The sequence below is a fragment of the Boleophthalmus pectinirostris genome, unplaced genomic scaffold, assembly GCF_026225935.1.
Source record: "Boleophthalmus pectinirostris isolate CB_2022bp ecotype Guang Dong unplaced genomic scaffold, ASM2622593v1 HiC_scaffold_22, whole genome shotgun sequence".
Lineage (NCBI taxonomy): Eukaryota > Metazoa > Chordata > Actinopteri > Gobiiformes > Gobiidae > Boleophthalmus > Boleophthalmus pectinirostris.
This window is the reverse complement of record NW_026571190.1, coordinates 2844637-2916725: the sequence shown is the minus strand read 5'-3', so window position 1 is coordinate 2916725 and position 72089 is coordinate 2844637. Positions and strand designations below refer to the sequence as shown.

The 72089-nt window shown below is 40.5% G+C and overlaps 2 protein-coding genes across 2 annotated transcripts; one reads left to right on the top strand and one right to left on the bottom strand.

Annotated features, from left to right (window-relative positions):
- Window positions 1–2739: 2739 nt before the first annotated feature.
- On the bottom strand, window positions 2740–6403 carry LOC129410433 (uncharacterized). The gene is made up of 4 exons (XM_055158622.1): window positions 5271–6403; window positions 4910–4987; window positions 3410–4636; window positions 2740–3327 (listed from the first exon to the last, which is right to left on the bottom strand). The coding sequence occupies exons 1-3, from the start codon at window positions 5444–5446 to the stop codon at window positions 3973–3975; spliced, it is 918 nt and encodes a 305-aa protein (XP_055014597.1). The 5' UTR covers window positions 5447–6403; the 3' UTR covers window positions 2740–3327; window positions 3410–3972.
- A 16773-nt stretch (window positions 6404–23176) lies between these two features.
- Window positions 23177–67590, top strand: LOC129410291 (QRFP-like peptide receptor). The gene is made up of 3 exons (XM_055157974.1): window positions 23177–23701; window positions 25226–25482; window positions 67107–67590. Exons 1-3 carry the CDS (start codon window positions 23177–23179, stop codon window positions 67588–67590), a joined length of 1266 nt encoding a protein of 421 aa, XP_055013949.1.
- Window positions 67591–72089: the final 4499 nt, after the last annotated feature.

The window sequence follows — 72089 nt, the reverse complement described above, 5'->3', positions numbered from 1 at the left end:
GGGGCTGGGGCTCCGTGCCACACGGGACTAGGCGCCTCACTGCGCTCAGTGCAGCTGTCGTCCGATCGTGCTTTGCGGACACCCTCCTCCGTTGTTTCAGGAGTTCTCTCTCTTGCTCTTTCGCTCTCTTGCTCTCTCTCAAGTCCAAGATTAGTCCTGATTTAAACCTGGTATAGTCCTGGTTTAGTCCTGGTTTAGACCTGGTTTAGACCTGGTTTAGTCCTGGTTCTGCTACAGATGCAGTTTGCTGCTTTTGCTAGTTCACTCTCTGACTGTCCAATCATGGCTCTGAATCCGGTGATGTTGTCGTTCGATGCTAGAAGACCCTGGTGACACCAACTCAAAATCTGATTGGTTTAAGCAACAGTTTCATGGACATTTATTTAGTGTTCGAGTTCCTGCAGAACAGATTGTGAAGGCCTCAGGGACACTTCTTTGACTTTGACTCTGCCTTAATATGAAAATCCTTGTGTGGAAGCAACACAACCTTCGGACAAGCTCTGAAAGGAAGTGGACAGACCAATTGGAATGATTTAATAATAATAATATAACTAACATCAGTCTGTGATGCAGATTTTATTTAGGCCAACAGAGATGGACTTGCAGGCCCTGACGCTCCACCACTGTTCTAATTATTTATTTATTTTATTTATTTTTTTTTATGTCCCAGTTGCACTGGGGGTATGAAGGCTTCATTGTGATTTTTATTTATTTATTGTACTGATACAGTCTTTGTAAGGCTAAGTAAAATGTTTATCATACATATGTATCTCTATAGGTTCTGTTCACTTTAATGAAAGCGTGGGAACACATGGCTGTTGTTTTTGTGCTTGTTATATACACCAGTGACTAATACATGAATATGTAACTCCCAGCTCTGGTATCTTAATTTCGTCTTGTAGGAGTAGGACTTGTATTTATTTATTTTTTTTCCCCCCTTCAAAATATATAGTGATGATATAAAAATAATTATAAACTAAAACTCTTAGAAAAGTAAATACACAGGTGAAAGTGGATTAAGGTGCAGCTCTAAAGTTCTAAATCAGAATGTAAAAAATCATTATCAAATCAGTCAGAGTACAGTGCACATATTAAGCACTGAGAGTTACTGGGTGTTGCTGTCAGTTCTACTCTGGTTCATCTTGGTGGTGACAACAAGATATGAAGTCTGCAGCATCCCTGACAGACGCTAGAAGTTTCCTCAGGCTGTCTTCAAGTACGACAAATATCTTAGCCGAGCACCTCAGGGTGGGCTTATAGAGCCTCTTCATGACGTCTCAGTGCTGGTTGTGTTGCTCCATAACTTCAGGGTTGGGTTAGATGTGGACGGGGAAGTTCTTGTATTTAAGTTTGCCTCGCAGTTGGCACGCCGCCCGCACCGCCAGCTCCCGGGTTTGAAAACAGTGAAAACATGTCAGAACTTGTCGCGGCGTACCCGAGAGCTTCGGCTTAGCGGGCTGCGCTCACTGAGTCTTGTCCAACTCCTGGGGTGACGTTAAAAAGTTAGTACCAAGCACCTGAAAAAGCAGCTGTGAGAAGAAAGCTGTTGTCCTGGGGCCTTCAGTGTTTTCAGGGAGCCCAACAATTGTTGTTGCGATGGCTCCTGCCTTCGAGATGCAGTAGCTTAGCCTTAAACTTCTTGGTCCCCTCGGCTGTCGCTTTTAGCTCGGTCCATGTATCAGTTATCGGTTACTGGCGGTGTCTGCAGACCGCTCCAAACTAGCGATACACTCTGCATGGTCGTCAACGGTGGCCTGAACAGCGGTCAGCTTTGCCTCATATTTGGTGTAGGTGTCTCTAATCTCGGCCAACAGTTCAGATTTAGTTTCCACTAATTTAGTCTAATTTATTCTTGGGTCAGGGGTTACAGTAATCCGAAGAAGAAGAATCCAGATGCAGTCTTGTCTTCTTAATCGTCACACACACACACACACAAAACAACAACAACAATAACAGTATTATTATAGTATACAGCTAGTTGAAATTCATTTCCATTAATTTATCCTTGTATAATATCAAATAATGTAACTCCATAATTACAGCAGAACAGACATGCATGTTTTCTTTTTTAACCTCTTAGAATTCCAGGCCATTTTTGTGAAATCACTCTTGTTCTGACCTCTCCAAACTAAAATGATTGCCATGAGTGAACCCTCAGTTGCATATACACAAGTTTGGGGTTTTTTGTAAGGTAACACCCAATAGTTTCACCCACAGGTGTAAGAATCACTCTAAGTATGTCTGGTAGGTATTTATACACTTTGGCACACACCTAAAAAATTATTTTTCTCATCCTCGCCCAAATTTTTTTGTTAAAATTAAGGTGTAGAAAGCTGCAGTAGGTAGCTGGGGACTGAAACACTCTATATTTCTATTGAAAACCATGTTGACCTCTTACATTTCAAATTTGATGAGAATATCTATAAAAATGAGGATTTTAGACTACTTTTATTGCTAGTATATTTAGGCGTTTTCCAGAGGGACTTTTGCTTTATCCAAATTTATCCAAACCTATCCAAACCTATCCAAATGGAGACATTTGGAGAACGTTTGGAAAAAATGCAATAACTTTTGAATGCTTCAACCCACAGACATCAATGAGGGCTCTACTGAAAGCTCACACTTAGAGGAATCTTTATCTACACACCAAGCTGCTCTATTCCTTATGAAAATATATATAGCATATCAAAACACAATATAAAATGTATATTTATATATAAAATATAGTCAAAACAAGTGTTATGGGTCAAAATAAATGTATATTTACAAATGTATAACAATGCAAACTGTAAACAAACACATTTCAAACTGTAAACAAACACACTTCAAACCGTAAACAAACACAATTCAAACTGTAAACACACACACACTGCAAACTGTAAAAACACTTTTTTCTATTGTCCTTGTTCTTTGTGCCAGTCATTATAACAGTCCCTTTGTGGCTGGAAACACAGGGGCACGTCACAGGTTGAACATTTTACAGCCGTTTTCGCATGGCACTTCCTGCATTTCAGTCTTCCTTGGGTCTTGTCACCACTTGCGACGATGTGCACAAGACGATGATGTGTCTCTTTCCTACTCTCCTCCTCCCGCTCTGTACTGATGGCTCCTGCCTCTGCCAGCTCCAATACAAGGGTTTCTCTAAATGCCTTTTGGTGCATTGGGATTTTACCCTTTAACGTGCACTGTCCTTTATAAAGGATAAAGGCATTCACCACAGCAATGTCCACAAAATGATAAAAAAAAGTCTTGTACCATTTTTTGGTTTTGTGTAAAACCTCATAATATCCGATCAATGCATCGGATAGGTCAACGCCTCCCATGTGCCTAAGGAAAAACACAAAATACGTTAGCAACAAGCAAGTACAAAACTGAGAGGGGATGAAGCAATATTATATCATATACATACCTGTTATAGTCCTTGATGGCTGGTGGAACTGGCACATCTTTCATAGTCCAACAGCCTGTGTCATCCTTTACCCGGCGCTCCACTGTCTCCTCTCCATGGGCAGTGTGCATGGTGGAGCAGATGAATACATCACGGGTGTCTTTCCATTGGACAAAGAGCAAGGGGTCCTCACGAATCCACCTTATACTGCCACGGGGAGCTCTGGAGTCCAGCGTATTTTCTGTTGTCCTGGGGTATATCCTTGTCTATTAGTTCTTATTGTGCCACAGGCTGACACTTTTTTTTTCAGAAGGTCACGGAATAGAATAGGGCTAGTGTAAAAATTGTCTACATAGAGTTTATAGCCTGTGCCCAGTAGAGATGTGTCCAAAAGGGTCATAACAGAGTCATAGCTCAGCCCGTTCTTGCTGGCCTGAGAGCTTTTGCCCTCATAAACAAAGAAGTCCCATGTGTAGCCTGATTTTGAGTCTGCCAAAACAAATAACTTGTAGCCCCACCTTACAGGTTTGCTTTTTAAGTATTGTTTGAAGCTCACTCTTGCCTTTGATGCCACCATCCTTTCATCAATGGCGAATATGCTGACCAGGTTGGTAATTCTGGCGGCATGCATCTCTTATCTCAGTATACAGTGGTTTGATCTTGCCCAAGCGGTCAAACTCTTCAGTGCCTCTTTTTCCTTCATTTTTGGCATCTTCTTCTGGACTACTCAAGTGGAGAGCACGGATAATAGAAAAGAATTTCTTTCCGGTCATAACTGATTTAGGGAATGGTAGGCTGTACAACTTTCCTCTTCTCCAGTAATCAGTAAGTGAAGGTACTTTTGCGAATCCCATGTATATAACAAGTGCCAAAAAAGAGAAAATGTCTTGAAGCGCAATGTCCGTCCATGCTCTGTATGCTGATTGGCCATGCATATTTGTGTTTCTGATAAGTGTCGATAACACAGTACCAGTAAAAAACAGCTGGAACAGTTCCAGACATGTGTAGTCAGATGTGCTAATGAGTTGAGGTCCAGGAGTACGTGTAGGACAAAAGGGAAGGGGGGTAGGTGTGAAATCCGCCACTTCTGTATTGTTCCAACGTCCTGTGGAAGGTGAAGATGGTCTTGCACCTCTGCCTCTGCCTCTGCCCCTCCTCCGTCCTCTGCCTCTTTTTGCTGTTTTCTCAACCCGGGGAATCTTTGAGGAAGGGCCCGGCTCTGGTTCGGCTGCAGGCACTGAAGTCAGTCTAAAATGAAAACAACAAAAACATATTATAATACTATAAATGATTTGTAAACAGTAAATGCTACTATACAGATTGCTCTACAGACTATTATTCTACTACTGTATAATATTCAACCACTACTTACACTTGCCTCCCTCCCCACACAAACATTCACACCATATTTACACCTTGCAACTAACTTCATTCCAACATTGTATACACCTAAAATAGTCTCATACTGTAACAAATGCACTCAAAATACATTGCATTTATTGATCAAATAAAGTAACTTACTCAGGGTCATCAATTTCCACATGCACCTCAGCCAAAACTTCAGTGTCTGGTTCCCAATCAGGGTCAGAGTCATTTTGCCTGTAAAAGAAAGAATAGTGTTTATTTGCCACTATGTATGCCATATTATAAGATGCTGCAACTTATTGTTTCACCATTTATTATGTGTATACTTGTTTTACTCTGGGCCTACATGCCCTTATCTACAGTAATTAGAGATTAGAAGTCTGATCCAAAAAACTAACTAAAAGTGCGCCTCCCCAGTGTGCACGGTGTACATAAATGCTGTTTAGGTATCTGATATTTTATTACATTTTACAATATTTTACATTTATATTTATAGCGGGAAAATAAATACACTTACCGATCCAAAATGGCATCCAATCCCTCAAAAAACATTTCTTCTTCCACTGAGTCCACCGCGGACACATCGCTCTCCGGTTCCGACAGCTCCTGGTCCGAGGTGTCACTCAGCCTTCTCGTACATATTTCCGCAGCTTCCAAGGCTGAAAACCGCGTCTTCTCTGTTCGTTTAGCCATAACTTTGAAACAAAGGCAGAGCACCAACACGCACGGAGTATGTACTGGAGTATGTACTGTACTATACTGTACTATACTGTACTGATGTACTGTGTACAGTAAACACCTCAAACTGTATATATAAACTCTTTTTTTGACTGCCCATTGGCTATTAGGTAAAGCGTCACTAGTGCGTAACGCGTAACCATTGGCTGCGTAAAAGACGCACGCTTTACGCACACAGTCTGTTTGTGTTTGTGCCGGCGGTTACGCATCATCCAAGCGGCGCAGGTATACAGAAAACCATGGCTTGTGATATGTCATTGTGTTCATTGGCTCGTTGACTGTAAGGGAAAATATCACTCCGCGCCTGTAATCAAGTTTGGGTGATTGTGCACGAGGGGAAGTGGGGAGTAAACTTTCTGAGTTCTGTACCACTGATTGGCGATGTGGGGCTTTAGTAACCGAAAACTTGCACTCTATTGGCTGACCAAAGTGCCAATTAAATGCTAACTCTTTCGTTTAGCATAGACAGTAGCGTTATTGTGCTCAGTAAATATCTTAGCCCTGAAATCGCCAGAAGAAATGCAAAAAAAAGTGACGGATCACTTTTCACGTTTGGAATACTTTGGAATACTTTCCGGCATAGAGGAACTAATTCATTTTGTGGACATATTTTCTTCACTGGATTATATTCTCTGGACCTGTACGGACCAAATGAGACCAACTTTCTGGGGATATGTGGATGTTTGACAGAATGAGAGCCCTCAAAAGGTAAGAACAGTCCAAATCCTTTGCACGTGCTTTTCTGTAAAACGGCTGTCTTGTCAGTGCTGTTGTGGTTACTGTGGAAAATGATTTGGATATTCAAAAAGACGAGACTCGTAGCTTTAATTTGATGTGTATATTGTTAGTGTGGACGACGGAGATTCATATGCAAATTGCTGTAGCGTTGTAAATTAAGGGCGACGGCCCGCCGGCGGGCCGTCGCCCTTAACTCGAGATGATTTAGGCAGTCAAAGGTTAACTTTTTGGTCCTTCCTGTGGATCAATCCTGCCCATCACCTTCACCTTTCACTATTTTTCAATTCTGTTAGGAAGAGAAACAGTTTGAACAGAGGTTTGCAGTCACACACATCTGATTCCCTTTTGCATTTATGGAGTTCACAAACACATTTCTTGAGCCGATTTCCGCTGTTAGGATCCAACGACCACACAATTAACGATGTCTGAATCCCAAAACTAAAATATGACAATATCAGAACCAGAAACAAAAGTGATATGGTTCAAAAGACTTGAAAAGATCGGCTTTGACAATAGACACATCCCACTGGGAAAACAAACATGGCGATTTGATTCTCACTTTTTTGGAAAATCCTTCCCAGTATGAATTGTGCAATGACCGGAAGACAGAGATTCTTGATGCGTCTATTACTCTCAACAAATAAGAAGGTCATTATCACCCAACCTGACTGACAAACAGGAAGTTAACAGAAAGCAAGAGAATCACACTTTCTCTTACCAAAATAAACGTTTCCAAAATAAAATGAGTGCATTTAAATAAAAGAAATATGGCACGTTTTCTCTGCCGGGTTACACCTGGCTTAGTGATCACCTGGCTGCGTCTTCCCGTTCTTGCTCGTCTTTCTTTCCTTTCGGGGGCATTATTTTCACAGAATATGAACTACACACTTTAAAACTACGTGTGGCAAAGCGAGAGAGTCTTTAGCGTCTAGACGACCGAGTAGAAGTGATTAAGTTCAGAGGACGCAGACACACGCACCTACTCCACCAAACCACCCAACTAAGACAAACTAAAATTGTATTATAAAACAGTTTTGGTGCAAAATCTCCAGCATGTTAAATGTTAAGTAAAGTTCAGTTAGAATCAATAATTATATCTTGATGAATAATGTATGTTAGATATAAAGGGTTAGAAACATTATTAGGTGGTTGTTAGTGTTTATGCTAATAGTTACATCAGCAAACTACACAAAGCAGAGTTCCATGCAGTTCGACTCTAATGCAGATGTTTGGAGGCTGCCCTAACCCGGCTGAATAATGCATTAGAGTCAATGTATGGAACAGCAGCAGCCTTTAGAATACAGACGCTTTGATTAAAAACACTGGACAGGTCTATAGGCGAGTTTCAGCTGACGTCATTGTTATTAAAAGCCCATGTTGCATGCTGGGAAATATTTTGGTCGGAGGCAAGAAACAGGATAGCGTCAAACACAGTGCATAACCTCGCGTATTTATCCCCGATAATGGTAAATTCCTGCTGCATTATCGGATGCACAAATAGAAGCACGGAAGAAGGAAAATGTCTTTTTCGTATTCTGAGTGAAAAGAACCGCTAACAGTGAATTAAACGACTTTCAAACATTGCAGAGCAAACGTAGAAGATCCTAACAAACTGTGGACTCCAACAAGTTCAACAACACATCGAGACTCTTGGAGGTTTGCATCTTTTCTGCTGTGAATAGCCCAGGAGTTTCCACCAAGTCATTGTGGATATCGCCGAAGTGAATATTTGTCCAGGTAGTTGATGATTCAGAAATACCAGAAATTTGGTTTGGTCCAGGCTTTCTATAGAGGTTGAAAAGGGTGATTTGGCTCCGTCGATGCTTATGACCAATTTCTGGTCAAATGGTCTTGGGTCCTCTGCCGTTAGAGTGGATAAATAACCGGGATCAATACCCTTTACGTGCTTTCTCGCTCCATCCGTCATGTTGAATTAGTGTTCATTGCCGCCGACCAAAATAATTCCCAGGATGCAACGCGTGCTTTTGTCAACAATGAAACTCGCCTATACAGTATGTTTAGTTTCGTGATGTAACAGTGGTTTTGTTTTGATTCAGTCCTTAGTCTGGTCCATGCTAGTCCTGATTTAGTCCCTCTTGTTGGTGCTGTTTGGATTCTAGAATGTGATGATGTTACACTACTTTCTTTTTTTTTTATAACTTTGTTTTTATTGGTTTTAAGTAACATTTCAAAACATACAAAAACAATATAAAATCTAAAACAATGTAACAACAGTCTGGAGTTACAGGTTCTTGACATTTTTATGTACTATGTTGTTTTACTGGTGTCATTTATGAATACATTCCATTTTTCCCATTGCTCATCGTATTTGTACACTTTCAGTTTAAGATTATATGTTATTCTTTCCATCACTGAAATATTCTCCACAATTCTGGTCCGGTCTTGTTGTGCAGGTGGATCTGGTTGTAACCAATTCTTTGTAATTCCCTTTTTAGATGCATCTAAAAAAAAATTGTCAAATTCACATTTAAACAGAGACTGTGATAGGTGGGGTCCACTACAACCCATACTAGACTGACCAATAGGATTCAAGGATATGTTTTCGCAGATTTTTTCCGAAGTTAATCGAAGCAGTGACGATTGTAGCTTCCCAAAGAAAAAACACAACACGAAACACGTGCAATGGAAAGATCTGCGTGAGCTGTGGCTCACAGTTTTAGAAATAATGAGGAGTGGATGTATTTTATGGGTAAGTTTAGAGAAAGTGACTTTTATAGATTTCAAAGTGATGATGAAGTTGATTAGAAAGTGGAAAACAGCGATAGCGACAGACTTTCAGAGAGTGAAACTTACGAAGGTGAGAATGCCGTTGATGCGTCTGTGTGGAGTCCTGCGATATCCCAACAAACTATCCGGGAGTTTTATACTCGATTATGAACCAAAATTGCCCTGAAATCTGGATGTTGCCCAGGCTAGTACTTTGAAATATTTCAGTCTTTTTTTCCAAGATGCGATGTATGACAGAATTGTTACAGAAACAAATGCTTATGTGGAGCTCTGCACATGAGAAAGTAAACAAGGTGACAAATACTGGACACACGCACTGACGGGGAAGAGTTTTATTATTATATTATTATATTATAATAAGATAAATGAGTTGAATAAGTTAAATGGAAAAAAAAAAATGAATTAGGTCCACACAGGTGCACACTTGGCTTTACTGTATCTGCTGATATGAAATCTGTTTAAATACTTTGACAAATATATTTTTAAATTTTTTTTATGAATATAGTACTCAGAACATGCAGATATCAGATGCTGAATGTAGTTTTTTGTTTTCGATTTTGCACCTGACCAGGTAAACTCTTATTTTCAGTGAGCTGTTATACACCTATAAATGAGTTGAATCACATTTAAACATCCATAAATGAAGAGTTCAGAGTCGAAGGTTTCCAGAGATACAAATATGTCTGTGTTTCAATTAAGTTCATGAGTGTAAAAATCATTTATAATCACTCGTGGAAGTCTGTTTTCTTTTATGCAATTATGCTCTAAGGGCAGCCCTAGTAATACATGTATGGGCTGTTCCTAGTGGGCGTCCAGGGGGTAAAGAGTTAAAGTTGTGTTTAATTGTTTCCAATATGCCCTGATTTTCAGGCAACTCCAAAACACAGGTGTGGGATCAGCGTCCATTTCTCCACACAACCTCCAGCGCTCTTGCAGGGTGGAGGTCTGTCTATGATATATTCAAATTAAAGAGGTACTTTTATGTTGAATACATCTTTGGAGAATTTTGCTATGTTACAATGTTTTTCCCTTGTCAGAAACATGCCTGAAGAGGTTTTAGATCCATCCATGCACAGTTCAGTAATTCTGTGATCTCTCCTTAGGATTCACAGCAGTTCCCCATGAATACATAAATCATACACAGATAATTCATTTTTCTGGAGCAACATTGAATCATAAGAATAAGAATACAGCAAATATACAAGTACACAAACATGACACATAACTGTACACACCTTGACAAACCTGATGTGATGTGCAGTACTTTCATTAGCGGGCTGCATGCTGATTATGTTGAGATTGCGCTCTGAAGGGTGTGTGACTTAGTGTGGAAAGCAAAGGGAGGTTGGACTCAGAGCATCAAATGTTGATATGTTGTTTTCGGTGAATACAGCATTTTCAAAAGAATAAAAGATAACATGGTGATCTACAACCCAAAACATGCTACAGGTCTCCATGAACAGTTGATAGTCAAGGTCAGTTAAATACAATCAATCAATGAACCTGTCCAGGGACGACAGGTGGAAATTAGCACTGATGCTACAACCTGATGTACAATGCATCTCTCCTGTTAAGGTAAAATGCAAAAATTGTGTGCTGTCCCTGTCTGAAATAAATAAATAAAATAAAATAAATAAATCTAAATATGTGACGTTTTAGCAGTTAATACCCTAGAAAAGTTAAATACCACCCTTTAAGTACATTCACAAATGTTAAATCTAGTGTCGTCGTACTCGAGATGGTCTTGAGACCGGCCTCAAGACCCTTTTTTCACACTTTTGGTCTTGTCTCAGATGCAAGCTCATTTGTACTCAGTCTTGTCTCGGTCTCGAAGGCGCTTGGACTCGGTCTTGTCCAGGACTCAAGGTCAAGGACACTCAACAATTGTGATCCCATTATTACAATCACTCTTGTCTGCCAATAAACTTGTATCAGTGTACAGGAGTGCTTGGTGCTTCTCACTGCTGCCTGGAACCTTGTTTGTAGCCAGCGGACACTGCAGCTCGTCACTACACACTCCAACACGCTGCTTGCCAACAGAGTGAACCTTGTCACAAGGCAGGTTAAACGTTTTAAAACAGTCTACCTGTCCGTCTGTCTCACGTCTCCTAACCTTTTTTGCACGCTCACGCCTCCCCATGTATAACTCATATAGGCTCCCTCCACACACAAAGCACACAAAGCAAAAATTAACCCAAACTTATGTTACAGCATCTGTGCATCATAGTTCTGCTGCAATATGTGAGCTGAAGTTTCCCTAATAAAAGTGCACAAGTCCATTTATATTTGTCATGATGGACATTTGGTTTGATAAATGTGCAGAGGCTGGTGAATAGGTCACCACAGCAAAACCAGTAAGAGAAAGTGTCTCCAATTAGGAACTTTAAAAAACAGGTTTGTGTGTGTGTGTGTGTGTGTGTGTGTGTGTGTGTCAAAATAACTGTAAAATACTAATAAATATAGAAAACGACAAAGATGTCTTGATTTGGTCTCGATGGGCCGTAGTCTTGGTCTTGTCTCAGTCTCGACCTTTAAAAGTCTCAGTCTTGTCTCTGTGTCGAACCTCAGAGGTCTTTGTCTTGTCTCGGTCTGGAACCTCAGAGGTCTTTGTCTTGTCTCGGTCTGGAACCTCAGAGGTCTTTGTCTTGTCTCGGTCTGGAACCTCAGAGGTCTTTGTCTTGTCTTGGTCTCGACCTTTAAAAGTCTCAGTCTGGAACCTCAGAGGTCTTTATCTTGTCTTGATCTCGAACCTCAGAGGTCTCGGTCTTGTCTCGGTCTCGAACCTCAGAGGTCTTTGTCTCGTCTCGATCTCGAACCTCAGAGGTCTTTGTCTGGTCTCGGTCTCGACCTTTAAAAGTCTCAGTCTCGTCTCGGTCTCCAACCTCAGAGGTGTTTGTCTTGTCTCGGTCTTGAACCTCAGAGGTCTTTGTCTGGTCTCGGTCTCGACCTTTAAAAGTCTCAGTCTCGTCTCGGTCTCCAACCTCAGAGGTCTCTGTCTCGTCTTATTCTCAAACCTCAGAGGTCTTTGTCTTGTCTCGGTTTCGACCTTTAAAAGTCTCAGTCTTGTCTCAGTCTCGAATCTCAGAGGTCTTTGTCTCGTCTTGGTCTCGAACCTCAGAGGTCTCTGTCTCGTCTCTGTCTCGAACCTCAGAGGTCTTTGTCTTGTCTCGGTTTCGACCTTTAAAAGTCTCAGTCTTGTCTCAGTCTCGAATATCAGAGGTCTTTGTGTCTCGTCTCGGTCTTGAACCTCAGAGGTCTCTGTCTCGAACCTCAGAGGTCTTTGTCTTGTCTCGGTCTCGAACCTCAGAGGTCTTTGTCATGTCTTGTTCTCGAACCTCAAATGTCTTTGTCTTGTCTCGGTCTTGAACCTCAGAGGTCTTTGTCTTGTCTCGGTCTCGACCTTTAAATGTCTCAGTCTTGTCTCTGTCTCAAAACTCAGAGGTCTGTGTCTCGTCTCGGTCTTGAACCTCAGAGGTCTTTGTCTCGGTCTCGGGACACTGTGGTCTTGGACAGGTGTTGATCTCGAATAGTGCGGTCTTGACTACAAACCTAGTTAAATTCAATCATTTCTATTAGTAACAATGCCCAGGAGTTCACTGTATTACAAGAGAAATGTGCAGTGGAACATTGTTCATTTGAGCTGTCCTCGTCTGTATTAAACACTGTCCTACAGCAGGTTGTGAGCTCATGTGACACACAGTTGTACTTCACACTGTATGCAGATTGGATTTTAGAAAAGACCATAATCGAAAGCCAGTTTTGTTTCTGAAGTGGCACTCTCTGTGAAGAACCCTTGGCATCGCGAGCCACTTTGTGTCAGTGTGTTAGAAGTGTACAGTGGCAGAGTGGTTAACACTGCTGCTGTAATCGGACAAAGCTAGGCAGTTTGCCAGCTGGGAGCCCAAGTGATTCTGTGGAGCGCTGAGCGTTAGAAATAAACCTTGGAAATAAGTCTTGGAATGATGAAGACTTGGAAGTGTTGTATAGTGATTAACAATTTGAACATTTTTAATCATTTGAAACCAATGAGTAACAATGTGTGTATGGCATGGCTTATCTTTGCTGGAGCAGGGTGGGATGTTTAGCTTTATAAATGTATATTCCAAACAATAGAAGTAATTACCTGAGAAAATGCTATGCTAATGAATTCATTTTTTCTTATTTGGCTGGTTTTACCAAACATAAGGTTGGTAAGAATAACAAATTCAGACCTTTAACAGTCTGAATAGAAAACATAAACTTTTAGAAAATAAATACACCTTGTGCACTCATTCCCATGGAACTCTGGCACAACAATAAAAAGTACAAAGCAGATGTTCTCCCTCCTCTGACTGTCTGCGAAGGTCAGCCCTCCCTTTAGAATCACCAGAGCTCACTGAGGCGTCTTCTGCAAACCATACAGCATTTAAAACATCCTAGGTTACACAAAATTGACTCTTGTGAGATTTCAGCTGTGATAAAATGCTGTTATCTCCTCAAAACAAACCTGGAGTTAGGCCTGTCACGATATTTAGTACATTTGACAATATTTCGGGGTCAGTATTTATTGTCAGTACTTTTTCTTTGCACTAATGGGAGATTTGTTGTTAATTTTCTGTACTATGAAGAGATTTGAGCTGTAGATGGATGAATTATGATCTTCTGTGACACTAATTGCTTAATTACTGTAACTATATGGCACACTTAAAATCCATTAATTTTCTCAAAAATGGACAGTGTGCCTTATAATTCTGTATGTATACAATGTATTAATTCTGGTTGACTTACTGACCTCTAACCGTTTTTATGTGGTACACAGCATTCAAAAATCTGTCAAAATGTTTTAGTATGACTTGGGTAAACTACGAAGCCACAGTGCTTGATGGACTGTCAAAGCATTACAGCGACCGTAGTAAGGAGCCTCGCGGAGTAAAATGCGAAGTATAGTTCTGCGTCAATTCCACGAACACTGCCGCTGTCGCCTTATCACCGTCATTTTTGATTTAAAGGTCTGCGTCAATGTTTATGCTCCACAAAGTAATTTACCGCCACAACAACAGAAGGCTAGGATGTAAACCTGGTGTTTGTGTAAACCAGGTATGGACAACCTTAAATACTCAAAGAGCCATTTGGAGTGACTGGAAAACACAAAACCCTTTTGACTCTAAAATGACGAGAACACTACATATCATTTTTTTTAAAATTTTATTATTAGTTTTAGTTTTTTATACAGAGCGTACAGGTAAAACAAAGTGTGTTGCATTTATGAAATCAATGAAATGCTACAGAGAAAATATGTCCATTCATATAAACGGTCTGTATGTACGACCTGCAGATGTATAATCTCTGAAAAGTTTCACATGAACCATCTCCTCATATTCCACTGAGTCGTGTCCTTTAGTCCGACAGAAGCTGAACCGCATCAGTGCACAAGGAGCGAGCAGTTTTTTTTGTTTTGTTTTTTTCAGCTCTTATAGTTGATGAGATATGTGGTTTTAAGTTTCATTTCTGTAAAACATAATGTTTAAATGTTTAAAGCTGCATTAAACACATTATTACTCAATGTATATTTGAGTCATCCTCTAAGGAAAAAAAAAAACAACAAACTTAAATGATCCTCCACATCCACATTCATAATGTACATTCACCAAGACAGAGAAGCAACACCGGGCGAGTTACACCACGATCTGACGATGTATCATGGACGCCTGTACTAAGGATCAATCTCAAGTGTCGCCCGTTTGTTTCTCTGCTTTATAATGTGCCTTATAATCCGGTGCACTATATATATTGTACAATATTGTGCATGTAGAACTCTTTCTTGTGGATAATTCTGCTTTATGGTTTGGTTTCAGTAATATCGTTTATCGTCTATCGAGTTGGGTTTTCATCCACACATATTCATCCACATATTATTACTCTGTCTACATCTCCAATGCTCAAAATGTTCCGCTCCACCTTGTGATGTCATGTAGTGGTACTTTTGAAGTTAACAGCTCCTTTTAGATTTTGTTCAGTAGAGGTTGGTAATTCCAGGTCTGAAATGATCCAGATGATTCTAGTGAAGATGCATGGAGTTAAAAAACACACAGACAGGTATGTGTTTGATACAACATTATAACATAGATCAGAAAACGGCATAATATGGGCGCTTCAATCCGTGTGTCATTAGTTCATTCGTTTTTCAATATAAAACCAAAAATAAACTAGAAAAGCAGTCAGAGAGCGCAGACCTCCGCCAAGCACTACCCCCATTTTTTATATAAATTGCGATAAAATCAGTCTTCTGGATCAGATCCGGATCAGCCTTTGGAATATGAAAGAGGATCCCATTGTCCATCCCTGAGTCAAATTTCATGGGGTTTGGTCAATAATTAACTGAGATATTGAGAAACCAAATTTTTGGCCCCATTTACCACAATGTTAACAAAAATTTCAAAGTGATCCAGAATCCAGGATTTCTTCCGGATCACCCCCAAAATGAAGTCAGTTCTTCCTTTTCACATTTCCAACAAATCCTGAAAATTTCATCAAAATCGGTCCATAACTTTTTGAGTTATGTTGCTAACAGACAAACAAACAAACAAACAAAGAAATAGACAAACGCCGGCAAAAACATAACCTCCTTGGCGGAGGTAAAAATGAAAAATCTACAGTTTTCTTCATTATTTGTCTCCAAAACCAAAATGAAAAAAAAAAAAAAACAGATAACGATTAGTTTTTTCAGTTTTCGATTTTGTGTTTAAATGAAGAATGGAAAAAACGGATAACGGCTGTTTCCCGTTGACGTGACTTCTGTGACTGTGATGCCGAACTTTTGCACTGCATATGAACTGAACCAGGACTGATCCAGGTTCCAGACCAGACTGGGACCAGAGCGGGAAATGAGCGGGACCAGAGCGGACTCCGAGCTTTGACTGAGCCTTCGGTCTGGTCCCAGTCTGATCCCGGCCTGGTTCTGGCCTGGTCCTAGCCTGGTCGCAGCCTGCTCTTGGTCTCATTCCTGGTCTGGTCCCGGCCTGGTCCTGGTCTGGTCTCGGTCTCAGTCCCGCTCTGGTCTTAGTCTCGGTCTGGTCCCGGTCTGGTCTTGGTCTCAGTCCCGCTCTGGTCCCGATCTGGTCTTGGTCTGGTCTTGGTCTCAGTCCCGTTCTGGTCCGGTCTGGTCTCAGTCTTGGTCTGGTCCCAGTCTGGTTTTCAATATAAAACCAAAAATAAGAAAACGAAAAAACATCCAAAATGAAAAAAACAGATAACGATTTGTTTTTTCAGTTTTCAATTTTGTGTTTAAATGAAGAACGGAAAAAAACAGTTTATGTGATTTCCGTGACTGAACCAGGACTGATCCAGGTCCGGGACCAGAGCGGGACCAGGGTGTCCGAACCTCAGCTTCGAGCTCCGGCCCTGCCTTGGCCTCTGAGCCTCCGGTCTGGTCCTGGTCTGGTCCTGGTCTTGTCTCGGTCTCAGACTCGCTCTGGTCCTGGTCTGGTCCCGGACCTGGTCCATTTGAACCAAAAGCTCTTAGTTCAGTTTGTTTTCGTTGGTGTGAAAGCGTCAATCGGATGCTTTGCACCACCTCAGAACCAGCCGCGGTTGTTGAGCGCGGAGGACCAGAGCCGCCCGTCCTGACCTGTAGTCCACAGCACATTCTCACTTTCCCCGCACGGAACCAGCGCACAGACGATAACATGGAACCGCTTGGACCACTGGTCTCGATCTCAGTCCTGCTCTGGTCCCGGTCTGGTCCCAGTCTGGTCTAGGACCTGGATCAGTCCTGGTTCAGTCCGTACACGGTGCAAAAGTTCGGCATCGCAGTCACAGAAGTCACGTAAACGGGAAATGGCCGTCAAACGTTTTTTTCCATTCTTCATTTAAACACAAAATCGAAAACTGTAAAAACGAATCATTATACTTTTTTTTTTTTTCATTTTGGTTTTGGAGACAAATAATGAAGAAACTTGTTTTTTCGTTTTCTTATTTTTGGTTTTATTTTGAAAAATGAATGAACGAATGACACACGGATTCGCTTTAATGAGAGCTGGCATCAGTGAACATAAAAGCACAGTAAACCGACTGGCCCCTTCAGTGATTAATCTTACATAACTCATTTCTATCGCCTCAAGGTCACTTTCCAATTATATGCTTTATTCATTATCTCTCCATATGTAATATTATAAAAATGCTTTCAAATCATCCAGCGCTTTTGTAGCCACTTAAACACGCTTTACATTACGACATTCATCCGATCCGTATTCAGAAACTAAAAGATACTGCCAAATTCAAAGCTGCCTTGGCTTACACCGACACGACCGAGGCTGCCCCTCTGACCGCCGCCAATCACTCAACTCATCCAGATGCGTGGACAAAATGGGTGAAGTGTCTTGCCAAAGGACACAATCAGGCGTAATCAAATAAAAATCTGAATTCGAGCTGGTGTAATTATGCGATCACAAAGGCTGCAATTATGTAGATAACAGAATGTCCACAGCAAAGAACACATATTCCTCCCATATTCTTTACTGGAAGATGTTGTAGCTTCTTTAGTTTCGATCTTTCCCGACAGGTTTTGAAATCCACGATAGTTTTGTATTTGTTTAACTTTAACTTTAACTTTTCTGTAAATTTTACATAAAATCTACTCATAAATGCAGTATTTGTATGTTTAAATACAGCTGAACTGTAAAAAAATACTTGTTAAACCTGCAAAATAATAAATTCTACTGCTACTACTGTAATCATTACCAAAACATGCAACATGACAAGAAATATCACTTAAGAACATTTAACAGTCTCAATATAGTATCAAGTTGTAAACAATTAGATTTTTTTCAGCGTATAGAACAAAAATTGCATGCAAAGAAACCACTGAATCCAAGTTCGAAGATGCCTCATTATTGCAGAATTTTTTTTCAGTAACTCAAACAATGTATTCTCATGATGTTGTTTTAACAATATCAAACATGTGACTGATTTTCAGCTGAACTAAATCAACACTCATTGATCTACAGGTCTACTGAATGAGCCATCTTACAGTATTGGGCTTTCCCTTAAAACAAGTTTTAAGTGCCAGGCACACAACAACCAAATTAAAATTGTGCTTACTTGCTAAAAGATAACTCTTAAAATGAAAATTTAAATCAATGACATATTATGCTTTAACATGAATCACACTGTAGATTTAACAAATCAAAAACTTCAGGTACCTCTTCAACACAAAGAGTTCATCAGACACTCCACGTTCATCCTTCCTGCCACTCGTGATCAGAGAGTTCTTGTATCAGGATGAGGACTCGAGGGTTTACGTTGAGACGAAACTGAGTTTTTATTCTCCACTTTGGTTCCTTTTTCCAGGTTTATCAAGAAAAAACACCTGTAAAATAAAATACTGCATATTAAACATTTTTATTTATCAGAATAAAATAAACAAACTAGAGAATATATTTTAGAATAAAATTAAGTTTTAAAGCACAAATCTATCATTTTAGGTTTGAGCGTAGACAGACAAGGCCACATCCAAGTCTGCTCTTAGTCTGGGTCTGAGTCCCAGCCCAGGACTGAAGTCAGACCCAGAGTCAAGTCTGGGTCTGAGTCCAGGTATCGATCTCTGTAATAAGAAATGTGTAAGTCATATTTACTCACCTTTGAAGAAACTCAAGAGTTGAAGCCAGCTCAGATGGATAATGTTAAAACAATAGTAGCTCCCAAACATCAGGCACAATGCAGAAATGAAGGAGGAGATGTTTGTGTTGATAAGGTTCTGATCCAGACTCAGCATGTACCTCACTGAAGAAAAGCAGGATGTTCCTATGAATACAATATTAAACAGGGTATTTTAATAAACACCACACACGACAAATTCTATAAACTACAATTAAAAAAGATATGAAACAGACAATAACAGCTGGTGTCACAGGCACTTGCTCCAGCTGCCAGACATGTATCTTCTACATAGAAGAACAAGGACTCCTCCTTCTCATCGAAGTAGCAGAGGAGGAGCAGGACCATCTCTTTCATATCATCTGAGCAGCCACTCTGCTGTCCTCGCATCCTCTGAAGCTTTGCATAAGTCTGAAGGAACTTCTTACTCTTGTTGACACAAACTTGTCATGTAGTTGAGAAGCCTTTTCTCCTTCAAATCCAAATTTCGAGTGAATGTCTCTTTAAATTCAATCCCAGTGAGTTCCTTGAAGTGGACAGACATACCGAGTTCAAACAAAAATGGCCACTCCTCTCTGAGGTATTTGATACTTTTTCCCTGGTTGACTTGTTGGCGTTGTGTGTAAAAAGTGGACTTCATTAGATTTTTGGTCTCTTTCAGATTGGCCTCAGATGAATGTTGGTACATTGCTTTGAGTTTTTCCATCTTTTGCTGCTGGCTCTCTTCAGTTTCTCCAATGGGCAGAAATTTGACCTTCCACCTACTGCACCCATACGTGTCCTGCATTTCTCTTCTATAGGGATCTCATCTGTGTGATCCGAGTCATCGGTCTCATGTCTTCTTTTTCTTATTTTTGGTGTTGAACCGTGCCTCACATTTTCAATTCTGTTTTGTAACTGTTTAACAAGGAAATGGTAACCTGTCCCAACAACATCTCCCTCTATAACATCTTGCAGAGATTTCGGATATTTTTCTACCATTTTTTTTGCAACATCAGTCGAATGCTTTTTACCTACGTGAGGGTATTTTTCTAACATCTCAGTCACAACTATTCGGACCATCTGTCTCCTCAGTTTTGGGCCTGGCCTTTTTTCCTTCTCCAGAGACTGCATCACTTCCTCAGGAAATTTACTCCATGGAATTTCAAAACTGTCCTCCCACTGTGTATCGAGTCCAGGGCTGATGATGAACTTCAGGGTGAAACTGAGAGCAAGGACACAGAGTGGGCAGGTGACTGTTCCACAGATGACAGTGAGCTGGGCTCAGGAGTCTGGTCTTAAAATAACAAAAAAAAACGTGATGAGTTGCATTGTGCATACTATGATTTGAACAGATGACAAATCCATTACATTAAAAGACTGTTTGTGTACCATCTTTACTTACATTTCTGTTTCCAAACAGAAAGAACCTTTCTGACTTGTATAGGTCTTAATGCAGTCATTAAATCAGCCTCCTGTATGAAACTTAAATCATCATACGTCTCAACTCCAGTGGAGTGCAAGTGTTCTTGGAGGAGGTTTTTGGTTGCTGCTGGAAGTTCTGGTAGTACTTCCATGATGGCATCATCTAAGAACGTTCGCTCGGTGTCACTCATACTCACACTAAAAAGAAAAAAAAAACAACAACAAAAAAAAGTCTGACTACAGTTGGCACCAACACATTTGAAAAGACGAGGCTTGTTCCTATGTACTCTGCAATCTAATACAAAGCCTCTTAATGTTTTCAATTGCTTTTTACAGAAAATGCAGGTGATCATCTTAAAAATCTCAAGCCTGTCTCTATGGTTTTAAAATTGTGCTAATCACGCACTGACTTACTGATCACAAGTTTGGACTGGTGCTAGCATTACACCATGTGCTACTCAATTTCCTTTTATCGTCAGTCAAAAGTAAATGTGAAGCTTTAAATGTTCCGATTCAACATCCACAGATCCAAAATGAGGATAATACTGTGGAATTGTCCTAAAATGAAAAAGTAATCCAAAGACGGCTCTGCTCTGGAGTTGTGCGGGGTTCAGACGCCGCAGGTCGCTCTCGCTCGCTCGCTCTCGCTCTCGCTCTCGCTCGCTCTAGTGACGTCAGCCTCAGCCGTGAATGTGGAGTGCATCCTTCTCACGCTCTTCCCGCCCCCTCATTATTATCCAATCAGAAACGAGCCTCAGCTGTGCATATTGGAATTTCAAATTAGTCGGACAGACAGTTCAGGTACAAGTGTGTGGTTCTAGAGGAGGCAGGTCAGGTTTAGCCTATGATGACACAATGCTCAAATTATTAGTACAATTTATCAATATAAATAAAAATGAGGAGGCTAATTTTAGCATTAAAATAATGCATGGATGGATTATTATTATAGTTACAACAGAACCAGTTTGACCTAAGTCAAAAACTTTGGCAGTACAGTGCTACAGTGTTCTCAAAAAAACACCTTAATATAGGGATTATGTGTTTAATCTGCTCAAAATATGATCAATATCCACAATTTCAATTTCTCTATACACTATTTTAATCTCTATATAGCCTCCACAATAGGCTGCAAATAAATGATAAAAACAATGTTATTGTAAATTCATATTTGTATTTAGACCTACATACAGTACAGGCAGTCTCCCAGATCTACAGAGCCATATTACAGAACAAAACTTTTGAAAACATTTTTATTAACTCAGTTTGCATTTTGTTAATCATGCTACAAGTACAACATAAGGCTGTAAACTAAGTTACTGATTTTTTTTTTGTATTTTCAAAAAAGAAAAAAAAAAAGTCAAAAATAATCGTTTTTACAATATTTGAATGTCTAATTAACAAAAATGTGTAGTTATGAGTATTGAAGTGTTTCTATGTTTTTGTTACTGTAATTGATCATTTTAACAAATACATTTGATTATAATCACATATTATTTTTGTAAATATAACATTTATATTTTGTTTAAAAGTACAAGTAGTTGTATTTAAAAAAAAACTTCCAAAAATAATATTTTTTTTACAATATCTGAATATCTATTGTATAAGTACTACAGCATTTCTCTGTTTTTGTTTCAGCAAATGGTATTTTTAACAAATAAATGTGATCATAATCACACATTATTTTTGTAAATACAACATTAACATCTGTTTTTTAGTTCACAAAGGTTTCCTGAGATTCATATAAAAATCATATATTTTTCATGTTACCATGCATTTCTGTAGGTATTTTACATAGTTACTATGTCAATTTCACCGTCATTTTTTACAGTGTATGTGATCCATTTTTGGGCTTTAAAAAAAACATCGTCAGGATTGAGGAAACATGTTCTGTAAAACCTTTGGTAAAACATTTCATCATGCATAAAAATGAACGTCATCAGTGGTCGGCTACAGCCTCAGCTCCTGCGAGAACAGCTGCAAACACAGAACCTGACACTCATACGTCGAAGAACTGAACCTGTGCATCAGCTGAACACTGGGGAGATCTGAACGTAGTGGACGTCTGTTCATTTCTGCACAGGCCGTTGCACACCTCCATTAGCCTGGACAGGAGTGAACGTTCTATACGGTTCCTCACATTATTGTGTATCACGTTGATTGGTGTGAAAACAAAAAACACCCAAACTTGTTGAAACTAGCCCAAACATCATGAAAAATGAAAGTGAAATCAGGTTGGCACATTGTTTTTGGTGAACAGAGCATTTTCAAAACAATAAAAGGTAACACAGTGATCTAAATATATTATGTATTTGCAGTTAATACCCCACAGAAGTGCAATATCTCCTTTTTAACGCTGCTGAAGTTGTTTACAATGTGTACTTTGAACAAAATTATACTTTTGAAACATGCATTACATATCTTAAGAATTACATGTCAGAAAAATAACAATTAGATTTCTTTTCCTGCACTGCACTGGTTGAAATTTGGCCTGAAACGCAAACTTTTATGTTTTAGGTCGACTGGTCCAACCACTGAGCCCCAGCTGCCCCCACCCTGATTAACTGTTCTCTTTCTTTTTTCAGGTTCAAACCAAAATGGATCTTCGAAAGCGGACGTCGGTCGACAGAAATGGATGCCTCAAACTCTTTCCTGGGAGTATATTTTGCGCGATCTCTCTCCGGTTTTCTTCACCGTATTCATGTTTGGATTCTAGCCTAAGCCATGGTTATGTTTGCCTTCAGACAGAGGAACATTATGGATTACCCTCTGAACACACTGTCTATGCGGATTATAACAGAGTGGACATGTCATCTCTGTTACAGCAATGCATTTTCTGGTGAATAAATGACTCTGAAAATTCATGTTAGTTGGCAAATGCAAGATACAAATTGTCAACAATTCTCAGCTCTGTAATTTCTTGAAAATTTTTTTGTCATATGTTTATATTATATTTATAGCAATGTCTGAATGTAAAAAATGTGATGATGAAGCTGGAAGAACACTGGTGGTTCGATAGCAGTAGGACTACGTTGAATGTTGAGAGCAAAGTTACAGTTCATGTAGACTTCTAACGAGTCAGTAGCTGAAGAAGACTGAGCTGGAGGTCTGGAAGATCAGTTAACGTTCTTGTTTGAGATGTTTACGCCGTGACGCTGGAACATTATGGATTACCCTTTGGAACAATCTTTGGACCTGCTATCAGAGCGGCCCAGCCTCTCTCCCCTCCCTCTGCTCGATAAACCTGGGGTGAACCACACCTCCACCGCCTCTTCTCCACTCCTCCCCTCTGGATCTTCGTTAACCCTTTTACCAAACTCCTCCTCCTCCTCGTCCTCTTCCTCCTTACCTTACCACTTGCTCTCCTACACCTTCTCGCCTAACGACTTGGCCGACCTGGAGAGCAAACTCCTGTGGACCCTTCACGAGCCCAGCACCATCGCCCTGACCGCCATGTACTGTGTGTCCTTTGTCTTGGGGTTCATCGGAAACCTGATGTCCCTGCGCGTGCTGACCAACCGGCACAGTCGGCGGCTGGCGGGGGTCAGTGCCACGCGGAACCTGCTGGTGAACCTGGCGGTGTGCGATCTGGCCGTGGTGTGCGTGTGTATGCCCATCACCCTGGGGAGTCAGATCTACACGGTGTGGGTGTACGGAGACTTCCTGTGCCGAGCAGTGCCCTTCACACAGGTAAGAGGCAACACTACGTCTGATTTTAGAGATTTTATGAGCAAGAGAATCAAATCAAAACCACTTTGTTTGTCCCTGAGGGGGCAGTGTAAGCACACTGAGCAGTAAAATACAATTTAAAAAAAACTTAAACAAAAGTCTAAGAAGAGGAACAGCCCTCAGGACAAAAGTGTCCTGTCTCGTCTGTGTCCTCTGTGTCCTGCAGCATCAAAGCAGCCTCCAGGGGGAGCCAGGTCAGGCCAGATTGTTTCAGTCGGTAATGAGACAGGACATTTTCTCAAACTGTTTCCTCCAGGACGTATTCTGTCATATTTGCTGTAGATCACCTGTTGTGTTGTTTAAAAAGTCTGTATCATTTCAGAACTGGCCGGATTCATCATGGATACAGAAAAACAAACTGCTCCAATCACATAATCCATTAGTCCTTAACTTCCATCCTTTGCACATACTGCACTTCTTAGTTGGTCAAAATCCACAAATAGTAAGTTAAAAATGTAACATAAGTTAAAAGAAAAATGTAAAAACTGCATAGTGTGTCAGTCAGTTATTCAATATTCACATGAGACGCAAACACATGATATTTAACTGATTAGAATAGTTTGGATTTTGGATCCTACATGATTTGACCTGATTTAAAGATCCCTTTTTCAAAAGAGTTTACTTTATACATGTGACTGTTGTAGAAGTTTTCAGCTTGTACAAAAAAAAAGAAAAAAGGGTGGAGTCTGAAGCAGGAGAAGTTTATTTACCATCAATAATACAGACCTGGAGAAATTGAAAATTCAACATAGTGTGATTTCAAAAGAGAACATAGTTTGATCATTGAGTGTTCAAACCCCTTGACTCTGTTTCCAGAGGAGGAGGTTTATAAAGGAAGTGGTGAGATGATGAAAGCCAGTGAAGCACCGGTTAGACAACAACATGCCACTGTTTAGATCACGGTGCTGATGATGTGCCAAGAGAAGACCATGGTGTAAATACAGCTCTTGTGAGTCAGTGTTAAACTGGGAGATGTAGATGGAGGATAAATTGTGTGTTGTGTTTACACTTGTGTTGTTAAAGAGCAATGAGACCAAAAATCATGTCTCACAATAACATTTGTAATGGATTATTAAGTTATTCTTAGTTACAAAGACATTGAACATGTTGGTCAGGTTGATGTTTCCAGTTTCAATGTTGAAATCCAGTGTGTTTAAACCTAAAGTGTCTCTTTCTGATCTGACTGGTCTCTCCCTAAACCCCAACACCTGCACCAGTCATGAGTCAGTGCTAGTGCAGCCTCTGCAGCTCAGGGAGGGAGTTCTGGAGGTTCTGAGCTTCACATGAGACATGGTCAGAAAAGAAAACCGTGGATGTGTCCTCTATGTGCAGGTTAACACTCTGAGAGTCCAGCTCTACTGTTCCTTCCTTTAATAATCCAGCATTAAAAATGGAATGTAAATAATGACATAATTTCTACATAGTTGAACATTGACATTTGTCTTTTTTAATTGTAGTTTCTAAAGTGCCTCCCTCCCTCCTCAGGCCATCTCTGTGTCGGCCAGTGTCCTGACCCTCACAGTGATCAGTGTGAACAGATACTTCAGCGTGCGCTCTCCTCTCCGCGCTCGCTCCATGTTCACACGGCGTCGGATCCTGCTGACGGTGGCTGTGGTGTGGGTGGTGTCGTCGGTCATGTGCGCCCCACTGGCCGTCATGAACCGCCGCAGGGAGATCAGCTTTGAGACCTTCGCCATCCTGGTGTGCCACGAGGAGTGGCCCGAGCAGCGCCTCAAACAGGGGTGAGTGCCCACTGACACACGGCACTAGACCAGGTTTGAAAAGGAAATAGTGCACACATCAGAACAGCAACTCACAGATCCATGAAGAGAGGTTTTTGGTAGTATTTATTCATAATCATTAAATGTAAGGCAGTGATGGATACAAATGATTAGGATCCTTAAAATGACCCATAATGCCCATAATGCACAGTGACGATGTTAAAGGAAATAAAAAAGAAACATTATTCTTTAATGTAATGTACTGTAATGTAAAAATGTGTATGAAAACAGTAACTTGAGTTGTATAAAAATATAACATGTGACGTGTCTCTGGTCTCCTGCTGCCCTCACTGCTCCAGGCTTTAGTTTGATCCAGAACCTGCCCAAAGAGCACATGTCCCTGTTTTCTGTGCTGCAGTGTGAGCTCTGGAGTGTGACATGTAAACAAACAGTGGTCAGTGATCAGTGTTGGGGAGTAACAGACACTGTTGGGCAAGTTACTTTGAAACTGTAATGCGTCATTTATTACCTATTACTGTCATTTCAAAGTAATTCGTTACATTACAATATTACTGCATTTAAAATGTAAGGCATTACATTACTATTGCATTACTTTAAGTTACTCTCACCAAAATAACTTTTGCGCTGTATATGGACTGAACCAGGACTAAACCAGGTCTAAACCAGGACTAAACCATAACTGAACTAGGACTAAACCAGAACTGAACTAGAACTAAACCAGAACTGAACTAGGACTAAAACAGGACTCACTGTAGGGACAGGCTAGAAGGTGACCGCAGGAGAAAGGAGCGGCTCTGCTCCGCACCTCACGGAGGTAAGAGCGGCTGTCACCCGATCGCTCTTTATTGTACCCTGCTGCTCGGGCTCGCGGCCCTGATTTCAGCAACTATTTGCAGGTACCCGAGCCGGTGCAAGAGTCTGTTACAGCGCGTAACTTCTACCTTCCTTCAGCGTGTCCAGAAGTCCACCTTTTTGTGTGATGGTTTGCATCTTCCTCTGCCTTTTGGGTGCGAGCGCAGGAGCCTTTGTCGGTGCAGAACGTTTCGTCGACGTTGTGGGTTTCGTCGGGGAGAAAACTTCCAACCGTACAGCACTTCAGAATCACACTGCTAGAGACTGAACATGTATTTAAATTTGGAAGCTGAACACATTCTGTACTGTACTGTACAGGAGACAGGAGTCCCTTGGCCAGTCAGGACGCAGCGGGAGGAACGCAATACGCATTCATACAATGTAAAAAAAAAAAAAAAAAAAGGGCATGCAAAATTGCACAAAAAAAAAAAAATCTGCGAAACAGCGAGACCGCGAAAAGTAAACTGCGATAGAGGGAGGGACGAGTGTAAACCAGGCCTAAACCAGAACTGACCCAGGTCTAAACCAGGTCTAAACAGCGTGGAGTTCTTTGTCAGTCCTTTCGCCCGCGGTCACCTGAAGCTCTACGAGGGCGCATCTCCGGCGTTTCACCGCTGCTGATATCGAGGTGATTTTAGCGAATTTGTATGAAGAAAAACTCACCACTTCAATCCAGGTTAAAAAAAACATTGTAACGCGCGTTACTCACATTTGTACCGAGTAAAATATTACTATTTTTTCCCCTGTAATGCCTTACATTACTGCGTTACAGCAAAAAGTAATGCATTACTGTAATTCGTTACTTTTATAACGCGTTACTCCCAACACTGGTAACAGATTACATGTAATCAGAGTACAAATTATGAGTAACTGTATTCAGATACAGTTACTGTTTCAGTGAGTGGATTACAGTTACTTTGTTAAAATAAATGGATTACATGGTGGTATTTTCCTGTCACATTTTCACATTTTGGGCTAAACCAGGACTAAACCAGGACTGAACCAGAACTGAACCAGGTCTAAACCAGGACTAAACCAGGACTAAACCAGGTCTAAACCAGTCTAAACCAGGACTAAACCCGGACCTGTCGCTTCATCTTAAATTTGACCAAATTTTGAAATTGCTGAAAACTTGCTGTCTCCAAACAATCTGAGACCACCTTTGCTGCATTCAAACCAGAGTTCAGTGTCAGTGCGTCCTACAATTCAACCGTCCAAAAAGACTCATGGGCGTTAAAAGGTCAATGTGAAAATCTACCGTTGTTAGGCCTGTAATGATAACAGATTTTGCTGGATGATTCATTGACCAAGAATTTATTGCGATAAATGACCAATTTCAACTAATATAATGACCATGGAATAAAAATACAAATATGCCATTTCAAAGATCAATAAACTTTACTTTCTAAAGAACATTTAACAAAGGAAGTCTAATACAGCCAAAAACAACAGACCTAAATAAAACAGACTTGTTAACACAGGACTAGTCGAATGTGTCTGGTTTACAGCAAAAACTTGTTCACAAAAATGCACTTGAATAAACCATTGCTGAACCAAACACAACCAAAGCATTAAATAAAATGGATTATTAAGTCTCTGTAACAAAATTGCCCTTAAAAGTGATTTTAGTCATTGTCTTACATTGGAATATTGTGTCTTGTCTCTCTGTGGCTGCTGCTGTGAGACGCTGCATTTTGGTCATTTAAATGTTCGTATGAACCCGCGACACAGGATGTTATTTCTCTATGAGGGAGCCTCTGTCCTGACTGATATCGTGTTGGTTTCTTGTGGGATTTCGGGTTCTCCTGGGGGCAGGGATAGTTGTGTTATTTGGGTTTGGGTTTATCGGCTGTTGGGGTTTGAGTAGTGATGTTGAGATGAAGCCCCCATGAAGCACTGAAGCGTTCCAGCCATTTGCTCGACTCTTGAGCCGATGCTTCAAGGTGCTTCATTTGCTCCACTGCAACATCAAGTGTCCAAAAAATGTAAAACAGGCAGAGTGAAAATAGAACAATCAAAATGATCATGGAGGTTCTGGTGGAAAGATTTAAACTGAATAAATGAACAATTAAATAATTGAATGTTTGTGATTGCAACATAAAGTGTGAATGTATTAACCTGGAGTCTGTGTTCATGATATAACTGTCGGGTTAAAAGAAAAAGTAGGAACAAACTGGAGATCAGGATGTAATGTGACTGTGCTTGTGTTACTACTTTACATCTGTGCTTATGCCACAATAAGAACGGCAAGATAGGGTCATTTTATTAACTTTTATTTAAAAATATCAATTTCTCGACAGTATTTGGACTCAGACGGTTTCTTTTTTATGGAGAATTTCCCCTGCTTTAAAAAAATTAAAAAAATAAATTAAAATCTCAAATAGAATGTACCAAACTCACAATAACCCAAAACCACAGAATGTTTTGGTGGAATCCGTTGTGTTTCACTTGCCGCTGTTTCGAATCGCACCAAATCCGCGAACCACTTCCTGAAGCAGTCACGTGGTACAGCCGGGCAGCGAGGCTTCGGATGTCATCATTTTTGGCTCCTCCCCCAAATGAAACAAGCCTCGATACACGCTTCGTGGAAACACCCCCTTCATTACTCAACACAGGCTTCGAAGCCTCGGCACATCTCGTAACATCACTAGGTTTGAGGCATTTCTTCTCGTCGTTTGTGCGCTCGCTGCATTTGACACATGTGGCTGTTGAGACGTGTCCCGCTCACCTGTGTTGATTCGGCATCGTGACTTGGTTTTGGGGCACGGAGATGAACTGTTTTGGTTCTGACAGCGACGATTGTGTTGCAGCTTCATGTTAAACTGCACAGACAGCGGCGCTTTCTGCACTCGGGCTACGCACACATCCACACAGCACACGTTGGTTCAAGCGTCATTCCACTTGTTCAACGAGAGGAGTCAGAGAGCGACAGAAGCTTCTAACATTCACCCTCTTTGAGAGCGAGAAAGAGCGAGAGAGCAAGGAAAACAAACAAACATGCAAATAGAATTTATTACAGCCGGAAAAGTTATCGAGCTTGTTAAAAGTTATCGTACGATTCATTGATTTATTGATTATCGTTACAGGTCTATCTACTGTTGTTTGTAGAACACGTTTGTCTTTTCCTGTGTCTGTGTGCTGTTTTGTGTCGGACACAGGACAGGCCTAAGTGCAGAGCCGCTGTCCCTGTCACACTTAAGAGGAATTAACACAACGCACCCTTTAGCACAAGCTGCTATAAATAGACCGAGCTGTTTAAACTCAGCCAAAACACGATTTGGCAGCAAATAACAGTAAATAATGAAAATGAGAGCTGACCCTGCCACCACCCCGGCCCTCATGAAGATCACCTTCAATAAAACACACAGATTTAGAAGGGTATTTAATATGAGCAGAACTGAAATCTTGGTTATTTGAAAGATTTGTGTACAAGTGCCTAAAGTTGTCCTGTAGAAGAGTGGATTTCTTTATACGTATTTTTAGGGTGACCATATTTCCGTTCATGAAAACCCGGACACCTTTGGGGGGAGGGGGCGGGGGGGAGGCCTCGACATTGAGCTACAGTTGTCCCTCGCTATATCATGGTTCACCTTTCACGGTCTCACTGTTTCTCTGATTTTTTTTTTTTTTTTTTGTGTGCAATTTTGCATGCTTTTTTTTTTTTTTTTTTTTTACAGTGTATGAACGCGTATTGTGTATTACAGGCGGGTAGTAAATACACACGGGTGGGTCAGGACGAAACCAGGTCTAAACCAGGACTAATCTTGGACTTAAGAGAGAAAACGCTGAGCAGTATGTCGCAAAGCACGATCGGGCAATTGCCGCGTTTACGTCCGTGAGGTGCGGAGCTGAGCCGGTCCTTTCTCCTGTGGTCACCTCCAAGCCCGTCCTGACGGTGAGTCCTGTTTCAGTTCTGGTTTAGTCTTGGTTCAGTCCGTGGCATAGACAGCGCAAAAGTTTGATATAATCTTGGGTTAACGGCAGGTGCGGTCCTGTCCTGCGCTGCTGCGGTGTTGTACTGCAAGTCTCCAAAAATGGCCCCGTGCAGGACTCTGCACTGTTGGGCTCCATTATGGAATAAATGAATCTTCAGTTCGTTACATAAAGAAGGAGGAAAATAACAAAAGGACGACAGCAGAAATAAGTTTTAAGAAGGAAGTAAAAAGGGTTGCACCTGTCCTGTCTGAGAAAAGTGTATAAAGTTTGTGCTGAGGTTTTACAGCCTTAACACAGATAGAATAATTGTAAAATATAAAGTTGATACTTTGTGGATTTCACCTTTCGCGGGTTATTTTTAGAACATAACCCCCGCGATAAACGAGGGACACTGTACTCTCACCTCCCAACCTGTGCACATGGACTCCCACTTGTCCCGACCGGGACGGAAAACGGAGGATTTCTTGTACAAGTCATTGTTAAATGCGCATTTGTGCTTCAGTATGTTGCAGACTGACCGACTGTTTGTGTCTCGCTCCTTCTGAGTCACAGACGCTATGAGAGACGCTCAGTTTAATGCCCCTAATGAACGGTAATGAAAACCCAGACATTTGCATCACTTTATAAAAAAAAAAAACCCGGACGCCCAGGACAGGACGCACAATACGGACATGTCCGGGGAAAAACGGAGGTTCCACTGTATGGCATTAACTTATCCCTATTACCTCAATCAGGGCTTGGACAGATGTCACAAAAGCTAGAGGACATAAAAATGTTCAGGTTTTAAAAGAAGAACATACTAAAAAATAAATAAAGCCTCATTCTGCTAAATTGACTTTTTGGAGGTAACCGTGTTCTAGTTGTTTCTTCTTCTCCTTGACACTCTGAAGTTGTATTTAGGGTTCTGCATGTTTGAGTCATTTTTATTCTCCTGTATTCAAGACGTCATTGCTCCGAGCTTCTCCCATTTTCACCGGCACCAATTTAAATTTTTAACTCCAATTAAATTTTCTTAAAAAGCACACGTTACACCATTTTCTGATCTGTCATAATGTCGTTTTCCTCATCAAAAACATGTATCTTGAGTTGCGTTTTGTTTCAAGCCCTGCATATTTACTTCTTGTCTCAAACAGAAAACACTTTGTTCCACCTTGTGATGTCATGTGACAATACAGGAAGTGCTCCACTGCGTTTTTAAACTCCATACACTGTCACTAGAATCATTTGAATAACATCATCTGGAATTTTACTAAACTAAACTAAAGGTAAAACGAGCTGTTGAAAACAAAAAACCTCATGACATCACAAGGTGGAACAGCACATTTGGAGCTTTGGAGATGTAGACTAATAGAGCAGGATTATTGAATAAAACAACAAATAAAAGCAAAATTGCATAGTGCACTCAGATGGTTGATGTCCAAAAGCTTTTTTTTTTTTTTTAAATAATGATTTGGCCAAAAAAGCTTTCGTCAGATATTTTTCTTGCTTTGGACCCCAGTCAGAAAAATAAGTAAGCAAGAAAAATATCTGATGAAGGCTGTTTTTGTTCTTATTTTATTTATTTATTTATTTATTTTTTGCCCAAACATTAGTTAACTAGAAAAGCAGTCAGAGAGCGCAGACCTCCGCCAAGGACTACCCCCATTTTTTATATAAATTGCAATAAAATCAGTCTTCTGGATCAGATCCGGATCAGCCTTTGGAATATGAAAGACGATCCCATTGTCCATCCCTGAGTCAAATTTCATGGGGTTTGGTCAATAATTAACCGAGATATTGAGAAACAAAATTTTTGGCCCCATTTACCACAATGTTAACTAAAATTTCAAAGTGATCCAGAATCCAGGATTTCTTCCGGTTCATCCCCAAAATGAAATCAGTTCTTCCTTTTCACATTTCCAACAAATCCTGAAAATTTCATCAAAATCGGTCCATAACTTTTTGAGTTATGTTGCTAACAGACAGACAAACAAACAAACAAACAGACAAACACCGGCAAAAACATAACCTCCTTGGCGGAGGTAAAAATAAAAAAGCTTTTGGACATCGGCCATCTGAGTGTGCTGTGCATTTTTTATCACTTTTATTTTGTTGTTCGTTGCATTTGCACCTCTACAAGAACTTTGGTGTTCTCACATGAGGAAATTTCACAAAATCTATGGTATGGATAAAATTCAGTCATTTTGGCACAAATGAATAAAAATCCCTTGCAGTGCTCTAGTGTGATCTGCAGCTGTCAGGATGGAGATGAGAATATAATGATTGACAGGTGTCGTAGATTAAAAGGACAGAGCAGACAAAAGCACAACAGGCTTTAAACTTGAACTTTAACAGCCACATCAAATCAATAACATCTGCAGCCTTTTATCATCTAAAAAACAGAGCAAAAATCTAAAGGTTTACTGTCTAAATCAGACTTGGAGAAACGTTATCCATGCGTTTGTCTCCAGTAGGTTAGATAATGTAATGTTCTGCTCACTGGTCTCTCCAAACGAGCTGTGAGACGCTGCAGAACATCCAGAACATCCAGAACATCCAGAACATCCAGAACATCCAGAACACTGCAGCTCGGGTCCTTACTCGAACTAGGAAGTACGAGCACATGCGTCCTGTGCTCAGGTCTCTGCACTGGCTCCTCCATGGCCGAGCACCAAAGTCCATCTGTGACATGTTAGTTTCATATGAACCATCTCACACTCTGAGGAGCTCAGGGACCAACCTCCTGCTGGTGCCCAGAGTCACGACTAAACAAGGGGAGTCAGAGTTTCAGGTTCATGCAGCTAAAACCTGGAACAGTCTGAACATGTGAGACAGACTCTTCTGTGACGCTGTTTAAATCCAGACTCAAAACATTTCTGTTTGACTGTGTACATGACTGAAAGGTTTTCATTCCGCACTCTTCTCTTTAATTTATGTCTCTCTTTTTTTTTTTATCTCTATAATTATTTATGTTTTGATTTGTTTTTATTATTTCTTATTCTGTAAAGAACTTTGAATTACTTTGTGTATGAATTGTGCTATACAAATAAACTTGCTTTGCTTTTAAACAATCAGACAATATATTATGAGGAATCTATCACACAGAGCCTTTATACATTTACACACGGCATGTGATTATTGATTGTTAGGGTTCTCACGGTCATGGAAATCCTGGAAAAGTCATGCAAATTGAAAATGTAATTTTCCAAGCCTGGAAAAGTCAAGGAATGTTAGCATCTCTTTCACGTAACTCCCGCGTTCTTGTGATGGAGTAGATGAGTAGACCCATCAGCTGCGTAGGGAGATCAGGGGGCCAATATACATGCACACACACACACATACACACACACACACACACACGATGTTTCACCTACCTGCCCGTTTGCCACTATCCCCGAGGTTCCGACACATTTTTACTGCAACAGTCATGAGTTCACACTTGATTGTTGCACATACATTTCTTTCTCCATAACCATACTCCAGTTTTTAAACTTTCCTCCATGTCCGCCGCCCTTCAGCATGTCTGTCCTCCAACCTGAGCTTCAGACGCTTCAGCATTATACTGCGTCAGGTTGGGCATACAAGTGTGACGTCACCAAGAACGTCAGGTGACTTTTCATTTTTGTCATTCAATAATATATATATATATATATATATATATATATATATATATATATATATATATATATATATATATATATTTTTTTTTTTTTTTCCTGTCTGTGTTTAAAGGTTATTATTAGGATATTTTTGTTTCTTGTAATGTTTATGATTTTTTAGTATTAAAAGGGGGATCCAAGTTTTTCTATTAGTAGAGAAAAAGTAGTTTTTGTTTGCTAATTGATTTAGGGGAGGAGTCTCGTACTATAAAAGGGGACTCTCATCTGCACAGAGGCAGTGTGTGTTTGAGGAGGAGAGCTGAGCACCACAGACACCAGCTCAGGAACTCTAGGAAAGACGACCACAACCTGTAAATAGCGATTTTTAAAATGTTTTCACTGTTTTGCGCACTTGTGTAAATAAATTTACAAACACTAATTTTGACTATGACAAATTATTTCTTTCCACAACAGTTCTGTTCAGTTCTCATGAGGTTATTCTGATTATTTCTGAACGTCTGCACCTTCTGTTTAAAAGAGACGACAATAAATGCACTGACAGGATTTAGAATGTTACAAAAACTAAAATCCCAAACCATAAGGTGAGTGGAAAGACTTAATGTTTCATATTTAGCCCTAAAAGTCTGATCAATTCTACACTGTGGTCTGGTCAAGTGGTAACGGAGGGAAACAGGGGCAGATTTTTGACATTCAAATGTCTCTTATTCAGAAACTAGAGGGACTATTGAAATAAGTAAAGTATCAGAATGTAGGAAAGAGTTACACTCCAACAGGGTCAAGTTAAACCTGTGATATTCTTTCAAGTTGTTGACAAAAAAATTTTAAAAACTCATGTCGGTAACGGAGGGAATGAAATATGCAGCACTTTTTGGGCAATAAATCCAAACAGTGATAACTCTTGGTTCTCACTTCCATATCCTTAACAAACTGGTTTGAATATTTGCTTCATATAGTTTTCTACCATATGGTACAAGATTAGGTTGAAAAACCTCTTACTTTTTGAGTCATGAGATTTTTTATTAAGAAAGGTCATGGTAACGGAGGGAAAAGTAACGGAGGGAAAATTGTTCAAGCAAGTAGAAGGTGCAGGATTTTACATCATTTGTCGTTTTTTTCTTCTGAATATTTTAATATTACTTCAAAATGAAAGGAAACTATTTCTATAAAATATGTCAGTCCTTCCAAGCAAATTTTTATCATTTTAAATACATAAAAAAAAATAATAATAAATCATGTACCTTCATCAACAGTTCAAAGATGGAATAACACAAGATATGAGGAAATACATCCATTTATTGACATGATTTGCAGGTCTTTGACATTTGGGAAATAATTTTTGTTCCATGTTTCATACATGGTCTGTTTAAAACGTATGGAACTTTAGAACTAAAAATGGTACAGAAAAAAGGTCAACAGTTTCATAAACTAGAGTACATATGTATCTGTTCAATACATTTTTATATCAGATGCATTAACTTGAATTTTTGGTCTTGCTGTTTACTTCTGCTTGACCGGGCCCAGATGTATAGGTGCTGTAAAGTCATGGAAAATTCACTTTAGGTCATGAAAAAGTCATGGGAAAGTTTTGAAATTTTGCCTGTGAAAAAGAGTGGCTTGATTTCCTGTTCTGTTGTGTGGATTTCCCCGAGTGTAAGAGGCATCAAATAAAACAGACTTAAAGGGCTCATATGACACTATTCTCTGATTTCTGTTATAATGTTGTTTCCTCATCACAAACACACCCTGAATATTTCGACTGAGTTCTTCTCTCAGACTGAAAACACACTGTTCCAACTTGTGATGTCATGTGGCAATACAGAAAATGCTCCACTGTGTTTTTCCAAAGTGCACATAAGTCAAGGGAATGTGCAATAAGCCTAATAATACAGAGTTACTCTAACATGTGTGAATGAAACAAAAGACAAGTCCAGGTCTGTTTTAGAGGAGGAAACAGCGTTAGAACATGGCTTAAAGCTCACAAAAGAAAGATCTTATTTCAAACTTGATATAGTCGCTCCTCTTTTCATCCTTCATGCTCTTATTGATCAGTGTCTTTATTTCTGCAGCCTACATGACTTCCTGTGCTCTCCTAGCGTTCGCCTGCACTGCCCGTGGCCCCCGGCAGTCTGCTCATAAAGCATTCTATCCGACACGCTCCAGACGAATACACCAGATTTACTTGCTTAGGCAGAAAATAGCCTCATAAACAGCTCATAGCCCAACAGGCCGTTTTCCCGAGGAGCTCCGGTGCCATAAAGCCTGCTTATGTGCAGCGTGTGTGCATTCTGATCCGTCAGCAGCACAAATACATCGCACTTAGGTATTCACTTTTCATTTGTACCCAGATCTATTCAATTTTCACTACTACCAGGAAAGAGCCACATCCACACACTATTTACAGTAATGCTGGAGAAGCCCACTTTACTGAGAAGTCATCTGTTTGTACTGTACAGAGGGTTAGTGGGCTGATTTATTCCCTTTATTTACACACGGGGTATGGAGAAACAGGCACACGCAATGTTCCAGAGTCCAACATGTTATGAAAAAGAACATATGTATATATATATATATGTTTGACCTTTTAACCTTTATAATGTTGTCCCTTTGTCCAGAACTTACCTGGAACTGCATTTTGAATCATTCACTCATGTTTGATTGATCCATTAATCTAAGGGCGTCTTCTCTGACCAACCAAAAATGCTCCATTTGTATTTTGGCCATTTAGTTACAGTAGACAGTAGAGTAGTATGTCACAGGGAAAACTCCAAACTTCTCCGACTGTCCATAAGTCAGAGTGAAACCCATGGCTCTATTAGCGAAGCACAACATGACAACAACCCTGCATACAGTTTTGCATACAATTTTTTTTAAATTATATTTTTCACAAAAATTCATTAGATACATTCACAGTGCTTATGATTTTAAAAAGTGTATGGATTATATTTCATACAGTTGTGTTCTCTTGAAGGTGTAGTTGACTGTATTATTAGAAGTAATTACTGATAAATCTCAATATATCATCCATTGTTTTAGTATTTGGGATATATCGTGATATATTGAATCGTGACATGTGAATCATGTGTATCGTATCGTCAGACTCAAGGCAATGCACACCCCTAGCACACAGTATTTTCAAATGTAAAGCACACCACAGAGACGAAGTACATCAGCTTTAAATCAAGTCTTGTTTTTCAAACAAGGATTGTTGGATTTGATTAATAACAGAATGAAGTTGTTGACGTAACAAACAGCAGATAAGTATAACATTATCTTTGTCTGCAGTTTGTCAATATCCAATAAGTTCATGTTAACAGATGGAATAAACTGTGAAGTGTGTGTAAACACGTGTGTTATGTGTGTTCAGTAGATGATAAGACATTATCAGACCAAACTTGGTCAAATAAATATGTGGATGTGCACCGTTTAGTTTATTTACCCCTACCTACCTACTTTATTTACTTTCTTAAAACTCACTGAGCTAGTCTACTCCACACTCTTGGATAAGCAGCTTCAGACCACAGGACCTGCTCATTCAGTGTGAGTGCTCGGTGGAACAACACCTTCTCCATGCTCTCCAGGATGGACATTGACCATGAAGAACATGGTCAACTCCACCTACACCTCAAAACAGAACAGTGGACTCTGATGGAGGAGCTCAGCCAGGCTCTTGGTCCATCTGAGAGTGCAGCTCAGTGGGTAACAGGATGTGACACTTTCTGCCACAGCTTAAGCAGAACCTAAAAAAAACCCCAAACATACTCAGAAGGTTTATCTTATGACCCTCCTCACTGCCCCTCGCCTCACTGCCCCTCGCCTCACTGCCCCTCGCCTCACTGCCCTCGCCTCACTGCCCTCTCCTCACTGCCCTCTCCTCACTGCCCTCTCCTCACTGCCCTCTCCTCACTGCCCCTCTCCTCACTGCCCTCTCCTCACTGCCCTCTCCTCACTGCCCTCACTGCCCTCGCCTCACTGCCCTCTCCTCACTGCCCCTCGCCTCACTGCCCTCTCCTCACTGCCCTCTCCTCACTGCCCTCTCCTCACTGCCCCTCTCCTCACTGCCCTCTCTCCTCACTGCCCTCTCCTCACTGCCCTCTCCTCACTGCCCTCTCCTCACTGCACTGCCCTCTCCTCACTGCCCTCTGCCCCTCTCCTCACTGCCCTCTCCTCACTGCCCCTCTCCTCACTGCCCTCCTCTCTGCTGCTCCTGACCCAGATTCAGGAGGTTTTGTCCCCAGAGGACTCGTTCAAAGCAGTGCAACAATGGCACATGACGTCACAAAATCAGAAAGCGCTGCTTCAAACAGCATTGTGTCTCCAAACATCATTCCTGGATAAGGAGCTGGGCTTTTCTTCAGAATCCAGTACGAGCGGTGAAGAAGATGGACAGAAACAGGTCACCCAGTTAGTGCAGAGAAAAACATGAATGGAGTTTGGTGAGCACCCTCTGTCCAAAAAGAGATCCCACTTCCACTCCAAAAGCAGATCCTTACCCCAGGGTGACCAAAAGCATGTTTAAAAAGGAACTAGAGAATACAGCTCATATGTGCTCATTAAGATTATGGTCAGATTAAGGTCAGATCTGTGGAGAGGTGTCTGTTTTTCGAGGTGTTCTCGAGCTATAAAACCACCTGTAACTGAATAAATGTCACACTGGGGAACATTCCAGCCAGAACAATGATATCCATAGTAAGAAAGAAGCCAAAAAGTGACATAGGCTGCGTTCAGACTGCAGCCTGAAGTGACCTAAATCAGATTTTTTGGCCCCTATGTGACCTGTATTTGATCTTTTAATGTCAGTCTGAACGACACAGATCCGATTTTTTCAAATGTGACCCAGGACACTTGGATATGTGCTCCTGAAACCGATACATATCTGATCTTTTGACATGCGACTTCAGTGCGAACGGCCAAAGCGCATCCATCCGAGCTACACGTTATCAACAAGCCACAAACGTCACTATTCTGCGCACATCACCACTCACCACTCTTGGCTACGTCTCCACATCCACACGTTCCTTTCAACGGACGTCGCTGCCGCTGCCCCTCAAAACACCAAGACCAAAAACCTCGTCCTTCTCCTTCTCAATCTCCTCCTTAAAACAAGTTGTTCATGTTCTGGCTCCGGTACGAGAGGAACTTTAAAATCTCCAGGTGCTCAATGCTGCGTCCATGTTTGGACAACTTCAGTAAACACAGAGACGCTCACTGCGGTTGACGTCGTCGTGTCTCCAGTGTCACATGTGGGACACTTTTGGGCCGTTTAACGTTCACACTGGAGTCACATACAAGTCACATTTAATTGGAAATGTAAACGACCTCGCAAAAACATCAGATTTCACAAAAAAATCTGAACTGAGCATTAAGCCCTGCAGTGTGAACGTACAATAGTGCACCTTTAACTGAAAATATTCTTCTGGACGAGAAAATCCTCTGAGCAGCTCTTCACTTGTTTTATAATATTATGACTGATAATGCAATCAAAAATTCTAATTCCTCTATGATTGTCAGTGATATATGTTTTTAAATGCTTTCATGAAAAAAAAAAAAAAAAAGAAAGAAAGAAAAGGAGGAGATTTCTGGAGTCTGTGGCTGTTGGGCTTAACAGACTTTCTCCAGGAGCAGTGAGTCTCAATCTGTCCCAGCCCCAGTGAACGCTGGACTCAACGTTCACTCTCTCCCTCACACTTTCACATGCCAAGCACATACTGGCCGTACATGAAAGTTTACAGGGCATTTCTTAGTAAATACATATTCATTTTATGTAAATGAAATGTAAATGAGTGTTGTGGTGTTCATAGTTGGATGTTGGTGAATGAGGCAGAACTTTTTTTTTTTTTTGTTTGAAACTTCCACTTCAAGAAGATGCTGAGAGACTCTGTGCCAGATTCACAGAGCGTGAAGCAAACAGATTTTTTCTTAAGTGACACTTGGGCCAAATTCACCAACACCCAGAAACAAACACCTCCACACTCATTTATGTTCCATTTATATATATAAAAAAAAAAAAAATATATATATATATATATATATATATATATATATATATATATATATATATATATATATATATATATATATATATGAACTTCCAAAATGGCCAATATGGGTCTGGTATGAAAAACGTATGAGGTATGTGAAAGTGTGAAGGAGAGAGGGATGAGGAGGTCTGGTGGAGCGTCTCCAGACTGTGGCAGTTTTACAGCTTCAGCAGTGATTTGAAATGTCCAAACTCACACGACACAGTCAGAGAGGAAAGATTAAGTCAAAATGTATTAAAATAAGTGTCCGCTTTCATTGTATTTATTGCATGTTGTGCGGTAAATAGTGAGGGTGGGGGTGCATAAGAGTGGCTCTGGTCTTGGGGGGGGTCATGGGGGTGATGTTGGAGTTGAGTCCAGTGCGGTGTCCAGGTTCAGGGCTGTGATAGAGGCTCATTTGGAATAGGGATGGGCATGATTAGTTGATTAATCGATAAATGATCATTAAGAATTTCATCGATTATGTTCATTTTCATCAACAAACCGAATGTAGGTTGTTGTGTGTAGTGTGACCAAACAGGTCTGTACATGTGTCTCTGCACTCAGAAGGAGCGAGACACAAACAGTCAGTCAGTCTATGTACTGAAGTGCAAATGCACATTTAACAATGACTTGTACAAGAAATTCCACACTTTCCGTTCCGGTTGGGACAAGTGTGAGTCCATGTGCACAGTGTATAAAGCAGCACATATGTTTCGGTGTCCAGTGGGAAAAAGTTTTACCAGGTGAGAGTCGCTCAATGTCGATGATCCCCCCCCGTACAGTGGTCAGGTCACACTAACCTGTATTCCACTGAGTCATGTCCTTTAGTCCAACAGAAGTTGAACCACATCAGCGACACAAGAGCTGCAGTTTTGTCTTCACTTAGTTTATGCAAATTAGTGACGCGATTTTAAGTTTTGTTTCTGTGAGAGTTGCGCAAAACTGAATTAAACACATTCTAATGTCAAACGGACTGATGTGGCTCTAGAGTCGTTACGGTTTTTATGTTGTAAAGTTGAATTTATTTATGCAGATTAGTAGTGCAGATAGTAATAATAATGATGATCATTTTAATATAAAAACGTTAATGATTAATCCATTGTTAATTCTTCCGACGATCGATTAAGAAAATGTCATCGAATGTCCATCCCTAATATGGAGACACTGGGGCTGGGACAAACTGAGACTCACTGCAGCCTGGAGAAAGTCTGTTAGACCAAATAGACACAGACTCTAGAAAACAACTCATAAATGTTACTATAAACCAGGGGTGCTCAATACGTCGATCGCCAAGGTCGTGTGGGTAGATCGCTGTGTCTCGTCTTGGACTCGCGTTTGGACTCGGTCTTGTCTCTCACTCGAGGTCTGACACTCAACAAGTGTGATCATATTTCATTACGGCCGCTGCTGTTGGTAATAAACTTGTAGCGGGTGCAGGAGCGTGTGGGGCGTCTCAGTGCAGCCTGTGCGCTCATTTGAAACCCGCGGAGACTCTACGGCACATCACAAACACACACGCTCCCTATGCACGGCTCGTCTGCGACAGCGTGTGCCCTCGTGTACCAGCGTGCATCACAGGGCAGGTTCAACTTCCTAAAAATCCTACCTGTCCATCTGCCTCACGTCAGCACGCCGCCCCCTCGCCTTTTCACGCTCTCGCTCCTTCCTGCGTACAGCGAACACAAGCCCCTCCCACAGTGCGGCTGATTAGAAGAACAAGACCAAACGTGAAGCAAAAAACCAGTCTAAATTTGTGTTCCAGTGTTGGCACAAAGCAGGTCTACAGCATAGAGCGGATCTACAGAACAGACCTACTGCCACATTTGGCTGAAGTTTGTCTAACAAAAGTGCACAAATGCATCTGTGTTTGTCACGATGTGCATTTGGTTTGGTAAACGTGCAGAGGCTGGTAAATATCACTGCAAAACCAGAAAAGAATGTAACTCCAGTTTGGAACTTTAAAAAACAGGTTTAAAAATCTTCCTTCACTTTTTTCACAGTTTTGTGTAAAGTGCCAGAGGAAGTTCTCTTAAAGAAGAGGTTCTCAAACTGTGGGTGAGGGTCCAAAAAAGGGGCACAGAGTGTTTCAGTGCAGTTTGCTTGACTTTGTATTAGGTAGATCATTTTGACCTGGTCATTTTGTAAGTAGCTCACATGCTGAGAAAGTGTGAGCACCTGTGATATAAATGTTACTGGATCACACAGAGTCACATGTTTGTAGAAAATAATTTAAGAAAATATATATAATCATGGAAGATTTTTTATTTATTTATTTTTTTGTATTATCAGAGTAATAATATTCTAAAACAGTAGAATTGTTGCTTCTTACGAGTGCACCTGACGTCGGATTTGTTCTTCCAGAAGAACATTTCCAGTAAAGGAAAAGCTTTGTGAATGTTAAAAATGTTTGTTAGAAGGTCTTCAACACAAATGTGTTTGTAAGAATGTTTCATGAATAGGCCCAGTGGCATCTTGGTCAGGATTTCTCAAACATGAATCACATGAGTCACACAACTTTGAGAGGCAGAATGAGAAGAGAAGGGGAAACAATTATAATATGGCCACAAGCTCTGAAAAGTCCATTTTGTATAGCAGCTCCCTTTAATAATCGTCCTTCATTATGAGCTTGATTTACAGTTGTATTCTGTGATTCATGCATGTCTGAAGAAGCGTGGTTTGTGCACAGCCCCAGCGCTTTTAATAATTCAGTTTTGTCAGAGTCGTGTAATCATTGTGGAATGTGACTCGAGGTGATACAGGCTCTGCAAAGCTTTACCTCAGTAACTCCAACACTCAATGTACTGTATGTACTGCTCGCTACAGTAAAAGGACAGAGGTGGGTAGTACTCAGTGACATTTACTTGAGTCACTTTTAAAAGAAATTGTACTTCTGCATACTTTTGCACTTACTGTATTTTCCGGGCTATTAGTCGCTCTGGATTTTGAGACGCACTAATTAAATGGTCACATTTAACACACATTAAATGGTCTATTTTCAAACTTTTTTCACAAATAAACCGCACTGGACTTTAAAGGAAACCCAACAGTGTGATGGGTGAGTGGTTGTTTGTTTGTGGCGTTCACAGTGACTCTGGGCTTTGTTCAGTTGTGGCGTGTAGGCAGTGTTGGGAAGGTTACTTTTAAAATGTATTCCCCTACAGATCACATACCCCAAAATGTAGTTTGTAACGTAATCCATTAAATTACTTAAAGTAAGTAACGTAATCTGAATACTTTCTCTGGACTCTTTTAAAAATCTACTTAAGACTCATCTCTTTAAAACACACATTTAAACAAGTGGGGTCTTTATCTTTGGTCATTTTATTGTGTCTATTGTTGTTATATTTTGTTTACACATTGTATTTGTCTTGTAATCTGAGGAGCACACTGTGGCTTTGGTCTGTGAAAAGCTCTTGCATTTATTTATTTTATTTATTTAGTTATTTAGCTAGTTAGTTTGTTATTTGGGTTAGTTATTTAGTTAGTTATTTAGTTGATTATTTGGTTAATTAGTTAGTTGTTTAGTTAGTCAGTTAGTTGGTTATTCCGTTAGTTATTTATTTAGTTAGTTTGTTATATAGTTAGTTAGTTATTTAGTTGGTTATTTGGTTAATTAGTTAGTTGTTTAGTTAGGTATTTAGTTAGTTATTTAGTTGGTTATTTGGTTAATTATTTAGTTGTTTAGTTAGTTATATAGTTTGTTATTTAGTTAGTTATTTAGTTGGTTATTTGGTTAATTATTTAGTTGTTTAGTTAGTTATTTAGTTAGTTATATAGTTTGTTATTTAGGTAGTTATTTACTTATTTAGTTAATTAGTTATTTAGTTGGTTATTTGGTTATTTATTTATTTAGTTAATTAGTTAGTTAGTTGGTTCTTTGGTTAGTTAGTTGTTTAGTTATTTTATTATTTAGTTAGTTATTTGTACTTGTAATTGTACTCTTACTTAAGTACAACTTTTCGATACCTCTGCTCAGGGTTAGAGTTTGGAGAGAATCAATTCTGCACTTTGGGTCAAAACTAAATGAATCTATTTATGTTAAAAATAACCTTATTTATAATTTTGATTTTAAAATTCAGTCACCGTGATCTGTGTCCCCAGATATGAAGCAGACAAATCAAAAACAGCTTTTACTGAGAACAATTGTAATGCTGATTTATTCTTGATTACACAAACAAAGGACAAGAGGCTTTTTACTATAATTTGGTGTTTTGGGTCTTGAGATGATTATCCAATCAGAAAGCAGAATGAGCCTCACATGATTTTTTCATTTGGGTTGCCAGGTTCAATGCTGAAATTGTGTTGGTTTAAACCTAAAATGCGTCTGTCTGATCTATAGCATAAGAAGCTCGGGAGGTTTAACCAGCGGTGCGGAGCTATGAGATTTCCCACAATCCACTGCACAGATCAAACCCAACGGATTCTTCATAAAATCTTCTGCATAAATAAACTCATCTTTACAACATATAAATCATAACCACTATAGAGCCACATCAGCCCGTTTGATCAGATAATTCAGCTTTGATCACATTTGTTTACATTTTACAGAAATGAAACTTAAGACCGCATGGCTCATTTGCATAAACTGTTAGCGGTGATAAAAACAGCTGCTCCTTGTGCCGCTGATGCTGTTCAGTTTCTGTCGGACTAAAGGACATGACTCAGTGGATTATGTGAGTTCTTTTTATGACAGAAGAGGTGCTAATGATGGTGAGTCTGTTCTGTGCGTATATCATATAGGAGATAGTTGCAGATTGTACGTGTGCAGGTTTAGTGCAGTTTTTTTTATTATTTTACAGTCATTTCATTCATGTACTGTCACTATATTTATGTTGGTCACTTTATTTATGCTGCTACTGTTGCGGTGTGTGTTTGTCTTTTGGACTCATGCTCACCCAACTTTATGTAGCAGTAACCAGGATACTGTGTATACATGCCACATCCCGGTTACTATCAGAATAAACCAGCTACAGTATCCCGGTTTCTAATAACCGGGATACTGTGTATACATGCACCATGAAGAAACCGGGATACTCAAAAAACCCGATCATAACTGGAATACTGACACACTTGGATGTATCTGTCTGTAGACACAAGTTCAGTTATTTTTGTTGTACCAAAAAAAACGAAAAAAAAAAAAAAAACAGCAAGGGTGCAGAGTACAGTTATTTGAGATCAGCTTGATTTACAAGTAAAAAGGCCATGGAGCCCGGTCAAGCAGAAGTAAACATCAAGGCCAAAAATTCAAGTTAATGCATCTGATATAAAAATGTATTGAACAGATACATATGTACTCTAGTTTATGAAACTGTTTATCTTTTTCTGTACCATTTTTGGTTCTAAAGTTCCATACGTTTTAAACAGACCATGTATGAAACATGGAACAAAAAATATTTCCCAAATTTCAAAGACAAAAATCATGTAAATAAATGGATGTATTTCATCATATCTTGTGTTATTCCATCTTTGAACTGTTGATGAAGGTACACGATTTTTCAAACAAAATGTATTTAAAATGATAAAAATTAGCTTGGAAGGACTGACATATTTGATAGAAATAGTTTCCTTTCATTTTGAAGTAATATTAAAGTATTCAGAAGAAAAAAGCGACAAATGATGTAAAATCCTGCACCTTCTACTTGTTTGCACAATTTTCCCTCTGTTACTTTTCCCTCCGTTACCATGACCTTTCTTAATAAAAAATCTCATGAGTCAAAAAAGTAAGAGGTTTTTCAACCTAATCTTGTACCATATGGTAGAAAACTATATGAAGCAAATATTCAAACCAGTTTGTTAAGGATATGGAAGTGAGAACCAAGAGTTATCACTGTTTGGATTTATTGCCCAAAAAGTGCTGCATATTTCATTCCCTCCGTTACCGACATGAGTTTTTAAATTTTTTGTCAACAACTTGAAAGAATATCACAGGTTTAACTTGACCCTGTTGGAGTGTAACTCTTTCCTACATTCTGATACTTTACTTATTTCAATAGTCCCTCTAGTTTCTGAATAAGAGACATTTGAATGTCAAAAATCTGCCCCTGTTTCCCTCCGTTACCACTTGACCGGACCCATGTCAAATATTAATATATGAAAAAAAAAAAAAAAATCTAATCTTTTCCCGTGTAAGTGAATGGTTCTTAAGTCACAGTTTTATGGAACAGAGTGTACAGCCTGTGTGAGTCCAGTGTAACATGTATGAACGGCGCAGATGTCAGAGCTGTACAATATCCGGAGAGTGTGCTCATGAGAGGACGGGCTGCAGAGACAGACAGTAATAAAGGCTGGTTGTGACACAGCTGATCCCGGGGTCAGCGCTCATACTTGGGGCTGAAAGCAGAGGGGAGAGAATCACCGTGATGGAGCTCTCTGATAACACTGGACACGCAATATCACACACTAAAATACACATACACACTCTTGTATTGTCGTAGAATGGCCTCATGAAGGAAAACAGCTTCAACACAGAGATAAACCAACACAATGAACATGGTTTTAAATGTGTATATACTGTACACTGTTTCTGCTAGTACAAATTCAGCCTCATTTTTCTCTGCGCATTTGAGCAAAAACATGTCTTGCCCCAGTACAGATGTAGACTATGAGCTCGGGTTTGTTATGGTTCATGTTCTGTAGTTGTTGTTTTTACTTATTTTGGTGTATTTTTTCTTGTAGTGTAGTGTGCCTTTGGTGTTTTATTTTGACATTTGTCCTGTCTGCCTGTAGTTTGTGTTTTACTTCCTTCCAAACATCAGGCTGTGAAAAGATTTTTACTCTGTAAAATCATGTAGCCACGTTCCTTGTTGCCTCTTTGAGGAGCCATTTACTTGCAGGATACCAGAGGACTTGTAATTGTCCTCAACATCTGTTACAGTTCTCTCTACAGGTAGGAGCTGGTTAGTTCAACTGGTAAGACACCAGATCGTCACATGGGCAACCTGGGTTTGAATCCCACTTCTGACTCAAATTTTGTTTTGTTTTTTTCACTACAACATATAATTAAAGAATACAAACATTACATGGAACATACAAAGAAAATGTAGTTGATCATGCACATTACCTGTAAATGTCATGCAAAATGTTCACTTTATCTTTACTAGTTTTTCATAATATATTTGTATGAGAAAAATACAAAGGGGGGACACTTTCAGGAGTAAACCACACATGACACAGATAAACCTTATATAAAGATTTACTACAAAGACAGTGGTAAATTCTAATTTTTTTTATTCCTGTTTTTTTTTTTTTTTTTTTCCATATGGGATGTACCCTGTGTTCTTCTCTGCCCTTGGTTGGTCCATTGTATTTGTATTTGTATTTGTTGTTGTCAGTATCGTATCTGTTGTAGTTTCTATTTTTGGATTTAGTTTCTTCTGGGTTTTTTCTTTTTTTAGATTTGTTATATTAAACAACTGAAGCAGTCCTGCATTTTGGGTCCTCCCTCTGTTTCTATCTGACAGGGTTGTTACGCGGGATGACCCAGCATCATGATGGAGAGCCTCCATCGTTATACCACGCCCCCTCCTGTCAGAAACACATCAGGGACATGATGTGACAGTACTGAACGAAACCATTTCTTTGGCCAGGTAGTGAGTTACTCCATCTGTCAACTGCCTCCACCTGTCACTGTCACTTTTATACTTGTTGCTTTTTGCAAAAACCCCAGTTATCGTCTGCTGACCCTGGAGAGCTTTTTTTCCAGCATGTGCAGACAGGGTGGCAGATTCTTCCGGATGGCGCACAGGGACATACTCATGCAGATTTGTCGTCTGCACATCTTTCATCATCTCAGATAAGCAGATCCTGCACACACCTTTAGTCATGTCTCTTGGCTCATCAGGTTCAAGTCCAAAAAATGGCCATACAGTCAAAGTAGTGTCCTTCTTAACTGCTGCACCACTGTACCAACTCTTCTTAAACACAAGCTTTTTTTAAGCCAAAGATGTTCATTTTGTCTTCTTATATACTTTAACTTCTTGGGTTCTTTTTAAAGACAATGCAGTAAAGTGTGTTTACCTTGTTGACATGTTTCGGCTGCATCGGGCGACGGGAGGCGTGGTCAGTCTGAGCGACCTGCCAGGTCCATCAGGTCTGACCACGCCCACAGGAAGTAACAACAGCTGATATACGACACGTCACCACCAACACCAGGGACAGTTCTGAAGATGACTTGCAGCAACAGCCGAAACATGTCAACAAGGTAAATACACTTTACTGCATTGTCTTAAAAAAGAGAACCCAAGAAGTTCAAGAACTTTTTATCCATAGCCCTGGGTGAGTAATTAGGTTAGTAAAATAACAAAATGATACATTTTAAGTAGAAAAGGGTATATTAAATATCAAAATTAAGTTAAAGTTAAATTAAATATATAATTAAATTAGGATATGATCGTTCAACATGATGGTTCACTGTAAACATCATCAACTGCCAATTAAGGGGACATCGCCCAACTCCAGTGTGAGCAGCTCAAAATAAATCTGCTGCGTGCTGTTCACATCTTATTATAAAGTGTTTTCTTGTCAGACAATCAGGAAGTGTGTGATAGCATCATCACGGTGAATAATAAGTTGGAATGCATAAGGTAAATGAGGAATAACTAAGTACAGCACCTTTAAATGTAACTTCTAGTGAAATGCAGTGTGGTATTAAACTTGTCCTGCCTTAACTGATTAAATTACACATGTATTAAATGACAGATACAGCTCAAACATACCTTGAAAATTAAATTATCTTACCTTACCTTACCGTAAAATTAAATAAAATGACCTTAAATTGACAATATCACTCAAACATACCTTGCAACACATTCATTTTTAGTAAATAAGCAGGGGCGCCCCTCCACAAATCTGACCAGTAACTTAGCCTGGGAGTGTCACTTATGTGTTTCCATGGAGATATATATAGATATAGATAAATATGGGGGGTATTAGCTTCCTACCATGTCATAACCATTCTTCCCTCATCGAAAACCTGCCTGAAGAGGTTGTTGATGTCATACGTGCATGTTTGAGTAATCTAGTGATCTCTCCAAGGCCCTATTTAAACTCTCCTTACAATTAAAAGTTTGATAAAAATACAAAAAATACAGCACAACTTCATAAACCTGATGCGATGTCCAGTAGTGTCATTATTGGACTGCACGCTGATTGTGTTGTGATGGTGCTCTGAAGGGGGAGTAACTTAGGCGAATGTAGCTTTCTCAAACCAACAAAAGGTAACATGGTGATCGAAATATGTCACGTGTTTGCAGTTAATACCTCACCGAAGTGTAATACCTGCTCGTTAATGCCGTACTGTGGTACATTCCGAGCAAAGCAAACAAGCAGCATCTCCATGGCAACAAGCAGGACCCTCATTGTCCATCATTGACCATGTACCGGAGTTACATAATCAGAGTACAAATTATAAGTAACTGTAACAGTAACTGTATTCAGTTACAGTTACTGTTTCAGTGAGTGGTAATTGGATTACAGTTACTTTGTTGAAATAAATGTATTACACGGTGGTATTTTGGGCTATATCCCTTTTATTTATTTATTTTTGTAATTCCACTCATTGCCGGAAACTAAACCAGGTCTAAACCAGGTCTAAACCAAGTTTAAAACAAGGTCTAAATCCAGGTCTAAACCAGGACTAAACCAGGACTAAAACCCGGACTAAACCAAGTCTAAACCAGGTCTAAACCAGGACTAAACCAAGTCTAAACCAAGTCTAAAACAAGGTCTAAAACCAGGTCTAAACCAGGACTAAACCAGGTCAAAAACCAGGTCTAAACCAGGACTAAAACCAGGTCTAAAACCAGGTCTAAACCAGGACTAAACCAGGTCTAAACCAGTTCTAAACCAGGTCTAAACCAGGTCTAAACCAGGTCCAAACCAGGCCTAAACCAGGTCTAAACCAGGACTAAACCAGGTCTAAACCAGGACTAAAACAGGATTTAACAGGACTAAATCCTGCTGCGTGGACCGTGTCTCCTCCTCTTCTATCAATAATATTTTTTATTTGGTTAAGTAAAGTCTGGGCTTTTGCTTCTCTACAGCGAATCAAGTAATCCAAAGTATTCAGATTACATTACTCACTTTAGGTAATTTAATGGATTACATTACGAACTACATTTTGGGGTATGTAATCTGTAATCTGTAGGGGAATACATTTTAAAAGTCACCTTCCCAACAGTGTATATGGATTTAACCATTTGAGTCACACAAACAGCAGTATCTGTAACATGTCAGTCCCTTTGTACAGACACTTCAATGCACTTTAATCAAGTTAAGTGCAACATTAAGTTAAAATCAAGTTCACCTTTGCTCCCGTTTCTCGTATGTATCGAGGCTGGATGAATGGTCCAATTACATGATGGAAGTGAGACGCATTCACATGTTTTATAGCCACGTCCGTCGAAGATAAGCTCCGCCGCAGTTCAGCTCGCGTGCAACATCAATATCCCTGAATGTCATTTCACATGGCATCAAATTACGAACCAATCAATACTCCACACATGTTCTGCTTTCACAAACCAATCTATTTTTTAAAGGCCAGTGTCCAATCAGAGAATTCTTGTCTCCAATCATAACCACCGTCATAAATTCTGCCTCTCGCTCGACTGTATTAAAATTACTGAGAAAAAAAGTCCTTTGTTCTGAAAATGGCTTGACCTTTTTGCTTCACTATTTGGTGGGAGTAACTAGAACAGGCTCATAATTGGCGTCGGCGTGTTGCTAACGGAGTGATTAGAGGTGACTTACTAAGAAGAGAAATGTCAAACGCCGCGGCAACCAGACTGTGAAAAGATAAAGCCTGGAGTTATGGACCTAGTAACACGGAGAGGAGACACTGATAGAGAGAAAATCAGGAAAGGACAAATGCAAAATATCTATTTTAACTCTTAAAGACACATAGGCTGCGTTCAGACTGCAGCCTGAAGTGACCCAAATCCGATTTTTTGGCCCCTATGTGACCTGTATCTGATCTTTTAATGAACCACACAGATCCGATTTTTTCAAATGTGACCCAGGACACTTGCATATGTGCTCCTGAAACTGATACATATCTGATCTTTTGACATGTGACTTCAGTCTGAACGGTCAAAGTGCATTCATCCACCTACACGTTATCAACAAGACACAAACGTCACTATTCTGCACTGAAGTAGGCGAAAATTGTTAATGAACTCCGTGTCACTGAAAGGGATAGTTCGGGATTTTTGACATAAATCTGTGTGTCATCCCCGTGAGCAGTGTCGTGCATCCACACTGACTTACCCCCGACAACGTCCGGTGAGTCGAGATACTGGCCGTTTTCGGTGCTGATGAAAGTAGTCCGGCAAGTTGGCTGGAGACTGTAAAATAAATCGTTTTTCTTCTCAAAACAATCTGTGTTCAAAAGACTGATACATTTGCATCACAAAACCATCGTCGCCTAAAAAGTCAGACCTCATAATCACTTGGCACTATTTTCTCTCTGTTCGTATCACTGCGCGCTGCCGCCAGGTGACAGCCGCGCCTTGTTCACTGTGTTTACTGCTGGGAATGTTACCGACAACATGTCTGATTATGACACTGACAATAAAGACTTTGCCTTTACCACAAAGTCAAGGGGAGATCTTTATGAACCTACTGAATATACTGATGCTGAATTTCACCAGATGGAGTTAGAACGAGCAGAGAGAGAAGAGAGACAGAAGTGGTACAAGTTGAAGCTGGAGCCGTGAGAGACCGAGTGAGCGACAATCACCATCACGTCATTTAGAAACTCGTATACAGCGAACATAGAGCCTCCACTGTGACTGAAGCATGGACGACTAATAGAAACATGGAATCATCCACACGTCCACGTAGCTGCTGCCAATAGTGTACGCCACATTTACAATAGTAATAACAGTCGACTTATAAAGTTACGGTTTGTAGAAGCTTCACTGGTGATATGACACTGAGTGATTTACTGCACACAGAGTTACAGCTGATTCTTGAGTCTGTTCTCTTGTAAATATAGCTGGCACTTCTTCATTCTTACCTGGTTTGGTTTCCACATTGAAGCCAAAGGCAAGAAGCCAAAGTTTCCTCAGCGCAAAGTCCATGACAGGAAAACAGTGAAATGTGTGTGGAGATTCAGCCAGATTTTAGTTGTTACAGCCTGGAGAATCAAGAGTTCACACCATTTTTTAAATATATTTTTATGTGTCTTATACAAGTTTATATACTTATGGCTCTAGCTCTCATGTTAGCTCTCTCACGTCATGGCGGTCTGAGCATGGAAACACTGCCGAACAACTGAACAAAGTGATGGATTCTGCTGTCACCTGGCGGCAGCGCGCAGTGATACGAACGGAAAGAAAATAGTGCCAAGTGATTATGAGGTCTGACTTTTTAGGCAACGATGGTTTTGTGATGCAAATGTATCACTCTTTTGAACACATGTTGTTTTGAGAAGAAAAACGCTTTATTATACTGTCCCCAGCCAACTTGCTGGACTACTTTTGTCAGCACCGAAAACGTCCAGTATCTCGACTCACCGGACGCTGTCGGGGGTAAGTCAGTGTGGATGCACGACACTGCTCACGGGGATGACACACAGATTTATGTCCCGAACTATCCCTTTAAGTGAAGCACATCACCACTCACCACTCTTGGCTACGTCTCCACATCCACACGTTCTTTTCAACGGACGTCGCTGCCGCTTCCCCACAAAACACCACGACCAAAAACCTCGTCCTTCTCCTTCTCAATCTCCTCCTTAAAACAAGTAAGTTGTTCATGTTCTGGCTCCGGTACAAGAGGAACTTTAAAATCTCCAGGTGCTCGATGCTGCGTCCATGTTTGGACAACTTCCGTAAACACAGAGCACGCTCACTGCAGTTGACCTTGTCGTGTCTCCAGTGCACATGTGGGACACTTTTGGGCCGTTTAATGTTCACACTGGAGTCACATACAAGTCGCATTTAATTGGAAATGTGAACGACCTCGCAAAAACATCGGATTTCACAAAAAAATCGGAATTGAGCATTAAGCCCTGCAGTGTGAATTTAGCCATATTATGCATTCTTGTAGGTCTGTGACTATCTGCTCTACGAGTCCATCTCAAACACGAAGAATATCGTGAAAACGTTCAAGAGCTTCAGGAAGTCCAAACCATTTATTATATACTTCATGACATATAGAGTGAAGCTTTCAAGCCTTTATTTCTGGAATAAAGTACTGTGTTATTCCAGCTATAAGGCTCACTTAAAATCATTTAATTTTCTCAAAATCCAGTGTGCCTTATGTATTAATTTTGGTTGTCGAAATAATAATCAGAGCATTACGGCTACCATAGTCAGGAGCCTCGCGGAGTAAGAGCAAGTGAGCTTTTTTTTCAGCTCGTATAGTTTATTCAAATGAGTCATGTGGTTTTAAGTTTTGTTTCTGTAAAATGTAAACAAATGTGCACAAAGCTGCATTAAACACATTATTACTCAGTGTATATTTGAGTCGTCCTCGTAGGAAAAAAAAAAAAAAAACAACTTTAATGATCCACCTACATTGACATTCATAATCCACATTTACCAAAACAGAGAGGCAACACCGGGCGAATTACACCAATGGATCGTGGACGTCTGGGCTAAGGATCAGACTCGTCCATTTGTTCCACTTAATGTGCCTCATAATCTGGTGTACCTTATGTATGAAAATAAATGAGAGAATTCAACATTCTTGATATTGTGCCTCATAATCCGGTGCACCTTATAGTCCAAAACATATGGTAAACCATGGTTCTTGCTTACAGATATTAAAAATCAAAAATTCTGTGCTTTAGAAAGTTTTACATACACAAAAATATTACATAAAAACAATAAAAAATGTGTTTAGTAAAATTTTAAACATTGGAGGTTTCTGAAAAGTTGAAATGAACAAATAGATAACTTTTTTTTTTTTTTCCTTCCAGTTTTCGATTTTGTATTTAAATAAAAAAATAAATAAAGATAACAGATAACGGCTGTTTTCCATTTCCATGACTTAAACTGTGATGTTGAACTTTTGCGCCACATACGGACTGAACCAGGACTGATTGAGGACTAAACCAGGTCTAAACCAGAACTCGGTCTTGATCACCTGAAGTCTGTGTGGGCACACCTGCAGGCCTGTCCCGGCACTCAGTCCTGGTTCAGTCCTGGTTCAGTCCTGGTTCAGGCCGTATGCAGTGCAAAAGTCCAGCATCCATTTTTTCATTTTGGTTTTGGAGACAAATAATGAAGAAAAATAGTTGTAGTTTTTTCGTTTTCTTATTTTTGGTTTTATTTTGTAATACGGATGATACACAGATTCTGAGTCCACTCCTTATGAAACTCCCCCAGATTCTTGAGTGGATGTTGCTTGACAATCCTGGTTCACCAACTTTGTTTAAGTTGAGAGCAGAATCCCACTCTAAACATAAACAAGATTGGTTCAGCGGTCACATCCACTGACCCACAGGTTGGCGGTGCGATTCCAGCTCACACAGATGAATGCTGTCGTTGTGTGCTTGAGCAAGACACTTAACCCTTCTCGACCCCTGTCTCTGTGTAGACTGGGGTGTGAATGGGTGAGTGGTTCTTTGATGTAAAACACTTTGAGTATCTTGAAGTGACTTGAAGTTTTAAAAGTGTAGGTGTATAAAAATGACTGTGGATATAAAGTGACTTGTCCATTTGTTTGACACATGGAAAACAGACGAGGTCATTGGACATCCATCACTTAGAACAAAATCAAATTTCTCTCTCCTCAAGTTTACTGTTGTTGCTTCTCTATTTGATCATTCTGAAATCTGCGGTGTTTTCTGTCCGTGTGTTATCGACAAAACCATTTTGGTTCTTTGTGATGGATGCCCTCCTCTTAATGATTCAAAAACCACTCACATAAACATAATCAATTGGTGCCAAAAAATAAATCAGAGCTGTCTGGAAGCGTCGAACCTGACATCGGCCGACACAAAGAGCCAGCGTGACAAATACTAAATAATGAATCAAACCGAGCAGCTCCTCGCTCAGTGTCAGAGCATGCAGCGCACATGATCACAGACCACCCTTCACAGACCTGGATCTCTTTGCCAGACTAACCCACTTCTCCACCACAATGAGCACACAACAATACACGTACAACTACACAACACAATACAATACAATACAATACAATGACCATCAATGTGCAGTTCAAGTTAATTTGACAGATAAATGTTTTCCTTTGCATTACTTGGTTTGGTGCAGTTTGTGAAGAGAAGTAGAAACCAAAAAGTTGGAAAACAGAGTATGTAGCAGTGAGCTCTAAAACAGAATCGCTCTAATGTCACTGAAGATCATCAGTTCCCTCCAAATTGCAGATTCAGTGTATGCACAAAGAAGAAGGCATTTTTCTGACAGTTAGAGGCTATGTTTATATGATGAACAGACAGTTTAGGTGATTGTTTTCATAAGGAAATCTGCGTGCATATGGTGACGCAAAAGTGTGTGGAATTGGATTGTGTGTGCATGCCAGACGACTCGGTGGTGATGCTAGATGATGATGTATGTGTTGTAAACGAGTACACTAAGTGAGCAGATCTAACCAGAGTTTTGCGTCTTAGGCAGTGTAGATGGAAACACTACAGCGGAGCATATTCAACTTTTCCACTCTGGAGGGTGGTTTCACATTTTTGCATTTGTAAGCTGCAAAAACGCTGTCACCGTCTAAACCAGACATGTCCAACTCATTTTGGTCCAGGGGTCATATCCAACCTACTTTAATCCCAAAGGGGCCGGATCAGAAAACTCATGGCATATAAACCCCAAAAATAACAATAAGTTCAAATATTTGTGCAGAGAAACACAAATCTATGACAGAAATATGTTTTTAATTGATGAACTCTTTCTTTTACAAAATATTATAATATCATGAACAACCTGAAACTTTAAGAAAAATACGATTTCAACACAATATTTTAACAATAACTTGTATGCATTTCATAGAATTTAGTCATACTTTCCTTTTGCTCCTGAAACTTGGCATTTTTTAGCCTGCATAATTGCATCAATATCAGACACCACGTCCTGAGTAGCTGCTGTCTTCAGAATGTCATTCAAGTGTTTGTGTGTTAGTTTTAATAATGTTTATTAAGATAAGATCAGATAAGATAAGCCTTTTGTCTTGGGACAGGGGCAGTGTTGGGAAGGTTACTTTTAAAATGTAATTCCCCTACAGATTACAGATTACATACCTCAAAATGTAGTTTGTAACGGAATCCACGAAGTTACTGAAGGTGAGTAATGTAATCTGGATACTTTGGATTACTTTGCTGTAGAGAAGTTTTAGTCCTGGTTTAGTCCTGGTTTAGACCTGGTTTAGACCTGATTTTAGACCTGATTTTAGCTCAAAATGTGAAAACAGGAAAATACCGCTGTGTAATCCATTTATTTCAACAAAGTAACTGTAATCCAATTACCACTCACTAAAACAGTAAATGTAACTCAATACAGTTACTCATCATTTGTACTCTGATTATGTAACTCCGGTACATGTAATCTGTTACTCCCCAACACTGGACAGGGTGTAATATGCTTTACCAAAAAACAGGACAACACAACACAAAGCACCACATAAACAAACACCATAGAACAGAATAAATATGAGACCAAGTCTGACCACGAGTGATGCACCAACAGGACCTTTAAATGATTCTTAACAGGCAAACCCTTTGCATTCTTGTAATCTATTAATACTGAGAAGCTGCTCACAAAGGTAGTAACTGTAAATCTTTTATTTTTAGTTGCATGTCTGCACATCAGAGGTTTTGACTGTGAATGGTGTGTCCTCAGGTTTTAAAATATAATTTAAATATTTTAGTAGAAAATCAGTTGAGGGCCAGATTAAACGAAAGGCCAATAAACTATTTTGTCATTTTTACTCACAAGTGTTCATATGTAAATAGACCCTCAACATGGATTCAACATAATGGGTAGTATAAGATGTTATATGCACTTTAAGTAACAGTGAGGAAAACTGAGCTGCAGCTTTCGAAGACAGTCATGTTGTAACACATAGGCCAGTGGATCTCCAAAACAGGAGGAAAAAAAGAAATATCTGACTGTAGTTTTTTGACGTTTTCTTGTATGTGTTGGTTTTTTGGGTTATCTGTGAAGAACAGTCTGAACCAGATTGTAAAAGTGTGTGGCTAAATCTGTAGTGTTCAGACGGAGGATTTGGCCTCTGTGTGGAGACATAAGGTGCTCCAAAAGACTAAGTCTGTACTGAGCCAGCCTAACCATGTGCTGCGCTCAGTTTGTGCAATGCCCTCTGGGAAGTGTATGTCACCCCACAACAACAGACCAACTGCTACGCTAAATCTTCTTTTCCTTTTGCCATAAAGCTTTTAAATGGAAAGTACCTTTGCCGCTGTGTCGCTGATGCAGTGAGGTTTGAATGTGCGCCGTGTGTTGTATTTGATTTTTTATTTGATTTATTTATGGATTGTACACGACCAGAGATGTGTGAATTGAATTGACCTTTGAGATTAATAAAGTTGTTGATTGTAATTAAGTAAATATGTTATCGCACCACTTTATGGACAAAATATTAGAAACATTTGATTAATTAAAATGTACGACTCAGTGATTAGAACAGTCCTAAAGACCCCAATCCAAAAGGTCGAAGGATTGATTCCGCTCAGACGATGTTCTGTTATTATGTCCTTAGGCAAGACAACCACATTGCTTCATATGAAAGTGGTGCAGTGTTGGGGAGTAACAGATTACATGTACCGGAGTTACTGTATTCGGTTACAGTTACTGTTTCATTGAGTGGTAATTGGATTACAGTTACTTTGTTGAAATAAATGGATTACACTGTGGTATTTTCCTGTTTTCACATTTCGGGCTATATCCCTTTTTTTTTTTTTTTTTTTTTCTCGGTAATTCCACTTATTGCTGGACACTAAACCAGGTCCAAAACCAGGTCTAAAACAGGACCAAACCAGGACTAAAACCAGGTCTAAACCGGGACAAAAATCTAGTCTAAACCAGGCCTAAACCAGGACTAAACTAGGTCTAAACCAGTACCAAACCAGGACCAAACCAGGACTAAAACCAGGTCTAAACCGGAACTATAACCAGGTCTAAACCAGGACTAAAACCAGGTCTAAAACCAGTTCTAAACTAGGTCTAAACCAGGACTAAAACCAGGTTTAAACCGGAACTAAAACCAGGTCTAAACCAGGTCTAAACCAGGACTAAAACCAGTTCTAAAACCAGGTCTAAACCAGGTCTAAACCAAGTCTAAAACAGGATTTAACAGGACTAAACCATGCTGCATGGACGTGTCTCCTCGTCTTCTATCAATAATATTTTTAATTTGGTCAAGTAAAATCTTGGCTTTTCATTTTCTTTTATCAGACAAAACATCTTATGTTACGATATCCTCGTCTTTGCTTCTCTACAGCAAACCAAGTAATCCAAAGTATTCAGATTACGTTACTCCCTCTAAATAATTTAATAGATTATGTTACAAACTACATTTTGGGGCATGTAATCTGTAATATGTAGGGGAATACATTTTAAAAGTCACCTTCCCAACACTGCGTAGGTGAATAGTGTAATGTAGCATAATGATTCACAGATGTCAGAGATTCCAACTTTATCAGTGTTACGATCCAGCTCGTTTGGGGTGAGGGAAGTAACAAAAATAACCAAAATGGAATAAATGAAGTGATGTTTAACAAACAGGACTGTAAAGGTAAATCAGTAGTGATGTTACGAGATGTGCCGAGGCTTCGAAGCGTGTGTCGAGTAATCCAGGAAGTCTTTGGCGAAGTGCGTATCGAGGTTTGTATCGGTGACGTACGTGGTGACGTTCGACCTTAGGTGATTATTGTAATGTAGCATAATGATTCACAGATGTCAGAGATTACAACTTTATCATAGACAAAAGCACAACAGGTCAAAAGGTTCCAGATTACACAAAATTTACTCTTGACAGAAGGTTATCTCATCAAAAACACACCTGGAGTTGTGTTTGTTTCATTCACACACATTTGGGCAACTCTTTATTCTGAGTCTGTCTACATCTCCAAAGCTCAAAACGCTTTGTTCAACCTTGTGATGTCATGCAGTGGCAGTTTCCAAGTTAACAGCTTTTTTTTAAACTTTTTGTTCAGGAGAGACTGGCAAACTTCCTTGTGAAAGTCTGATCTCAGAAGCTCAGCAGTTCCGGGTCTGGTTAGTACTGGATGGGAGATTTCTAGGAATTCCAGATGTCACAGTGGGGCGCCAGTGGCAAAAACTGTTGTTGTGTCCTTAGGCAAGACACTTCACCCACATCGTCTAGTATGAAAGTGGATTTTGTGAGAGCGACGGTGGTGGTCGGAGGGTTCGATGGTGCAGATTGGCAGACTCGCTTCCGTCAGTCTGTCCCAGGGAGAATAAAGATTACTTAAACGTGTGTAAATGACTCCAAATACAACTTCATGAGAACATTAGCAGAAACTATCATATTAAGCAAGACAACCAGATTGCTTCATATGAAAGTGATGTGTGGGTGAGGTTTAAGTTCGGAGGGGCTGATGGTGCACATTGGTCACCTCATTTCAGTCAGTCTGGGGCTTCAATAGTAACAAGTGTGGAGTGAATGAATAATGACACAGTGTAGACCAGGGGTGCCCAATACGTCGATCGCGATCTACCAGTCGATTTCCAAGGTCGTGTGAGTAGATCTTAGTACTCGTTTCGGACTCGATCGCGTTTGGACTCGGTCTTGTCTCTCACTCAAGGTCTGACACTCAACAAGTGTGATCATATTTCATTCCGGCCGCTGCTGTTGGTAATAAACTTGTAGCGGGTGCAGGAGCGTGTGGGGCGTCTCAGTGCAGCCTGTGCGCTCATTTGAAACCCGCGGAGACTCTACAGGCACATCACAAACACACACGCTCCCTATGCACGGCTCGTCTGCAACAGCGTGTGCCCTCGTGTACCAGCGTGCATCACAGGGCAGGTTCAACTTCCTAAACATCCTACCTGTCCATCTGCCTCACGTCAGCACGCCGCCCCTCGCCTTTTCACGCTCTCGCTCCTTCCTGCGTACAGCGAACACAAGCCCCTCCCACAGTGCGCTGATTAGAAGAGCAAGACCAAACGTGAAGCAAAAACCAGTCTAAATTTGTGTTCCAGTGTTGGCACAAAGCAGGTCTACAGCATAGAGCGGATCTACAGAACAGACCTACTGCCACATTTGGCTGAAGTTTGTCTAACAAAAGTGCACAAATGCATCTGTGTTTGTCACGATGTGCGTTTGGTTTGGTAAATGTGCAGAGGCTGGTAAATATCACTGCAAAACCAGAAAAGAATGAAACTCAAGTTTGGAACTTTAAAAAACAGGTTTAAAAATCTTCCTTCACTTTTTTCACAGTTTTGTGTAAAGTGCCAGAGGAAGTTCTCTTAAAGAAGAGGTTCTCAAACTGTGGGTGAGGGTCCAAAAAAGGGGCACAGAGTGTTTCAGTGCAGTTTGCTTGGCTTTGTATTAGGTAGATCATTTTGACTTGGTCATTTTGTAAGTAGCTCACATGCTGAAAAAGTGTGAGCACCCCTGGTGTAGAGCTTTGAGAGACTTCGATGAGCCTGTAAAGCACAAGACAAGTGTGAGGCTTTATTATTCTTATAAAAACTTGCCTGGGATCCAGAATACACACTTCTTCAATACTTTATAAAGATGTGAGTCTGGTCACGGCATATTGTACAGATGTAGGGAGTATTATCTGTTATATACGGGTGAGTTGTTGTACAGTTGTAGGGAGTATTATCTGTCCCTCTATAGTCTGGTGCAGTGGGTGAGTTGTTGTACAGTTGTAGGGAGTATTATCTGTCCCTCTATAGTCTGGTGCAGTGGGTGAGTTGTTGTACACTTGTAGGGAGTATTATCTGCCCCTCTATAGTCTGGTGCAGTGGGTGAGTTGTTGTACACTTGTAGGGAGTATTATCTGTCCCTCTATAGTCTGGTGCAGTGGTTGATTTGTACAGTTGTAGGGAGTATTATCTGTCTCCCACAGTTCAGATATCAGCCTATGTCTATGCACTGAATGATATTTGTTTATTTCAGTGACAGATTTGAAAAGGAGCTCATTGGTCAAAATCAGTCACAAACAAAATCGTATTTCTCTCATATTTCATTAATCGTATTAATGAACAGACTTTATTTATTTATTTATTTCTCTCATAAGCAGTTATATTTGTTCTTATATGGACAGACCCTGATTGGCTAATCCACCTGTCAATCATGTCTGAACTCTGGGCGATTCACCGGCGACCAGACTCAAATCTCCATAAAGTATTGAAAAAGTTTGAATTCTGAATCTCCATCAAGGACGTGCATAGTTTATCCATTTATCACGAGGGACTCAAAACCATCACGGATTTCTGCAGAATCAATTAGCGAAACATGAAACTCTGATCACGAGTGTGTTCATGTCTCATAGTATTTATTTTAAATTTGATTTGTACCTCTTCTCAGCCAGGATAGAAGTGTGTACGGCCCATGTGTCCCTGCAGCACAAAGGCCCACTGACGCACACTTTACACACACTCATAATCAATCAGCCTATTACAGCATCATGAAAGCGTGTGCAGACCCACCACTGCTCCAACTTCTTTTAAAAGAGATTTGAAAAAGTCCCATCTTTTTAATTAAACTGATGAGTCATGTACCAGTTTTTAATCATGTTCAGTGTGAGCAGCTATATTTGCTCCCTGTTATTCTTGAGCTTCATCAGACGTGACAAATTCGCCTTTTTTTTTTTTTTTTAGCTGGGCACTTTTCCTCAAAGTAAATTGCAGTGTGTCACGGGTTCGTCCGAAATAAATGTAAAAATGATGGCTCAGTCAAAAAACTTCAAGTGCAGAGTGAAATATTTACAGTGACAAAAAAAAAAGAGGTGGTAGACAGAAGTATTTACAAACATATGTACACTAATCACTTACAGTTGCCAGCACCCACGTAGTCAGGCCAAATACCAACTCCCAAATGACTGGAGCTCTCCCCTTTTATACCCCCTTAGCCCCTCCCCCCGGGCTAACCAATTAACGAAAATGGGGTTTTAAGGAATTAACATAAGCAAAATTGTATTGAGGAACACAAATCAACTTGGAAATAAACATAATAAAAATAACTTAAAGAACTCCTCATAAGGTTAACATAAACAACTTCAAAAACCACAAATGACCCTAAATAGACCACAATGGTCGAGTCCACGATCACATGGCCCCCTTGAGCGCGCCACTATGCGCTATTTAAAGCACAACCAGGAAGTGCCTCGGTTTGGCCCTAAACTCAAGAACAGCGCGGAGGCTGCTGCAGGTAGGAAAGCAGCGTCGGCGTCGAGTGTGCACCTCGAACGCACTAGCCGGGAAACCGTTCAGATGTTGGGGAAAACATAAACCCGTCTATCGGAGCTTGGCTCCGCAAAACGGGGAATGAAGGAAGCGTCGTGCGCGCTCTTTGGCCAGATGCAGACGCGCCAGTCGGGAGATGACGGGGCAACACAGGCGCTCCGTCACACAGTGCACCAGGAAAAATCGTCCAGAGAATTCATACAAATCAAATCAACAAAATAAAGTTGATATAACATATCAAACGTTTCTTTCAGGCTTAAACTTGTTTTTTCTTTTTTCTTAAAGGTCCCATATTACATGATTTTCTGATCTATGTTCTAATCATTTCCTCATCAAAGAGACCTGGATTTGTGTTTTGTTTCATTCACACATGTTTAACACACACATTTTGATATTGAGTTCTTCTTTCAAACTGAAAACGCGCTGTTCCACCTTGTGATGTCATGTAGAAATACAGGATGTGCTCCATTGTGTTTTAAAATCCATACACTCAACATAATTATATAAATGTAAGTGTACATGTTAAACGTTATCTGTTCCGTGAGGGTGAGTTATTGTACAGTTGTAGGGAGTATTATCTGTTCCATAAGGGTGAGGTGTTGTACAGTTGTAGGGAGTATTATCTGTTCCGTGAGGGTGAGTTGTTGTACAGTTGTAGGGAGTATTATTTGTTCCAAAAGGATGAGTTGTTGTACAGTTGTAGGGAGTATTATCTGTTCCATAATGGTGGGCTGTACAGTTGTAGGGAGTATTATCTGTTCCATAAGAGTGAGTTGTTGTACAGTTGTAGGGAGTATTATCATTTAGTCGTAAAGCTACAGGTTCATTCATATTATTATCCTCGACCTCAGTGTGAGTGGTGGGAACCCGCAGAAGGAAACAGCAGAGTACCTCACACGCCTCTGCGCCTGTGCGTGGCATTTAGCGAGATTTAACCCTCGTCTTTTTAAAACCCCGTGTAGCATCAGCGTTGAACAAACAGAGCTGTCGTCGTTTAGCGCAGACGATGTATTTGTTCATCGTGTGTTATTAGCGGCGCGCAGAGGAGACATCTCAGGAGGAGGCGTGGGGCCCTGGAGCGTGGAGATAAGGGCCCCGTGCCTCTGGGGGACTCTGACGACTGCATTCCTCATGTCAGCGTGCGAGCGGGGAGGTAATGGGATGAAGGCTCCCGGGCCGCGCACACACACACACACCGCCACACGACACGGCATCTTATTGTGACTGTGGAGCGTACGGCGCACAGGACGAGCAGGCTGCCACTGTAACCGAATCAAGCGCTCCCACAGCTGCTCGCCGTAACAATGCACTTCCCTTTTCAGGCCTCAGAGAGAGCAGGGTTTACAGCGGACGGCGGAATGTTATTGTATTCACTGACATTTTGTGTGTTGTGTAAGTGTATTTTATAACTTTGTCAAGACTGTGACTCTTTTAACCTGTCGCAAACCACAACAGTACTGGCCACCATTAAAGATTAAATTAAATTGCTTCACTTACACTTCCATGGGCTAATAATTGTTAACACGTAACATATTTAGATCACCATGTCACCTTTTATTGCACTAAAGTTGCATTAAATTTGCACAGTGGGGCTTTAATAATTACCTTCAAGGTGCATAGTATAACTAAAAAATTTATTTATTCCTATTTACATACAAGTTCATGTTAAAACATTGTGTTGAAATTGTATTTTTCTTGAAGTTTCAGGTTGTTCATAATATTATAATATTTTGTAAAAGAAAGAGTTCATCAATTAAAAAAAGATTTTTGTTTCTCTTCACAAATATTTGAACTTATTGTTATTTTTGGGGTTTATATGACATGAGTTTTCTGATCCGGCCCCTTTGGGATCAAAGTAGGTTGGATGTAAAATGGGTTTGACACCCATGGTCTAACTTCTCTGGGGGAGGGTCCATCAGATGCTTTTCTCCATGGAGATTTTATTGAGAACAAACCAGACCAAGTTACAGGTCAGATCTGTGGAGAGGCGACCCTGATCACAGTCACAATTCCTGTTTTTCAATGTATTTTTGAGATGTAAAACCACCTGTAATTGAATTAATGAAAGGTGGAGCTGTTAGATGTCATAGTTTGGAACATTCCAGGCAGAGCAATGACATCTCCATAGAAACAAGCAGACGGACCCTCAGCCAAAAAAGTTGGAGAGTGAACCTTTAATAGGCCTGTAACAATAATCAATAAATCAGTTCATCGCACGATAACTTTTAACAAGCTCGATAACTTTTCCAGACGTGATCATTTCTATTTGCGTATGTTTGTTTTCCTCGTCTCTCTCTCTCTACCAAAGAGGCTGAATGTCAAAAGGCTTCTTTCGCTCTCTACCCTTGAATGTGTCATGACATGTCAGGATAGACTGTATAGAAGCATGGATCTATCATAAAATTATTATAGGTCTATGTAAAGACCATAAAAATACAGATTATTTGTTCATCAACAGAGGATGTGCATGTAGTGCAGAAAAGCACCGCCACCAAAACAGTTCATCACCATGTGACAAAATACGTCATGATGTCAAATCAACTCTAGTGAGTGGGATATGCCTCAACGGCCACATGCATCAAATGCAGCGAGTGAGCAAACATCGAGAAGAAATGTCTCAAACCCCAACAGCCGACATTCACCCATACACTGACCAACACAGAGCCTGAAATCTGCTGAAATCCCACAAGACACTGACATGATACCAGACACTGACATGATACCAGACACGACACCAGACACCGACATGATACCAGACATGACACTATTCCAGACACCAACATGATACCAGACACCGACACGATACCAGAGATGACATTATACCAGACACCGACATGATACCAGACACCGACACGATACCAGAGATGACCAGACACCGACACGATACCAGACACCGACACGATACCAGACACCGACACGATACCAGACACCAACACAATTTCAGACATTAACTTCTTAGGTTCTTTTTAAAGACAATGCAGTAAAGTGTATTAACCTTGTTGACATGTTTCGGCTGCTAGCTGTGAGCCATCTTCAGAACTGTCACCGGTGTTGGTGGTGACGTGTCGTATATCAGTTGTTGTTACTTCCTGTAGGCGTGGTCAGACCTGATGGACCTGGCAGGTCGCTCAGACTGACCATGCCTCCCGTCGCCCGGTGTTCTTTGGAGGAGGGTGTCCCAGGTGTGTGAATACACTTTACTGCATTAAGAACCTAAGAAGTTAAAGTATATAAGAAGACAAAATGAACATCATTGGCACAATTTCAGACACCGACACAATACTAGACATGACACTATACCAGACATCGACATGATACCAGACACCAATATGATACCAGACATGACATGATACCAGACACTGATACCAGACACCGACATGATACCAGACATGACACGATACCAGACACTGATACCAGACACTGATATCAGACACCGACATGATACCAGACACCGACATGATACCAGACATGACATGATAGCAGACACTGATACCAGACACCGACATGATACCAGACATGACATGATAGCAGACACTGATTGATACCAGACACCGACATGATACCAGACATGACATGATACCAGACACTGATACCAGACACCGACATGATACCAGACATGACATGATAGCAGACACTGATACCAGACACCGACATGATACCAGACATGACACGATACCAGACAAGACACGATACCAGACTAGACACGATACCAGACAGGACAGTTGCTCCCTCAAAGCGAAACAGGATCATGTGTTGCGGGTTAATACGAGTCACAATATTCCAATGCAAGTGAACCAAATGCCCTACCTGCTGGCTCCACCCACCAGTCACCGCGGGATTATAAATCAGCGTTCCTTCCCCCTCCTGCTGCTCCGCCCCCATCCTCTGGGCCCACCACGCCGCCAGGACCATCACTACTCATATTTTTGTAATAAATGACATCGCCATTATTGTGTCCTCCCTTTGTTGCGGTCTTTCGAGCCATTGCCGTAACAGACTAAAATAACTTTTAAGAGCAATTTTGTTACAGAGATTTAATAATTCATTTTATTATTTTTTTCAAGTGCATTTTTGTTAACAAGTCCTCGCTGTGAGCCAGACTACATTAGGCTGTTCTTATGTGAACAAGTCTATTTTATTTAGGCCTGTTATTTTGGTTTTCTTAAATGTTCTATAGAAAGTAAAGTTTATTGATCTTTGAAAGGTGTATTTGCAGTTTTATTCCATTGTCATTATGTTAGTTGAAATTGGTCTCAAAATGTAAATATTATGGTTTATCTCAATGATTTCTTGGTCAATGAATCATCCAGCAAAATCTGGCCTAACTTTTAAAAAGAAAACATCACAGTAACATAAAAACACACAGTATACAAAGCAAGAACATCTCAAACAGACAGAAAGTTCTCCAACATTCTCATAAACACTCATCCATTGTTAAATAACAGAATGTTGTTTACCTGCTTTATGTCCTGTAGTCGTCCTCTGAAGACAGTTCTGTTTGAAACTGAAGACTCAGTGAACCTACCAAAGACTCTTCCACTGTTTCAGTTAAAAGGAACTTCACTTCAAAAGGCGTCTAATGCATTTTTGCAAGTTCATGAGTAAAACATCACCTCCTCTTTTGAAAGCTTTACACACGATTACAACATTTATTTTCTTTAATCTTTTTTTCTTGCCTCATCTTTTTTTTTTTTTTTTGGAATGTCTTACTGAAACTTCTGACTTTCCTTTGAAATTCCTAAAGAAGTCAACACTCACTTACATTAAAACTGAAATTATATAAATGTATTAAAAGCATTTGTGCAGCGTGCATGCCAGTTCCTCTTTGTGATTTCACAGCCCTTCTTCATGTTTTCCAGGTACAACGTGCTGCTGTTCGTCATGCTCTACTGCCTACCCGTGACCTTTAACCTCACCATCGGCTTCCTGACTGGGCGTAGACTGTGGGGCGGGCACAAAGCCACCTTCTCTGACCTGGACCCGCGCAGCCAGGCCTTACACGACTCCCGCCTCAAAATGCGCCAGAAAATCGCCAAGATGGTGGTGTGCCTGGTGCTGCTGTTCGCCGTGTCCTGGCTGCCGCTCTACCTGGCCGACCTGCTCATCGACTGGGAGGAAAGTCCGCCATCTTGGCTCCTCCAGGCCCGCCCCTTCGCCCAGTGGCTCGGCCTCACCAACTCTAGCCTTAACCCAATCTGCTACTGCTTCATCGGGGACCTGTACCGCTCGGCCAAAGTCATCCGGACGCGCTACTACCAGAAAGTCGCCGCCCTTTTTGGATCGTCCACGTTCTCCAAGTCGACAGGCCGTGGGCTCGCCTTCCATGAGGATCGGAGACAGTAAAAGGAGCGGGAGCGAGCACCAGCACGCCACTGCTGCCGCTGTGGTGGCCTCGGCCTCCATGGTGACTCTGCCCCGCCTGCTGAGCCTGGCCACGGGGCAGGGCGTGGGCCAGAGGGTACGGGACAGCTCCCTCAGCCGCGGAGGCTCGGACCACAGCATCTCAGACTGGGGCCGCTCTTGTCCCTTGTACGACAGCTCTTTTCACCTCCACCTGCAGGGGGAGCTCAGGCCCACCAGGAGGCACTCTGTCGACGACGGCTTTGGGACGCTGCGTTCACGGATTGAGTCGGCTGAGATGCTCCCGCTGAGGAGGCACTCTGGGGAGCGACTGTTGGCTCTGTCAGAGGATAGGGGGGTGGGGTCTGCGGGGAGGGGCGGGGTCTGTTCGGCGGGGAGCAGGGGAGGGGCGGGGTCTGTTTGGCGGGGGAGCAGGGGACGGGAACAGAACACTGCTACATCGGGGCGGGGGAGATCGAGGACACCACCAGCCTTTGAACACGGCAAAAAAGGACGCATGACTTAAAAGACTTGAATTTAGATTTATTTTAATTTATCTCAATTAAAGAGGCACTGTGTAATTTTTTTAGGAGGAGGGTCTGAAAACTTTTTTTTTTTTTTTTTATGTCATTGCCTGGAATGTTCCTTGCCTGAGCACCTAGTCCCTTCTACTTTGAATCCAGGAGGGACTGGAATGAGGCCATAAATAATCATTTATATCATGTTTTGTCAAATGCAGAAGAAATCTCCTCTCGACAATTCTTGTAACATTCAGAACAAAATATTTCACTTCTTATACCTGGGATAAGTAATAGTTTGGTGATTTGCTTGTTGATTCTGCAAAAATCCCTGTTTCTCAGTCCTTTTTGTTCCTTTTCATGTGTAAGCAGACATGTTTGTTTTGGCACCGATGAAGCATGCATCTCTCTGATTGGTTAATTCGTCTGTCAGTCACACCCTCTGAAATCAGTCTTTGCAAAGTTTTGTTAAAGCATATGGTTCCGGTAAGAATGTTCCACAGAATGGCTTCTACACCATGGAGACAAGCAAAAAAAGTGTTATGTGATACAAAACCATCCATAACAGAACAAACAAATACCATATGTACTATAATGTGGAACATTCCAGGTAAAACAATCATATGTTTATTATTATATTTCGACAAGTAGAAGATGAACCCTCCACCAGAAAACTGACATAGTGTACCTTTAAAATCAGTACATGTTTTACATCAAGTTGTTGTATGAATAAAAAACGCTGAACACAATGGTAGTCGAGAAATTGCATTGCTGTACCAAGGACACCGCCAGCTCACTTTTCCAGAGGTTATAATTAGGGATGCAACAATATTCAATATAATATTTAATCGTTCAGTACTGGTCTCATGATTTGATACATGTGTTTGGTTGATATATGTAAGATTCTCTAGTTTGTCAGTAAAAGTTTATTCAGTGAAGCACAACATTTAAAATGAGAATAAAAATGAGTATAAAATGGATAAAAGAATCCTAAAAAAATGAATATAATATTTTTTTTTTTTAAAAGATCTGGTTCGGCTAAAATCAGAATTAAAAATGAGTCGGGTGAAGCAGTCACTGTTTGAGGGTCCGTGCGGATCTGGCGTGCTAGTCCTTCTGGTCCAGCCACCGCCACTCCACGTATTTGTCTGTAAAACAAGAATAAAACAAAGTCTTTCACACTACGGCAAGGACCACCTTTGACCAGCCACACTGCACACCAGGGCTGACCAAGTGACGTCCCTTTACTTAGCTCTTTCATGCATGTAATTAGGGCCGCCACATCCCCCCGCGTCTGGGCCTCCGCATCCGGGCCTCCGCCTCCCCTCCGCCACAGGTCCTCCGACTCTGGAGCCGCTGCAGAAACAGAGTGCTTCTTAACTCTATGGTGCGATCTACTGTCCGGCCTCCCGCACGCCCACAAGGTCCCCCAGATACATCCCTCTACTTAGCTCTTTTCAGGCGTTGTATCTGTCCTTGTCGGCGCGTTCCTCTGCCTGGTCCAGCTGGTCCAGCTTCGCCCGTTCCCGCTGCACCTCCTCTCTGCCTTCCTGTTCCCGCTCCTGTACCTGTCTTGCCCCGTCTCTTCCGGTTCCGGTGTCACGCGTGCACACCCCGGGTCAGCCCCACTCATGCCCTCTGTCTGTCTTTTCAAGCCCCTGCTGTTATGGCCACAGTTGGGAGGTTGGGAGGGAATGTTCAATTAGTTCAGTCCACCCAGTCCTTCATTCCAGTATAAAAAAACAACAACACTAAAATCACCGCAAATAAAATACATACAGAGTAAAAAAACAAGGGCTCTTCTCACATTTGACATATACTCGTGTCCCTCCATGTGTTCTGTGTCGTTGTTGAGGAAAATAACCTTTTCCTCACATGTTCGTTAGTTTCTGCTTAGACAAAAACACTTACACTTGAAACTGAAATAAAGTCCAGATAATTTACTTACTCCATTATTAGAAAAGTCGTACTTGTACAAGGAGTCTGTGCTGACGTTCCCATGCACAGACTGAATATTTACGCCCATACAATGATTTTTATACGCAATGTCCAGTGTCAGGGAGTAACAGATTACACGTACCAGAGTTATGTAATCAGAGTACAAATTATGAGTAACTGTATTCAGTTACAGTTACTGTTTCAGTGAGTGGTAATTGGATTACAGTTACTTTGTTCAAATAAATGGATTACATGGCGGTATTTTCCTCTTTTCACATTTCGGGCTGTATCCCTTTTGTTAAGTTTTTTTTTTTTTTTTTTTTCCTTGGTAATTCCACTCATTGCCGGACACTAAACCAGGTCTAAACCAGGACTAAAACAAGACTAAACCAGGACTAAAACAAGACTAAACCAGGACTAAAACAAGACTAAACCAGGACTAAAACAGGACTAAACCAGGTCTAAACCAGGATTAAAACCAGGACCAGGTCTAAAACCAGGTCTAAACCAGGTCCAAACCAGGTCTAAACCAGGTCTAAACCAGGACTAAAACTAGGTCTAGTCCAGGACTAAAACAAGACTAAACCAGGACTAAAACAGGACTAAAACCAGGTCTAAACTAGATCTTAACTAGATATAAACCAGGTCTAAACTATGTCTCAAACAGGATTTAACAGGACTAAATCATGCCGTGTGGACGTGTCTCTTCGTCTTCTGTCAATAATATTTTGAATTTGGTTCAGTAAAGTCTGGGCTTTTTATTTTCTTTTATCAGACAAAACATCTTATGTGAAGATTTCCTCATCTTTGCTTCTCTACAGCAAATCAAGTAATCCAAAATATTCAGATTATGTTACTCACTTTAAGTAACTTCATGGATTACGTTACAAATTACATTTTGGGGGATGTAATCTGTAATCTGTAGGGGAATACATTTTAAAAGTCACCTTCCCAACACTGCAAGGATCCCCCGGATTCATCTCACTCCTCTTACAGGAACGTCTTGCTGGTTTGATCAGGGTGATGAGTCGTGAGTCAGTATGTCCCTATCAATAAGTCCTTTAGTTAATTGATTAGACATATAGATAGAAATAGAATATCTTTTACATGAACTGGACCTATCTCTGCATCCCTCAGCTGTAATCTAGTCCCTGTTTTCTGGGTCATTGCATAGTGAATTATAATAGTACAATAATAAAATATAGCAGTACATCAATAATTGTATAGCAGCACATCAGTTACATCATAGCAGTAGTTATACACCACCTAAACTTAGGCGGCGTTCACACTGCGCCTGAAGTGAATCAGATTTTTTCTCTATGTTCCTGTATCTGATCTTTTAATGACAGTCTGAATGACACAGATCCGATTTTTTCAAATGTGACCCAGGACACTTGGATATGTGCTCCTGAAACTGATACATATCTGATCTTTTGACATGTGACTTCAGTGTGAACGGCCAAAGTGCATTCATCCACCTACACGTTATCAACAAGACACAAACATCACTATTCTGTGCTGAAGTAGGCGAAAATTGTTAATGAACTCCGTGTCACTGAAGCGAAGCACATCACCACTCACCACTCTTGGCTCCGTCTCCACATCCACATGTTCCTTTCAACAGACGTCGCTGCCGCTGTCCCACAAAACACCACGACCAAAAACCTCGTCCTTCTCCTTCTCAATCTCCTCCTTAAAACAAGTAAGTTGTTCATGTTCTGGCTGCCGGTACAAGAGGAACTTTAAAATCTCCAGGTGCTCAATGCTGCGTCCATGTTTGGACAACTTCCGTGTCTCCAGTGCACATGTGGGACACTTTTGGGCCATTTAATGTTCACACTGGAGTCACATACAAGTCACATTTAATTGGAAATGTGAACGACATCACAAAAACACCAGATTTCACCAAAAAAATCGGAATTGAGCGTTAAGCCCTGCAGTCTGAACGTAGCCTTAGTTATTTATCCTAACATTGTCATTTATTTTAGTCCAAAAGGAAACCAGTTGTCTTGGCGTCCTCATCAGATGCAGAAGAAAACAGCTCCA

Coding starts and splice junctions, on each gene's coding strand:
- LOC129410291 (XM_055157974.1), top strand. CDS start 23,177: ATGGATTACCCTTTGGAACAATCTTTGGACCTGCTATCAGAGCGGCCC. Junction 23,702..25,225: donor GAGCAGTGCCCTTCACACAG/GTAAGAGGCAAC, acceptor CTCCCTCCTCAG/GCCATCTCTGTGTCGGCCAG. Junction 25,483..67,106: donor GAGCAGCGCCTCAAACAGGG/GTGAGTGCCCAC, acceptor CATGTTTTCCAG/GTACAACGTGCTGCTGTTCG.
- LOC129410433 (XM_055158622.1), bottom strand. CDS start 5,446: ATGGCTAAACGAACAGAGAAGACGCGGTTTTCAGCCTTGGAAGCTGCG. Junction 4,988..5,270: donor TTGGATGCCATTTTGGATCG/GTAAGTGTATTT, acceptor TTTCTTTTACAG/GCAAAATGACTCTGACCCTG. Junction 4,637..4,909: donor GTGGAAATTGATGACCCTGA/GTAAGTTACTTT, acceptor TTTTCATTTTAG/ACTGACTTCAGTGCCTGCAG.